A 72089-nucleotide genomic window follows, 5' to 3' on the forward strand; every position below is an offset into this window, starting at 1 on the left:
GAAGCTTGGGATAGACGATCAATTTCGGGGTGATAAAATTTTGCACAAAAGACGGCCACATGATGCAATCACTCCTGGTGTAACCCTATCTAACAGTCAGTGCTAGCGTTTGTTTTTTCTTCTATATTCGGAAAAGCCTAACCGTTTCCGATTGAACAACGTGAAATCCAGCGAGAATAATAAACAACTACTCGTGGTCAGATTTATGGTCCTATCGGATGTTGTTAATAGTTTTAAATTGATAAGTGTTCCTGGATGCTCTCGTCTCGGTTGTGTCTTTCGATTTTCGAATAACAATGGAATCGATAAATTGCGATATGGATTAATTGGAAAGTAGCTTTCACGTACATGTTGCTGCAGGAGAATTTTTCCGATGAGTAATTATGTGCTGGTAAGATTAAAAAATATTATAGTACATTTTTTTGACACAGATTATATATTATCTACTAAATATACTTGAAGGGTGGATATTCAAAGTCGTACAACCGCCAATTTTTCAAAATTCCTTTTTTTATATTTTGGAAACTCTAAGCTGATGCCGTCATTTTGGCGAGAAGAGCAAGTATAAATTTGCAATAGTTTTATTAGGAGAATTTTTAAAAAATTGAGATTTAAACTTTTTTGACCACATTTCTACCAAGGTAATTATTCCGTTTTTTTTGGTATATTAAAAAAGTAATTGTGTGTTGAAAATCGTCAAATCGTGCATTGGATCATATTTCAGCATTAATTTACAAACATTTTGATTCATGAAAGAATGTTGTAGGTTATATTTTGCCGGAGAACAACTAAAAATTTGAGTAAAGTCGTCCAATTTTTAGTTCTTTGTATATCATATTCAATCATGAAGGTAATTAGAAGGGGAGGGGGGCTGGTGGGCCAAAAGCCCCCTCCGATTTTTTTAAAGATAATTAAATAAAAAATAAGTTTTTAGGTGACTTTTAACTCATTTGTATCTCGTTTAGTTTAAACAAATTAATGATAAAATGTTGTAAAATGTTACCTACTATTTCGAACCATCAAAGACAACGGTCACGATCTGTCGAGATGAGTGAGTCGCAGAAATAAGTAGTGGTGTTCAGACCAAATACGGAGGCAATTGAATTCCAGCCTTCTCACATACGATCGAGCATTCGTTATGTGAAACATTTGCTTAAGGTGAATATGGAGGATAGATTTTCGGAAGTAGCCTTTATCTAATTCTACGATGTCCGGTATTCAGTGCAGAGAGCGTTCTAAAAATTAGCCTAAGCGAAACCAATTATTTTGCACAACTTATTATGTGGAATTGTATATAATAATGCTATAGTCAAGATCTTCATGTATGGACGATCAGAAAATGAATGTTCGAATACAATATCTAAAACTACTTACTTGCACTGTATTCATTAACAGATTCATGTCACATTTGGAAGAAATGGAATTCATTACAAAGGGCACATCTAGGAAATAGTTCCAGGTATTTCAAATTGCGTTTTTGTGGTGAGATTTCGAGTCTTCCGACTTATTTCCTCCAACCCGACTCTGTAGTACAAAACATAATGCAATAGTATCATTACACAGGTAGTTCTTTGCACATCCACAATCTGAACCACCAACAATTGCCAATTTTGTGATACCTGTTCAGGTAATATTGACAGTGGAAAAGTTGCGGCAGGTAGTTCAAAATCAACAGCCAGCATCATCATTGTGGTAGTTTACACTCGTGGCCCGTAATGAAATGGGCACCCGTCAATACGATGTTTGTCAGGAAAACATATTTCTCTGCTTCGTAAACAGGTGTCCACGCGCAACCATTAAGACTCGTTTTATTGTTTTTATTGTTAACATAATGGAAATATATAAAGGACAAATGGCTCCGTTTAAATAACGCATAGAGCCGAGACAAATAAACGAATTATATAACTAAGTAGAAGTTTTTTAGAAAACTGAATATTCAAAATCTACAAAAAGCACTACATCGCAATTGATTGTCGAGCTTAACAAAACTAGTATATAGTACTAGATATTGGCCAGAATAAAGTTAGTTACTTAAACGACAACTTTTTAATTTTTATACAATTTGAATTTCTGTATTAGGTCAATACACTCTACTTCATTAGTCAATCAAACACAATGATAATATTGCAACTAGCAGCACCATTTTAGTCGCTTTCTATGGTTTCCAATTAATGTCTATGTAAGTTTGAAAACGATGTGACGATACGTCGAACAGAAATGAATAGGCTATCATCTCGAGCGACACCATAATTAGTTAAAAAAGTGTAAATCAACCATTATTCAACTGCTCTAGCAACCAAAAAAGCGCACCAGCAAAATTTTATGGATATGCAATAAACCACGGCCATTACATGTTTCAAGTGTTACTTGGGATGGAGTGCGATTAACATGTTGTAACTGGCTGAAGCTATAAGTCAATATGTTGAGATTATTTTCCCAGAACAACATGAAACACGCCGTCGAATGTAATGACATTTTATACAGTATCCCGACGTATGTAGATGTTGACAGTATTGAAATAAAGATACATGACCTGGCACCATGTACTAGCGGCTACGTTATCAAAAAACCTATTTTAATCCACCTAGCGATGCAATTGTGCCTTTCTCAATCATGAATCACGAGAATGTGTGCGTTGTTTATATTCACTAAAATCTTTTAAATGCATATATTACATTTTATTATTATACATCACATGACAACTATATACAGGAAAATTAATCATTATTCGAGTTCTAAAATTTTGAAAAAGAAAAAACAGCCACGGTAATATTGAACTGAAAAACCTGTTTTAATCCACCTAGAAGTGCAATTGTGCCTTTCTCATTTCTCCAAACTATGATTTAATAGGTTCGTACAATATAACATTATGGAAATGTCTTTCATTCTTATTACACTTGGTAAGTATATATAAGAGCACCTTTTTGCATTCATCGCGGTATCGGTTTGATTCGGAGTTTTCTATGTGATCGCACTCCACAACCCGTAACTCCGGAGCCGGAAGTCGGATGGAGATGGAATTTAATATCAGTTTCCGGGGACGCAACACCTTTCATTTGAGACTAAGTTGATCAAATCGGTCTAGCCATTTTCGAGAAACCAATATAACCGTTATTCTGAATTTGGATGCTTTCGGATCCGTCGATGGTGGCCAGTGCGGCCAAAGAGGCTTTGAATGACTGTTGGTGACCTAGATCTACAAATTCAACAGTTGTGTTTATATTTTGGAAAAAAATCACCTCACCAATTCATCGCAGAATTCGTTAGAATCGGGATTTGCTGCGTGATCGTACGTATCACCCTGTAATTCAGAAACCAGAACTCGGATCCACACAAAATTCAACAGCAGCTGATGGACCTTTCATTTAAAATCAAGTTTGTAAAAATCGGTTCAACCATCTCCGAGAAACCGATGTGGACATTTTGTTAACAAATCCGCACATACACACACATACATACATACATACATACATACATACATACATACATACATACATACATACATACATACATACATACACACATACATACATACATACACACATACATACACACAGACATTTTGCGATCTCGGCGAACTGAGTCGAATGTTATATGAGACTCGGCCCTCCGGGCCTCGGTATGAAAGTCGGTTTTTGGAGCAATTGCATAACCTTTCTATATGAGAAAGGCAAAAGAATAATATTTAATTAGCTTAATCAGCATGAGTTCAATGTTATCTTCATGTGATTTTATTTTGAAATGTTGGTGGAGGTTTGAAAGTGGAGGGAATGGGGGGTTAGTAGAGTGGGAGTGGAGGGTGCGTCAGAAATCCTTCACCTTATTTTGGTAAACGGGGTGGATGAAGGAAATGCGGCCGTGAGGGTGGTCCAAGGGGAGGGGAGTGATGAAGGAGGGAGGTATAAGGGCAAGGCGGGGGGGACCCAATACTCAACTGCATATTTTGCCTTCCATTTGAGACTTGGTTTGAGAAAATCGGTTTATGGACGATCCATAAATGACGTAGCATTTTTTGAGTGATTTTTAACACCCCCCTCCCCCATCGTAGCATTTCGTCACAAACCTCTAAATACCCCCTGGTTATTACGTAGCTTGACGGTAATTCTCCCCCCCCCCCTTTTCACCGTGAAATTAAAAAAAAATAAAAAACTATTTTAGTTATTCCCCTTCAAAAAGCTACGTAGCGTGACATGACCCTCTACCCCCTGTCGTCACACATCATCACAAAATACAATACTCCCCCCTCTCCCATATAATGCTACGTCATTTATGGATGATCCCTTAGTCATCACCGAAGAATCGATGTGACTTTAATTGCGGAATATGCCCGGAATTCCGGACTTCCGGAATCGTCGATAGTGGACAATATATTCAAAGAATGTTTGATTGGCAATCAGTGATCTAGATCTGCGATTAGAAGTAATTTGGTGACCATTTCAATAGTTTTTAGCCTCTGAGTATTACGATTGTACCGATTTATATGGGAAATTCCAGTGTATCCTTACTAACACTCCTGTAACTCCGGAAGCAAGAATCAGAACCGAATGAAATTCAGCAGCAGTCAATGGTATTACTGTATCTTTCATTTGAAATCAAGTTTGTAAAAATCGGTAGGGAATTCGTTGGGGAATGGGTATGATATTAGTTTAGGAACTTGGCAGGTTCCTCGGGGGCGTCATGAACCGTCATAGGTGGCCAATGTGGTCAAAGTTGCTTTGATTGATCATTAGTGATTCAGACCCGCAAACTAGAGTAATGTTACATCAATTTTAATATGTTTTACATCATTTGAACATCATGGTGGTACCAGTTTATATGGGAATTTGTTGTGTGGCCGCACTCTTCAACCCGTAACTCCGGAACCGGAAGTGGGATCAACTAAAAATTCAATAGCAGCTTATGGGAGCGTTATACCTTTCAGATGAAACTAAGTTTGCGAAAATCGGTTCAGCCATCTCTGAGAAAATTGTGTGAGTTTAAATGACACACAAACATACACACACATACATACACACACAGACATTTTCCGATCTTGACGAACTGAATCGAATGGTGTATCACACTCGGCCCTCCGGGCCTCGGTAAAAAGTCGATTTTTACAGTGATTGCATGGCCTTTATATGAGAAAGGCAAAAATGTGCGAAATCGGCAAAGTCTCAAAAAGTCGATTTTTATAAAAAAAAAATTTCTCGGGATTACATAAAATCTCGACGTTTCATGCATTTTACAGATGTTTAGCACCAAAAATACGAATTCGATTTCTGAAAAAATTTAAAAAAAAATTTTGAGTTCCGGCTTATATGGGAATTTCATATGTGACCGGACGGTTTGGTCCATATTTCCGGACCCATATAAGCGATCCGTACGGGGTTTTATAGACATCTGTGGGAATAATATTCATTTGGGACTAAGTTTGTGAAAATCGGCCTAACCGTTTCCGGGAAACTGATGTGAGTTCGTAAATTTTGAAAGCTGGCCGCTTTTCCCGGGCACTTCCGGAGCCGTCTATGGTGGTCAATGTAGTCAACGAAAGTTTGGTTGGCCGTCGGTGACCTAGAACAGCAAATATAATATGTTTGAGAGACATTTTAGCGAAATTTAAACCTTTTTTCACGGTGTTCCTAAAACCGTTATTAACTAAAAAAAATGACCATAAATTTGGCATACGGCATTCGAAAGATACAGTATCCAAGCATCTTCTCAGTGAATTTCAAAATGATCCATCGAGGGATTCGAGAGATATGGCGATTTGAAGTTTTATGATACGTTTCATAAGGCTACCAGCAAACACCCACGGGTTTGGTCCAATCTGTATAAACAAAAAAAAAAATAATTGTCTACTTATTTAGTACATGGCATTCGAAAGATATAGTAATCAAGTATATCCCTTACAAGTTAGAAAATATTTCATTGCCGGAATCGAAAGTTATAACGGTTTGGTTGTGGTATGCGGTCATAGATGGGTTTTCTACCAGACTTCAAGCGTGAATCCATGTTTGTCCATTGACTATTTAGATCGTTTGTACGTGTCGCGATTTTTAAAGGAAACCCTTGCGATTTAATTACATAAATATAATGTACAAATGGTGTTATTTATATGGTGCACTGAAAAAATATGAAAATAGGGTTGTCTACCAAAAGTTAAATATAATGTGTAAATTAAAAAAAATAGATGAAAGTTGGAATGTTTACTTTAAAAGGCCATATCTCAATGGTATGTTGACTGATTCTAATTATTTTTTCATTATTGAACAGGTAGACGTTTTATCGTTAATTTTCATCAAGAAGAATATAAATAGAGTTGTCTACATAAATAAATAGACAATATAATTGGTCTCAACTATATGTATTATAATTATTTAGTGATTATTTTTGTATTAAAAATAGCGGCCTATCAATTTTTATATATTAGTTGATTGCAATAGCTGTTTACTACAAATTATGGATATATGAAATGTTAAAACTAACACAGTCGTGATTCGCTGGTCGCTCAATTTTCAACAGGAGCCGCTTTTTAGTTGGACCTCCGCTAGTTGGTCCATTGTCGACATGTGAATGTCAAATTTTCATGTTAAATTCAATTCGACAATAAAACTGACAATAGTTAGAGATATGAGCAGATGAACTTGTACTAATAACATCCCCTTCGATCCCCCTACTAATAACATCCCCCAGTTTTAACATCAGTCAACCCAACCAGCGAATCACGATTGTACAAAATTTCCAACAAAAACCGTATCATAACATAAATTGATCTCATACGTCTCCCAACCTTTGAACGGAACGGATCGTTATATTTCACAGTGGTGTTCGTTGTGTAAATTTCAGTGATTGAAGGTCATCCTTTGTTCGTTCGTTAGCTGCCATTCTGCTGGTGCCGGCAGTAAATCCAGTACATTGTTTTCGCTGGTGCGGAACAATCGACGTTGTTTGCAGATAAGTTTTGCTTTATTTTTTTTTCCTCGTTTGCTTTCTTTCCTTTTCTCTACTTTTACTCTACCTTGTAATCAAATAATAAGACACATTCCCATTTATATAACGCTCTGCCCTCGTGCTTAAATGGCCGAGGGCGAAATACCATCTGATGTAATCATGGAAGTCCCTGATCCCCCTAATACTCGCATTGCTCCCCGTATAAAGCAGTACCCAGAAGGTTCCTCTGGGCCATGGGTGGTATATTTTCGGACCGGAGAGAAACCGGTTAATATATTAAAACTTTCTCGAGATCTGACTGCTAATTACCCGGCCGTAACTCAGATAACACGTGTTCGGGCAAACAAGATACGTGTTCTAGTGAATGATCTCGGCCAGGCAAACGCGATTGCTTGCTGTGAGCGCTTTACGCGGGAATTTAAAGCATACGTTCCTTGTGTGGCCTGTGAAATCGATGGGGTAGTGTCCGAACCGGGCCTGAAATGCGAAGAACTGTTGGAGCACGGGGTTGGCTGCTTTAAGGACCCCTCTCTTGAACAGATTAAGATCTTAGAATGCAAACAATTGTATACCGCAAACACCGAGGGAGGTAAGACTACCTACTCTCTATCAGGCTCGCTTCGGGTGACATTCGCCGGGTCCTCTCTTCCCAACTACATCCTCCTTGACAGGGTTCGCCTACCAGTTCGCCTGTTTGTACCGCGGGTCATGAGCTGCAGCAATTGCAAGCAGTTGGGCCACACAGCCACATATTGTGGCAATAAGAAACGATGCGGCAAATGCGAAGGAGAGCATGAGGATGACTCTTGCGACAAAGAAACTGAAAAGTGTATTTGCTGCGGGGGCCCTTCACATGCTCTTAAATCATGTCCTGCGTACAAGCAGCGCGGGGATAAAATTAAGCGCTCCCTTAAGGAACGCTCAAGGCGTTCTTATGCAGAAATGCTAAAGAATGCTTCGCCATCTGTCCTGTCCGAAAATCCCTATGCTGGTTTGGCTAACGTTGAGCAAGAATCTGACGACCCACGAGAGGGAACATCTTTGGTTAACCCAGGGGAATCCAGGAAGAGGAGAAATCCAGCCTCCCCTACATTGCCTCGTAAGGGTGCCAAGGTGTCGTCCACTCAGAGTGCGCCATCTACAACCAATAAATCCAACGGAAGTGATGCACAAAAGCCGAAGCAATTTGCTCCAGGACTTGGAAATATTAATTCTAACAAGGAGTACCCACCACTTCCAGGGACATCCAAAACCCCAAGTGTCCCCTTTTTTCAAACAGATACTCAGTCCAGTAGCGGACTAATGAAATTTTCTGACATAGTGGACTTAATTTTCACAGCTTTCAATGTTACTGATCCTCTTAAAAGCCTTCTGATACGTTTTCTCCCTATAGTGCAAACATTTTTGAAGCAGTTGACTACTAAATGGCCCCTCCTTGCAGCGATCGTATCCTTCGATGGCTAAGTCATCGAACGAGGTCACCGATTCGATCACTGTTCTACAGTGGAACAGCAGAAGTATCCTCCCGAAAATCGATTCCTTTAAATTTTTACTAAATAGTTTAAAATGTGATGCTTTCGCATTATGTGAAACTTGGTTAACTTCCGATATAAATCTCAACTTCCACAACTTTAATATAATTCGTCTGGATCGAGAAAACCCCTATGGAGGAGTACTTTTGGGGATCAAAAAGTGCTATTCTTTCAACCGAATTAACCTCCCTTCGACACCAGGCATTGAAATTGTCGCTTGTCAAGTTTTAATCAAAGGTAAAGACCTTTGCATTGCTTCCATCTACATTCCTCCTAGAGCCTCGGTAGGGCACCGAACGCTTTGTAATATCACGGAATCCTTACCGGCACCGCGGCTAGTTCTGGGAGACTTTAACTCGCACGGTACGGTATGGGGTTGTCTTCACGATGAAAATAGATCAACATTCATCCAAAATCTTTGCGACAATTTCAACATGACCATCTTAAACACGGGAGAAATGACGCGGATTCCTACACCACCAGCACGCGCGAGCGCGTTGGATTTATCACTATGATCGACATCGCTACAGTTAGATTGCACCTGGAAGGTGATCCCACGGTATCGATCATTTGCCTATCGTAATTTCAATTGCTAACGGTTCAAGATCATCGGAAACAATCAATGTCTCGTATGACCTCACACGGAACATTGATTGGAAGAGTTACGCGACCGCGATATCCGTTAAAATCGAATCCACTCAAGAACTTCCTCCGGAGGAAGAGTACAGGTTTTTGGATGGCTTGATTCTCGACAGTGCGAATCAAGCTCAGACTAAACCAGTACCCAGCGCGAATACCCATGGACGGTCTCCCACCCTGTGGTGGGATAAAGAGTGCTCAGAGTTGTACGCGGAAAAGTCCACTGCATATAAGGCCTTCCGGGAAGACGGGTTACTCGCTAGCTATCAGCAGTACGCGTCGCTAGAAAGGCGAATGAAGAGTTTAATGAAAGCCAAAAAACGCAGTTATTGGCGCCGGTTCGTCGACGGGTTAATGAGAGAAACAGCGATGAGCACTCTTTGGGGTACGGCTCGACGTATGCGTAACCGACACAGTACCAACGAGAACTTGGAATATTCAAACCTTTGGATATTCGCTTTCGCCAAGAAGATCTGTCCGGACTCTGTCCCGGTACAGAAAACGTACCGCAAACGAAACACCGTTTTCGATGGTGGAGTTCTCACTTGCTCTCTTATCATGCAACAATAACGCCCCAGGGATAGACAGAATCAAATTCAACTTGCTGAAGAATCTGCCTGACACTGCAAAAAGGCGCTTGCTGAACTTATTTAACAAGTTTCTTGAGGGTAACATTGACTCATGACTGGAGGCAAGTGAAGGTCATCGCCATCCAAAAACCAAGAAAACCAGCCTCCGACCACAACTCGTATCGACCGATTGCAATGCCTTTGTTTGGGTCCCCTCTCATTGTTCTATCCCGGGCAATGAAAAGGCCAATCATTAGCAAAGACGGGCGCATTAAATGGTGACATATACGAAAGACCAATCTGCTTCAACGAATTTTTTAGTATTTGTCGTCAGAGGACGCTCAACAGTTGGCAGACCTCGTGGAGCAATGGGGAACTTGGACGATGGCTTCATTCGATTATCCCAAAGGTATCAACGAAGCCTTGGTTCGGGGGAATGGATGTGGGTCGGGATTTTATTCGTGCAATGTCCCGACTTATGTCCAATCACTACACCACGGATGCGCATTTGCGGCGTATTGGGCTTGCGGAGAGTAGTCTGTGCGCTTGTGACGAGGGCTATCACGACATCGAGCACGTTGTCTGGGTATGCGCCGGGTATTGTGACGCCAGGTCCCAGTTAAAGGATTCCCTTCGGGCCCGAGGTAGACCGCCCAATGTACTAGTCCGAGATATGCTGGCAACTCGTGATTTCTCCTATATGTCCCTTATTTATACCTTCATAAAAACGATAAATATCCCAATTTAGCCCCTCTCTTTTTATTTCTCGTTTTTAGAGTTTCCTCTTGCCTTGTGGAACCGATCAGCTCCAGAGTGCCACTATGTAACCGCCGTCGCCCTTACCACTACGCCTGCATAGAAGGAAACTGAAGCGAGAGCGACTCGAGGTTCGATGACTTTTGAAGGATTCCCCGCGGGTCCGAAGAATACCATCCGCCAATCCGGTACTCGACGACTTACTAGACTGAGGCGCAAATTTGTTTCGCTGATCCCCCTTCCCCCCCTTTGAGCGAAAGTTGCAAGTTTTGCTCTTCTTTCCCTGTCTCTCCCCTGTCCTTGATACAACTGCTGCTACACTGATGTGGTATTTCCACACCCTTCTGAATATCTTGACCAAGCATAAGTTTTCGTTAAAAAAAATCAAATTAGTATTCAGTATTCCTAGTTTTAAGATAGCTATAAATTTTACTCTTTATTGAAACTCTTGTCCTCCATCTTGTAAATAGAATTGAATCCCTAGTTTTAAGATTTCTGTGAAGTTTCTCATAAATATTTGTTCCCCCTTTTGTGTACTAAACTATATTGTTAGTTTTAAGATAACCGTAAAATATTTCGTAAAATTCTATTACTCCCCCTCTTGTATATCAAAGTGAATCCCTTGTTTTAAATTTTTTCATGAAAAAATCTTTTGGCCCTCTCTTGTATATTGAATCTTATTTCTAGTCTTAAGATAGCTGTAAACTTTTTTTTTTCCTTTGTAAAAAAAATATTTCAACATTGTAACCTCCTAGTTTTAAGATATCCAAAATGTAAAAACATAAGCATTTGGCACCGCCAAGCTAACGCATTTGTGCCTATCAAATAAACGAAATGAATAAAAAAAAAAAATAAATTGATCTGAATCAGCAAATACCTTCATATTTTTGAATATATGTATTGAATTTATGGTTTTATTTTTCCATGATTTGTAGTTTGCGTTCGTTACATTCAACTAATGTATAGAAATTGATAGGTCGTCGTTTTGAATATAAAGATATTTACTAAATAGTGATAATACATATAGTTGAGGATAATTAAGTTGTCTATTGTTTGAAGTAGCAAACTCTATTTTATATTCTTCTTGATGAAAATTAACGATGAAACGTCTACCTGTTCAATAATGAAAAAATAATTAGAATCAGTCAACATACCATTGAGATATGGCCTTTTGAAGTAAACATTCCAACTTTTATCTATTTTTTTAAAATTACACATTATATTTAACGTTTGGTAGACAACCCTATTTTCATATTTTTTCAGTGCACCATATTAATAACATCATTTGTACATAATATTTATGTAATAAAATGGTAAGGGTTTCCTTTAAAAATCACGACACGTATAAACCATCTAAATAGTCAATGGACAAACATGGATTCACGCTTGAAGTCTGGTAGAAAACCCATCTATGACCGCATACCACAACCAAACCGTTATAACTTTCGATTCCGTCAATGAAATATTTCCAAACTTGCAGGGGATATACTTTATTACTATATCTTTTGAATGCCATGCACTAAATAAGTATACAAATATTTTTTTGTTCATAGAGATTGGACCAAACCCGTGGGTGTTTGTTAGTAGCCTTATGAAACGTATCTTAAAACTTCAAATCGCCATATCTCTCGAATCCCTCGATGGATCATTTTGAAATTCACTGAGAAGATGCTTGGATACTGTATCTGTCGAATGCCGTATGTCAAATTTATGGTCATTTTTTTTAGTTAATAACGGTTTTAGGAACACCGTGTTTTTGCTTTCATCGGAGTATCGGTTTGAATCACAATTTGATATGTGATCGCACGCCACAACCTGTAACTCCGGAACCGGAAGTCGGATCGGGATGAAATTAAATAACCATTTACGGGGACGCAATACCTTTCATGTGAGACTAAGTTTAGTTGAATCGGTCTAGCCATCTCCGAGAAACTGATGTGACTGTTATTCTGAATTTAGATACTGCCTCCGGGGCTTCCGGAACCAATGATGGTGGCCAATGTGGCCAAATAGACTTTGAATAGATGTTAGGGACCTAATACTACAAATCGAAGCAGTTGTGGCCACTTTTTTGCAAAAATTTTCACCTTTATACATTCATTTGCAGAATTTATTAAAATCGACATTTTCTGCGTGTTCGTACTCATCACCCTGTAATTCCGGAACCGGAAGTCGGATCGATTAGAAATTCAATAGCAGCCTATAAGAACGTTGCACCTTTCATTTGAGACTAAGTTTGTCAAAATCGGTTCAGCCAGCTCTGAGAAAAATGAGTGACATTTTTGGTCACATACACACAGACGCACATACACACACATACATACATACGCACAGACATTTGCCGAACTCGACGAACTGAATCGAATGGTAAATGTCACTCGGCCCTCCGGGCCTCCGTTAAAAAGTCGGTTTTCAGAGCAATTGCAATACCTTTCTATTGAGAAAGGCAAAAATCGTGTCAAAATACGGAGAGATGAATAGTGTTACGGAAGATACTTGGAGGAACTTCTTCCCAGGACTCCGGAACGGCGTTCGTGTGGTGAGAATGCGTCCGACAAAACATATTTCCTTTTACTTGACTTTCATATCCACATCGCCTCGATGTTTTCAATATTATCAACGAATATTAATCACGTACCCAGGGCAAATTCCTACATGCCAGTATTGTGGTCAGCCGCTACACCACGGAAAACCTTGCGCAGAGACTGTTAAGGAAATTCCTTCTGATACGCCAAAGCCGGTATACAATCATCGTGTGCTAAACCAGAACCGGTTGTTAACCCAACGACTGCGGAGCAGGCAGTAAACAACATCAATCCAACTGCCATTTCAAACAGCGAAGAAACAACGACTACACCAAATACCTCTAAACCAACAATCAAATACCGATGACGAAGGATTTACAACAGCTACCCGTAAGTACAAGAAACAAACAAGAACATCGGACCGACAACATTATGAATGCAATTCCGATGACGACATGGACGTGAACGAAAATGCAAGAGAAGATGGACCGAATGACCCCCAAGGCGTGGCAGACGGCGTACCCTATGTTTCACCCCCAAAGAAGAGGATCTCAACACGCAGCACCAAGTTGCGTCAACAAGACCCGATGGACACATGAAAGATTTTTTTATTTTTATATATTGTAAAAATCATAAAAGACCCACGGCTCAGTTATGCTAACGCATAGAGCCGTGTCAAATACACAAGTAAAAAAATGATCCATGCAACAAATTTTACGAAATCCAGATGTCAGTAGTCAGTGTTAAGTAATTTTTTTGATTAGTGAACAATTTCTGGGCAGTTTCCTTAATAGGTTAAATTCCGGATAGTTTCCTTTAGTAGACCAAAACATTTAAATGTATATTTTATACTTTTTTTTTGCGAAACTGACGATTTTTTTGCGAATCTGTGACGATTTTTTCATAAAGTCTGCGTTTTCCATCTGAAAAAAATTACTAAAATAATTCATAACATTGATTTGAAAATTTAGACAAAAAAGGAATCGTTCAAGGACACGCCAAATGATTTACGAACAATTGAACAAATGGAAATCGGTCGAAAACTTGTTCAGGCATCCAATTCACCGCAACGACAGTTATAGAAAAACATGATTCGCCCCCGTTAAAGAGGAAGGTGTAGAACACTTACTTCTACTGTTTGGATCTCCTTAAAAATATTGGGATAATATTCTTAAAAACCAATAATTTAAGATAAAAGAATAAAAAAAAACGATTTTTGACCGACCTCAACATATATAACCCTTTAGATTGAAAATACCATAAAATTGCGTTAACGTAATGACACAGAACGAGTAATAGTGGTTCAACGCCAGATCAAAATATAGGATTTAAATCGTTTCTACATCTGCATCTACAAATTGCTTGCCAAATCAAAAAATTGAGAGCACATTTCGACATTCTCTTCGTTCGAACATTCTCTAAATATTTTCTGTTCATTCCAATTTAGCGCCTTCCACACCTTGTAAACGTGTAGCCTAGAACGCCTTGCACTTTATAGAACCACCATATTCGGTTAACCGCTAAATACTCTTGAATATCAATTGTTGCAACTAAAGTAAATCGCAACTTGTAAATAAATAATAATAATCAAATTCGAAATGTTAATGTTACAATTAATTAATTAATTATTTAATTAATTCGTTCATGTACTATACCGTTTCAGACACTGAACATATTTTTTTGATTTTTGGTTTATATCGTCTTAATTTTTGAATTGTTTTCACTGAAAACTTTCATTCAGTTTCTAGTAACTATCTCAAGTCATCAGATTTTATGCAAACATTTTTTAAACCCCTCCCGAAACAAAAACCTGGCTACGGGCAATCTTGATTTTACAACAGTTCTTTCCACTGACTTTTGACGTACTTCTGCCATATGTAAAACATCAAACAGCGTCAAATTTAAAGTTGCATGATCGTATTTCTTAAGTGTAATGTGCAAAACGTTCTATTTTTGGCGTAAAATAGCCCCCGATGACGGTAAAGTTTTTAATTCTGATCACTTCATATAGCCTCTAGAAACTAAATGATGTTTTGAAAAATTCCTATTGAAAACAACACCAAATCTAAGACTCAAAAACATGTTCCTTGTCGCAAGAAAGGTTATAGTACATCTACGAATTATTGATGTTGAATATAATTTTTTTCTTTTTAATTTACAAGTTACAATTTACTCTCGTTACAACAATGGATACTCTAGAGTTCACAGAATTTATGCGCTAAACGATGACAATCCTTGACGGTGCTGGAAAGCGCAATTTGTTCTAAGCTGCACGCTTAAGAGGTGTAGAATATCCATAAAATGTTGGAACAAAGAAATTGTTCAACTTCTATTTTCTTGATCTGGCGCCCTGCAACTATTAACAGTGCTAAGGCATCGTGCTAGCACAATTTTTTTGGATATATTTAATTTAAATGAAATTATTTTCAAGACTGGCCTTGGCCTGGCAGATCAGAGCCACAGTTATGAAGGATTTTTGGAGATCAATAGGATCAAAATATATATTTCAATTAAGTTTGATTTTCTGTGTTTCGAATTCATCTCATCAGTAACTAGCACCATCTGGGTGTCTAGTTAGATGATGTATCTGAACTAGTACCCAAATTAGCACTAGTTAGAAACAGAAAATTCCAAACAGTTCACACGTCTGTTTGTGCCTAACTAGTGCTAATTTGGGTACTAGTTCAGATACATCATCTAACTAGACACCCAGATGGTGCTAGTTACTGATGAGATGAATTCGAAACACAGAAAATCAAACTTAATTTAAGTTAGGTTTTGTGCCCTTAATGCGCAAATTGGTTTAATCCAATTTTCCCTTTGGGAATTAATATTGTATATATTTAATCTGTTAAAGAAGAATGCTCACAAATCGAATATCTTATAATTTACGTTAAGTTTGTTAAATTTATCATTGTGACAGTTGGGTTAGGGAGTGGATGCAGATATGATATGGCGTATACAATAGAAAAATGGGTAATCTTTCCTAGTATTCGTTGGTCACTTTTTTCACTTTTTTGCATTCGACTCGATTTATTCGGGAAGATCGGCTTGGATGAATTAAGGTACGATTGGTTCACCGACGCTAATATCTTCTTCTAGTATATTAACCGCCAAAAATTAAGTGTCAGTTTCACGGTTCACGCGCGTTCTCCAAGAACACACGCGAATATGCGAATGGCCCCATGGTAATAAAATTGAGTTTATGCACGCGAAGTTACATACATGCTAGCAGCACTAACGCCCCTGCGATTGAACACGTAAACGTACAAACGCTCGACCCCTTCGCGATGATAAATGCGATCGTAAAATCCCTACGCTCACATATATGTGAACCATACAATGAATATCACATTCGGATTCACAGCCCGCTACAATTGCCATTAAGCATTGTTTTAGCGGACAACTCTCGAAAAAAATTATATATCGAGCTGAGATTAATCGGTCATAAAATCAAAATGTTGTCGTCTTCTGAAATCTATTCGCTAATTAATGGCACAGTACAAGTCAACACAAGTCACGACAGTAAGGTTGTAAAGAGGGGTACTCTTTTTTTAACAAAATATATTTAATTTGCGATTTATGATATGTAGTTAGAATAAAATTCCATTCTGCAATCATGACTGAGTAAAAGAACTTCTGTCCAGTAACATAATAAATCAAGCTAAAACAATAGGCTATAGCAATGGAAATCGAAACGTATTTAGTTCTCAGCGCCTAGGGAACAACCCTCGTCCGAAAACCATCCCAAATCAGAGGAAAAACAGTATCAGTTTATTATCTCTTTAGCGAGAGGGTGTGCAGAGTATTCCTCACTCTTTCCACGCATTACAAATGATAAGCAAATTACTGCCATACCGTTTTCGCTGTGACTATGTTGGTCGCATCCCAGAAGCTGCGTAGATAATAAAATTATGATTAGTGAAATGAGTTCCCTTTTGATACGATAATCATTTTAACAGGATCATCATGGGACGAATTGGTGCGGGAATTCTCGGTTCATCAGAGAAGCAAGGAAGGCAGAGAGGGTGGAACAGCAAAAATTTGTCGCCGGCGTTTATGATGCGTGAAATATGCTACCGTTTGGATGTGACATTCTTTGCGGTGGATGACAATCTGGAAGGGTGGGTTAAGGGAATAACAGATTTGACTCGTTCATCATTAAATTTTGTGGGAATAGTTGAGTCAGTGTTGCGAAAGGAGAAAGCCAACATTTTTCGAAAAACAACTACTATGCGGTACTTGCTGTGAAACCGGCTTCCCATAAGTCAAGACCTTCGGAGATAAATTACCGAGATTGCTGGGGATTAACAACCGAGAATTTTTTGGCAAATTTAACACCAAGCTTCACTGCCACCTTCGCAGTCACCCGATTCAACCGACACCAATAAGCTTTTGAAGCTCCGATGCCTTCGAGACTTAAACCGAGTGGCTGCTCCTTCTCTCTATCTAGTATGCCTTTGGGGTGCAGTGCAAGGCACCGGAGAAGTAGCAGCAGATTTGGATCTAAATGTTTTCGTTTTGGCAATTTTCTCCTCTTCTTAGGAAAGATTTTGCCATTCAACACATTCGACGCGTTGAGAAGATTAAGAGCTCCAGTGTTTGCCAGCAATCAGCAGTGGCACTGAGGAACAGGATATGAGTTATTTCTTTCCGTCTCGGAAGATGTTTTTCCTTATATGTATGCAGAAGCTCTAACAGAAAAAAAACTAGTTCCAGTCGAGGAGATACTCGTATTCGTATTTGTTCCGTTTTACTGATGGAGCTATTTTCGGGGCGACAAATTATCCTTCAAAAAATTTATGACTTTTTGCCTCTGATAATTTGTGGCGCGCTTTCTTGAAATTTGGTCGTAATGATTGTTGTAATTTTACTCAAACTACGTTCGATGGAAAATGAACAAAATAAATTGGCATCGATAGTATCATAAACATGTAGAAATCTTCATCGGCGTCTTTATAAATCTCCCCACGTTCTGCAGGCAACGAAGCCGCAGGTTCTGAAAGCTGATGTGCCCCGAATGGTTATAAAATTGTCTAATAGCAAGCTGACATTTTAACCGATCAGAATTTCTGTCAAATATTCAGAAGGACTTCCGATGAGTCCACCTTGACAAGCATAAAATGTAAATCATGTATAATTTATGGGCACCCACACGGAGGCACGGAGGCTCTTTCAACCATCGACGACGGTTGGTCGTAAAAAAGGTACCCAAACTTCATCGTACATGAGCATCAACAGCCAAATAGCAGCTCCCTTCAGCGGTTAATCTCGTTCCAGATCTCCCAAACAGTGAAATGATCTACCTCCTTCCCATGCAGCACTCTGCGTATCGCTCTTTCCCTCCATCACCCTTCATCGAAGGACCGACCGCTGGTGGGCTGCAGATAGATGCCATAAAAACAAATGACCGCAGCAAATCGTACGCGTACCGTTTTCGGTGGTTGCTGCTGTCGATCGCAAGAATTTGGTTAGGTCCAAAATTAATTGGTTCGCATTAGACAATCGGGGTATGTATCTGCTATAACGCGTTCTCATAAAACCTGCAGCTTGAGTCGCTCTAATTCAATAACCGGCCCAGTTTCGGCCTGCTTGTAGCCTGTAGGGTTGCGGTAACACACATTCACCGGAGGCGGGGAACAGCAGTGCCATGTGGATCGGCGGCGAAGGCTTCCAGAAGGGAGGAAAACTAATGGCATTAATTTCTCCAACTGTCAAAATATGAACTGCACGTCTAATCCGCGCGAGAAGCAAATGCTGCCCGATCGGGGAATGATCACACAGGATCTACGGCGGGTGTAATTAACCCTAATCAGGCCAACTGACGACCACCCGAAGAGAGATTTTGACGAAAACAGAAAACTTACAACCTTTGACTTTGAGTATTAGAGGTTGGGTAATTTTGGTTCCAAATTAAAAACACCGCTAATCCGACCCGAGCTAGAGAAAATGTACTATATTCAAAAGTGAAAAAAAAAAATTAGCGCACTTTGTCGGCACAATTTATCACCGGTTCCAAATTAAGCAATGGTTTAATATTCACAGGGCCAAGACCACTTGGGTATCGAATGTGCACAGTAAATACGCATTGTTGTTCGTAGGGTAGAATAAGTATTTGGGAGTAGCACTAAATCCTTGGAGTTTCACTAATTCGACGAATCACCATCAAATAACCATTTATCGCAGCTCTTTTCCGATCGGTACGACGTTGATAGAGACAGTTCAAATCGGTCTATGAACCCGAGCGGCTAAATCGACCTATGCCACTATAACACGCAGAAAAAAAGATTTGTAGGTTCAATAATAATATGGATTAGATTCAATAAATAAAATTATTGGTCGGGAGACAATAAATTTATTTATTTATTGAATTCAAAAAAAAATTATTGTTTCAATAAAACAACTTATTGTTCACCTTTTTAATATATTTTTGCCTTTCTCCTATAGAAAGGCTATGCAATTGCTTCGAAAACCGACTTTTTAACCGAGGCCCGGAGGGCTGAGTCTCTTATACCATTTGACTCAGTTCGTCGAGTTAGGCAAATGTCTGTGCGTGTGTGGATATGTGTGTGTGCGTGTGACCATAAAATAAGCACAACGGTTACTCAAGAATGGCTGAACCAATTTTTTCAAACTTAGTCTCAAATGAAAGGTACAACGTTCCCATAAGCTGTTATTAAATTTCATTGAAGTCCGACTTCCGGTTCCGGAGTTACAGGTTGAAGAGAGGGGTCACGCATGAAATTCCCATATAAATAGGAATCAGCATGGTATCTAAAAGATGCAAAACTTCATAAAATATGTTCGCAAATGTGTGGATTTATAGTTTCAGCTCACTGATGCCCAACCAAACCCACGTTGAAAACATTGGACAACTTCGGCGGAACCGGAAGCTTCGGGAAAGTGGTTATGTTCCTGAGTTGAATTCTCATCTTCTCAGAAATGTCTAAGTCGATTTTCACAAAATCAGTCTCAATTGAAAGCTAGAATATTCCTATTGAATGATATTAAATTTCCTTTGAATCGGAGTTCTGGTTCCTGTGTTACGGGTTGAAGTATTCGGCCACATGCGAAATTTCCATATAAACCGGTAATCAATATATGTATAAATGATACAAAAATAATTAAAATGAGTTACAAATTGCTTGAAATTGTTGGCCAACACTCTTATACCGTTTGACTCACTTCGGTGAGTTTGGAAAACGTGTGTATTCGTATGTGTGTATGTGTATGACCAACAATTGCGCATCGGTTACTCGTAGATGATCGAACCGATTTTCTCAAAACAGGTCTCAAATGGAAGGTATAATATGCAGTTGGGTGTAGTATCTCCCCCCACTTACCCTATCACCTCCATCTTTCAACACCCCCCCCCCTTGGTCACCCTCGCACCCGCATTAGAGCATTGCAAAAAAATACTCATTTTTGAAATCTCAAAGGCCTCCTATTGTGACAAAAAGTAAAGTAAACTCAGATGCCAATTTTCATATCATTTGGACAATTTTAGTCCTCCGTCCATTTTGCTTGAAGTTTTTGACATTGGTTTCATGGGAAAATACAGTGTGTACCACATTTATACGTTCACCATAATTTCTCAGAATATTTTTTTTTCTATTCAAACAAACTGCATCAATTTTTTAGCGTTTGTTTTGAAGCTCAATCAACGATGTTTCTCGAAATTTAGCAGCCCTGGTGCGTTTTTTTCTTTTGTTATGGTAGTTTAATTGAAAAAAGTGATGTCCCATATTTATAAGTTCACCTTACTCATATAGAAAGGTTACCCAACAAACAACGAAGCTGAACAAGCCTTTAATCCGAGAGAATAAGCTGAACAAGAACTGTTTAAGCTATTATCCAGCTAAGTTGTTTGTTGGGTATGCAATCAATCTGAGCATCGTCAACCTATTCCCGGTCTATCCCCCACACACCATCCTTCCCTGAACCCACCTTCCCTCATCAATTCCCCCCTCCACCGAAGAAAATTTCCTAGTTCATTTTAAATAAACTTCCCTAGTAGGTCTGTAAAACCAGTGAAAAAATTGGATTGAACTGATTTTGAGTTTGAAAACTACTTTAAAATTGAAACTAATTTAAAATTTGTTAACAAGTTGAAACATGTTGGCGGGGTTCGGACCCCCCAAAACCTCCTCTTGGATCCGCTGTTGGGTTCAAGTGTTTCAGCTACGACACATAGCTTCTCAAGTTCGTGGCTGTCGATCCATTTTAAGTATGTACAAATCATACTGAATATGTAATGGACATTTCCACTATTATATTGAACATAATCAGCCATGGAATCGCACACGAAAAAAACCAGTCATAAATTCATGAACAAAAGGTCACGATTTCGTGAGCTAAACATTTTACGAAAACCATGACCAAGCTCCTGAAATTATGAATAATAAATCTCGAATTCATGAAACTATTTGTGTTTTCAAAAAACTAGTTCGTCCCGAATATATACATGGCGTTACATCAGAATGTTTGGTTAGGGTACTGTTGTTGTTCCCTTGACATGTTTAGTTTTTGTTGTGATTTTAGGTCATGATTTTGGAATATACAGACGACAGTCAATATATTTATTTATTTATATTTATTTATTTATATCATTTTATTGTGCTATTTTATTCATGAGTTTACCATCGCATTTTTCGGTCAGACTAGCGGGATCAAAATTTATAATTTCAGGATTTTAGTCCGATTTTTTGTAATTTCTATTCACGTTATCGTGATTTCTTAGTTATGAGTAGAATGATTCAAGTTCGTGATTTCAGGATCTAAGTCACGATTTTTGTAACTGCTGATCATGTCATCGTAATTTTTAGTCATAAATAGAGTAATTCATGTTCATAATTTCAGGATCTTAGTCACGATTTTCGTAATTTCTGTTCATGTTATCGTAAATTTGACACGAAGACTAATATGACTAATGTTCATGATATCAGCAGTTTTACCATGGTATTCGTAAATTTTCGACGCCTAATTGTGATCTATTGCTTTTTGGTTACTTTGGTTTTTTTATTCGAAATAACGTGACAACATGAACTGGATCATAAAAATATGACTGATTCGCGATATCTTGTCCTGTGAATTATATCACGCACACTATTTGGGATTCTCAGCGCAGTTTTCTTTTTTCTATCTAGACATCACCATTAACCTTATCAATCGAATAACGTTGTTTTAGGTCCTAATAGTTTTTTTTATATACAGCGCTCGTATCTATTACTATGGTCGCTGGCAGCGGGACATTTCATAAAACAGTGCATGGAATAAAAATGATTCCACGAATAATTTTCCAAATTTTGCGAAAGAGTTCATGGGACAATTTCATTATCATGTTGCATGAAATTGTAAATGATTAGCGATATCTTCTGAATATCATCAGCACACAAAATAGATTGTAAATCATGTACTAGGCATCATGAACCAGTTCACGAATATATGAATAATATTTGATGATTTTGGAAACTATTTCACGAGCACGGATATTGGATCGTACCTAATATAATAAAGATCATGAATTAGTTCACGAGTATTAAATGGATTCATGAATAAAATTTTGAATTTCGTGAAATAGTTCACGAGAACATATCAAGAATATTATCTATTTTCATAGATATAGCCTATGACATAAACTTGTGAACTAGCTCGCATACTGAAAATCGCATTAGAAATAGCTTGGCGTAAACCGTGTCACAAAACAAAAACAAATAGTTTCACTAAAATAATCGTTATTCGGGCGTTATTGAAGGGAAATTGAACATAATTATGAAACACATAATTTTTGTTCATGGTTCTGTTTCCATAACATAAAAACGTGATTATTCCAGGATTCATGGCACTTTATTCACGATTTTGGGTACAATTTTTTCCGTGTAGTTTGGACAAATGAGAAAGGCACAATTGCACCACTAGGTGAATTAAAACAGTTTTTTTTTAAACTAAATGAAAATTATTGAAACTAAAAACGTTTTTATTGAAAGCAAAAATTTATGGTCGTTCTAATAAAAAATATTTTCAAAACAATAATTTTATTGCTTAATATGATAAACAATAAATCATTGAATTCAATAACACATAGTTTAGGTTTAAATGGGCAAAATTTTCCTGCGTGAAGGAACGGCCAAAATGCACAAGGGTCATTCCGCGTGAAGTGATCAAGGCACGTGTAATCGACCTTCATGGATTTGAACCAATTTTGGAACAATTGTTCGTCTAGAGCCAATATATCAAAATCCAAATTTTTGTGCTACCCCTCGGTCCATGAGAATACCCCCCGATTCGAAAAAATAGTAAAACCCTTGATTTTTTTTATTAAACCGAACGTTCTTTTTTGAAAGAAAATGCAGTTCTGCCAACTATGCTATTTTCCCAGGAAAATCAAAAGTTCATTTTTCTCGCGATGGGTATATTTTAATTACATCGTATTCCTTAGGCATTTTACATAATAAAAACACTCATAAGCTCAACATATTTGAGCCCAGCGTTGTCAACATTTTTTTTCAAAAAAACTGGAACCTTTCTTGAAAAAAACTGGAAAAAAACTGGATGCTCGAAAAAAAAAACTTATTTTACCCTTGTAATGTTAAAGGCAACGATTCAATGAACGTAATTTTAAATAAACACGTAAGCTCCATACCTTTTACTGAAAATTTGAGTCGGTTTTTTGGTCGGGCTCGTGGTTCATCCTTCGCCGCCACACACCGTTCTCCTGCACACCGCCGAAGATCGTCCTTGGCACCCGTCGCTCGAAAACTCCTAGCGCTTGCAGGTCCTCCTCGAGCATGGTTCAAGTCTCGTGCCCGTAGACAACCACTGGTCTTATAAGCGTTTTGTACATGGTGCATTTGGTGCGGGGTGAATCTTTCTTGACCGATGTTTCTGCTGGAGCCCATAGTAGGGCCGACTTCCACTGATGATGCGTCTTCGGATTTCGCGGCTCACGTTATTGTTAGCCGTTAATAAGGATCCTAGGTAGACAAAATCCTCCACTACCTCGAAAGTATCCCCGTCGATCGTAACGCTGTTTCCTAGCCGGATCCTGTCGTTTCCGGTTCCGCCTACCAGCATACATTACATTGTTTTGGACGCATTTACCACCAGTCCAACCTTCGCTGCTTCGCGTTTCAGGCGGGTGTACAGGTCTGCCACCGTTCCAAATGTTCGGGCGATAATGTCCCTACAAATTGGCCGGATTTCGTGAAGATCGTGCCCCGGCTGTTGAGCCCGGCTCGTCGCATCACACCTTCCAGAGCGATGTTGAATAGTAGACACGAGAGTCCATCACCTTGTCTCAGTCCCCGTCGAGATTCGAATGGACTGGAAAGTTCACCCGAAATCCTTACGCTGTTTTGTACAACGTCCATCGTTGCTTTGATCAGTCGAGTCAGCTTCCCGAGAAAGTTGTTTTCGTCCATAATTTTCCATAGCTCTACGCGGTCGATACTGTCGTATGCCGCCTTGAAGTCGATGAACAGGTGATGCGTTGGGACCTGGTATTCACGGCATTTGTGGAGGATTTATCGTACGGTGAAGATCTGGTCCGTTGTCAACCGGCCATCGATGAAGTCGGCTTGATAACTTCCCACGAACTCATTTACTTTAGGTGATAAACGACGAAAGATGATCTGGGATAGCACTTTGTATGCGGCATTCAAAACGGTGATCGCGTGGAAGTTCTCACACTCCAAATGGTCGCCTTTTTTGTGAATGGGGTAGATCACCCCTTCTTTCCACTCCTCCGGTAGCTGTTCGGTTTCTCAGATCCTGACTACTAACCGGTGCAGACGAGTGGTCAACTTTTCCGGGCCCAACTTAATGAGTTCTGCTGCGATATCATCTTTGCCAGCTGCTTTGTTATTGTCGAGCTGTTGGATGGCATCCTTAACTTCCCTCGACGTGGGAGATGGTTCATTCCCGTTCTCAACTGCACTGACGTAGTCAAATCCTTCATTGCCTTGGTCATCTGTACCTACATTCTCCTCGCCGTTTAGGTGCTCGTCGAAGTTCTGTTTCCACCTTTCGATCACCTCACGGTTGTCCGTCAGCATCCCTACATATTTCGGCTTGCGGCACGAAGCCTTTGCGGGATGCGTTGCGCTTCTGGTAGAACTTCCGTGTATCTTGAGAACGGCACAGTACACTCAGGTTTTTTACGCGGGGCTACATGTCGCGTAAATGAAATCCGCGTAAATGAAAACCGCGTAAATTTCAAAATCCGCGTAAATGAAGACCACTTAAATTTTAGAATCCTCGTTAAAGGGAACCTCGTTGATGGATACCGCGTAAATTCCAAAATCCGCGTAAATGAAAACCGCGCAAATTTCAAAATCCGCGTAAAAGAACCGCGTTAAAAATACCGCGCAAAAAAAACCGCGTTAAAAAAACTAGAGTGTAGTTCCATTTCCACGCACTCCGCTTCTTCCAGGCGGCGCATCCTATCGCGTTGAAAAATTCACAGAAGTTACAATTTGTGAGAAAAAATAACTAAATAAATGAATATTTATTCAAAAAACTGGAAAAACTGGCTCAAATTAAAAAAAACTGGAAGATTATTCCGATTGTCTGTTTGACTGGATGTTGTAAAAAAACTGGAAGAATCCAGTTTAAACTGGAAGGTTGGAATCGCTGATTGAGCCTATTCTGAGATACACAATTTTAAAGCGAAAAAAACTCAATTTCTCATAAAAAATCGTTAGTGCGCAATGGCTAACATCCAAGTTTAGTATACTGAGTTCACACATAAGTTATCGTGAAGTGCCGTAAACCGGGGTGACATTGATCACTTTTCGAAGTAATCACTACACATTTTTAGACGCAACACATTTTTTTCGAGTTTAATATTTAAACCATGTACTGATGTATGGAGAACAAGATTGGATAGTTTTACCTAAAATTGTCCACTTACAGCTATTTTTCCAAATATTATTTCAAGTTGAAGTCCGTTTTCGTATTCCAGGGTGACTTTGATAACCTGCATGTTCACCCACAATAAGTTATTGATGTCAATGTTTTTCATTCAAATGTTTGTTTAAACTAATTCTGGAAAGATACTCATTGTTAAATAGATGTTAATTGGTATTATACAAAGTATTTCAATGTACTGTAAAATTCGAGTAACTAAAATTCGTATAAGTTGTGTCCAACTAGAATAAAAGATACTGAAAGCCTTTAAAACCGCTAAAATTGTTTTGTTTCATTGTTTTATCAATGTACAAAAAGTTTCATCCATTTTAACACCTTGGAATATTGAACCATAAAAAAATGTGCGAATTTTAGCTTAAAATAATTTGAAATAATTGCCAACTAGTTTCACAAAAATGTATTTAAAATAAACAAACTCTTAAAACTAAATTTAGCATACCCCAATCTAAAGTAAAATAGAAACTCTCTTGTAATTTATTACTCTTGCTCAAATATGAGATTTATTTTTTTTATAAAAAATAAACACTTTACGAAGCTTCGTAAAAATCAGGTAAAGTCCAATTTCGGTTTTTTGTAGTTTTTGTACCCAAAAACCGAACAATATACTCAAAAAGTACAACAAATCAGTATTTTATAAGTTTAGAGTAAAAATCATTTCAAATTAAAATGATTCGGTAGACTATTCTGGTGGTCTGGTCACCCCGGTTTATGGTACACGAGAAATGATGAAAAACTACGTTTTCGTTTTCCTCTAGCTGATCAGGGTCGGTTTTTATGACCATTTGAAGATTTTCTCAAAATTCATCGATCAAATTGAATTTTATGTGGCAAAATGCGAGTCTTTTCCTTCAAAACGGTGTATCTCGCGATTGGCTGAGATTCTATTTAGATTAGCAGTTTCTATGTGAAAATGTCTGAGGAACACGATGAAATTAGAATTTTCAAAATTAAAATATGCGTATTGCGAGAAAAATAAACTTTTGATTTTTACCTGGAAAAATAACATAGTTGGCAGCACGGCCGCTAAAAATTAGAATTTTTTCTAGATTTCTTGGACAATTTCCTTCTAAAGCATCTTGCGGTTTGATTTTAAAGTAAATAGAACCGAAGATATTATCAAAAGATAATCAAGGGTTTTCGCAATTTGTCAAAACGGGGGTCTTCCCATGGACCAAAAGGTATTGCTTTTATCGCTCATATGAGTAAATGCGTCCGGATAATTTGCTACTGCGACAATAAAAACTCACATTTTCACACGAAAAGTTATTGGCACTCACACAACTTCTCCGGATAAATACAACGTGTTATTTATCCGGATAAAGAAAACCACCGGAGAATGAGCGAATGAGTTTATCATGCTATCCTTTTTGCGGTCGCTGCCTTGCAGTCGCTATTCCAAAACACGAAAAAACAAGTCTGTCGTACTTCTGTGACGCTTTTCTATGAAATTAAATGTATGTATTGACGCTTTCATTGATTTTCACGAAATTAAAAAATTATCACCTTCTCCGGTGAGAAGGAAAAAATCAAATAAACTTTATCCGGAAAATGTATTCTCACGCTATTTGTGGAGACGGAGAATTTTGCGACTCATCTTATCTCGGAAAAGTTGGACATCGGATAAGCCTCTTCTCCCGTGAGTGAGAGAGAATTACAATGCCTGCCCTAGATGAATAATTGCTCCAAAATTGGTTCAAATCTGTGAGAGTCGATTTCAAGGATCCATCTTTTTTTGATCACTTCACGCGGAATGACCCATAAGCATCTCAGTTTTTGCCTTTTTCGAATAGAAAGGTTATGTTATGACAGTTTAATCAAGGCCCGGAGGGCCGGGTCTTAAATACCATTCGATTCTGTTCGACGAGATCGGAAAATGTTTGTTTTTTCTTCATTAATTTATAGTAAGGTTTAAAAGGCTTCAGGCTGGACTAAAGTGTATTGGCGCTGTAAGGGACTCACGACATACTTGTGTGCCTAACCACTAAAAACACTTCTTACTCTTTTTTCGCCCTCTCCACGGAACTACATCAAGGTATTACTTCATGCGGGAGGGGAGTGGCTCGTTGGGGTTTCGTCACACCTCTTTCTTCTGCTCTATTTCGGAGCCTCATTCGGTGCATGAAATGGCTTCTTGTCTCCATCTGTTACGTCGTTAATTAGCTCTCGCTCTAGTGAGTCGTTTGGCTGTTGATTTCCTGAGCCATTTAGCTCTTGTTTCCGTGAGTCATTCAGCTCCCAGCCGATCTAATCGATAGTTCCCGGTGGCGAACTCACCCTACTCCGACTGAGAGTCTCAACGGAGGAATTTCTCCCGATACCAATACTCGCTTCTTTGAGCGATTTACTTCCCAGCTTTATCGATATCCACCCGGATATTATCCTGCGGTTAACTACCCTACTCCGACTGAGAGTTCCTTGGCAGCGGAATTTCTCTCGGTAGCGATGTCTATTTCGTGAGCCAATTAGAGTTCCATTTTCGTCACGATTCTGTCGGGTAGTCCGCGAATCTACCCTACCGTGAATTCCCCGGCGGTAGATAGCTCCCGATACCGATGTTCGTTTTTGTGGGCCATTTAGCTCCCCGCTTCGTCCCGATCGGGGGAGCCAGTAGATGCTGGGGTACATCCAGCGATTCCGGGTGGAGCGTAACTTCCGCTTCACTGGAACCCCAACAACCCACTGCTACCTATTCGACGCGATCTATTCGATCTAATTCCCGACGGTAGATCTAGCCCACTCACGAGCTACTCGGTAGGGTGTCGAGGTCGGTCTGGCAATTCCAGTGAAGCCTGACGTCCGGTTCGCTGACGTCCCGACGTCCCGTACCCGGTGCTACACCGCGTATTACTCATTTAGTCCCCGGCGGTGAACCTAATCTACACCGACGAGGAGTTCCTCGACGGCGGAATTTCGCTGGAAACCCCATTTGTGGCTACTTACCTTGCTGTTCAGGCTAGAGTCTTGTTGTCTCTGTATGTCCATTGCTCCACTCTGTCTCCACTCCACTCGGTTCATTGCTGCTTGTCGCCAGCCTCGCAGTCTTCGAAGGGTCCGTAGGTCGTCCTTTATCTGGTCGGTTCACAGTGCTCGCTATGCGCCCCGTCTTCTTGTTCCTGTAGGATCGCCCTCAAGAATCATCTTCACCGGTTCGTCGTCTGACACTCTTACGACGTGTCCAGCCCACCGCAAACGTCTTATTTTTGCGGTATGCGCGATGGATGGTTCTTCCAGCAGATGATGTAACTCATAATTCATTCGCCTACGCCACGTTCCGTCTTTTATCTGCACGCCACAATAGATGGTACGCAACACCTTTCGTTCGAAGACTCGAAGGGCGCGTTGGTCCTCCACGAGCATAGTCCAGGTCTCGTGGTCGTAGAGGACCACCGGTCTAAATAGGCGTCGTGTAGATAATCAACATCGTGCGGCGGCCTTTTTTTCAACCGGAACGTCCTCCGGAGTTCACAGTAGGCACGATTTCCGGCCAAGATCCGTCTCTGAGTTTCTCTGCTGGTATCATTGTCAGCGGTTACCAGTGAGCCCAAATACACAAATTCGATTTCGTCACCGTCAATCCGAACTCGGGATGGGAGGTTCACATTGTCGTCTCTAGAACGTCTTCCTCTCATGAATTTTGACTTAAAAAAAATTTGTGGTTTCACGGCGAATTTTTAGCCAATGGCGCTATTTTGTTGGTCACTTAAACCAAACAGAGAACTTGGTTCTGTGACCAAGCAGATAACATATGAACGGCTTATGGCGACGACGAAGTCGAGGTAGATGAGTTGGTGGCGCGGCTGTGGTCAGCTGCAACATTTAGCATACCTCGAATATCCAGCTGAGTCGGTCCTAAATTGGTACCATGGTTATGTCCGCGTCAAAAATTGCTCAGATCACTGAAACGAAGCAAAACAGCAGGAATAGACACATCTGACGCACTAAAAAAATCCAAGAAGCAAGAACAAAGAGAACTGTGAAAGACGCCAAGTGTCGATCGTAGGAAGAATTCGTTGGGAAAATATCTTCAAACAGCACGACGACAGAAATATGACGGACAGTAAGTGCTCTGAGGGGAAAGCGATAGGACCACACGGTTGATATCCAACGATCTGATGGTTACACAGACAAAGCAGAAGAAGTAGCAGAATAACTAGCTAAGGATTATAGTGAGAGATCAGCGACGTCTGGCTACCGATCATCGTTTCAGAAGGTGAAGAAGAAAGCCAAACGCGCTGATGTTCTACCAGATATTGACGAGGTTTACAAATCGGATATCACTTTGAACGAGCTCCTCTGGGCTCTTGATAAAGGACGCAGGGTCTCTACAGGTCTAGATTCCGTAGGGTATCCGATGCTACGACAACTACCTCTACCCATTAAGACGGCTGCTGAAACTGCTTAATACAGTATGGCGCAATGGTTGTTTCCAAGCTAGTTGGCGAACTGGGATAGTAGAATACATCGGACTCCGGTTGTGCCGTATTTCGCCCCTTAAGCTAGTCAACTACACAGCGAAAGTGTACGAGCATATTGTGAACAGGAGACTAACCACTGAATTAGAAGCAAAATGAAGCCTCGACAAAAAACAACACGCCTTCGCCGCGACCAGCTGCATCGATACGTACCTGGCAGAGTTGGATAGGTCGTTGCCCAACATCGACGAATACTGCATGATAGCATCGCTCAATCTTTCGAAAACTTACGACACCACGTGAAGATTTGGTATATTGCGTAGCCTCCTGAAATGAAAGATCGGTGGGCGGATATACAATATACTAAACAGCTTCCTTGCGGACAGAAAATTCCGTGTTAACGTGAGAGGACATCTGTCTCGGGAAATGCCAGTGGAGAGCGGCTTCCCTGAAGGGTCAGTGCACTCAGTAACGCTCTTCCTTATAGCAATGCAGCCAATCTTTAAAGTCGTTCCGAAAACTATCGTTGTGCTCGTATACGCAGACGATATGCTACTCGCAGTACGAAGGAACAAAGTGCAATCCGTATACCGTACTCTGCAAGTCACGGTAAAAGTAGTGGACAAGTGGGCGAAGTGTCTTGGATTCCGAATTTCAGCAGAAAAATCTAGCATCTTTTACGGTAGGCCCAATGCCCGCCGGGAGTTATCTATACCGATGGATCTAAGTGCGTCAATACCGTTGATCACGTCCTCAGCCAGAGTGATGCAGATGGGAATCATCCCGGCAATTACGCATACCGCCTCCCACGATATCGTTCTGTACGTACTCGCGACACGAACAACCATAAGGCGATATGTACTTGTCAACTTTGCCCGGTTCCGGTTTGAGTTCAGCTCAGCAGTCGAGGTCGGTACGGCATATCTCAGTATTGAGGATGAGACACCTGCTGCCTTTTGCTCCTCCGTTATTCGGCATGATCCTTGCCAATGCGTTAGTTGTCTATGCAACCTTCTCACATACATAGTCAACATGGCTATTGTAATTTAACCGATCGTTGAGCATCCAGGTACTTCAGCGATCGCATCGATGGTTCCCCGACGCTGATTATGACACGTTGGATTTTTTGACGGTTACTGACCAGCACTACCTCCGTCTTGTGGAAAATCAGCTGCAACTTGATGTCATCCATCCAGGTTCCCACGATATCTATTGTCTCTAACGTCAACATCTCCAACTCTTCAAGGATCTCGACGGTTATCGTTAGAACAACTTCATCTGCAGAGCCAACGATCTCAACTCACCTGGGCCGTTACAGTGTTAACATTCCGTTATGCATTATATTCTAGAGCGTTGGGCCAAGCATGGAGTCCTGTGGTACTTCCGCCGTGACCCTACTCGTCCTCTACCCCATGTTTGTTTCGTAGACCAGTACTCGGTTCTGAAAGTAACTTTTCAGAACCTTGCACATATAGTCCGGAGCCCGCATACTGTGCTGCGCTACGGCGATCCCCACCCAGCTGGCGCTGTTGAACGCGTTCTTCACGTCGATCGTAACCACGGCGCAGTAGCGATTACCCCTTCTCTTTTGCTTTGATACTTTCTCCGCTCTCGCGATGACTGTGCGAATGGCGTCCACCGTCGATATCCCTTTCCGGAACCCGAACTGCCACTGCGATAGTCCGTTCTCACTTTCAGCGTAGGTCGGCAGCCTGCTGATGATGACTCTTTCCAGGAGCTTGCCGAGAGTATCCAGCAGACATATAGGCCGATACGATGCTGGATCTCCTGGTGGTTTCCCTGGTTTTGGCAGCAACAACAGCTTCTGGATCTTCCATCTATCCGGGAAGTAGCCTTCGTCCAGACATTTCTGTAGAACTAGCCCGAACATATCCGGAAACGCCAGGATCGCGATCTTCAGTGCCACTTTGAGGATACCGTCTGGGCCAGGAGCTTTCTTCGTTTTGTCACTGTAAGGAGTTCGTCGTTGGAAGCTCGATTGTCAGTGTAGGTGACCATGCGGATGGGTAGTGCTTCGGGAAAAAACCCTCTACGAAAATCATCATTTTGTCAGCGTACATTTCGACTGGCGTTGATGGACTCTTGACCCTGGCCAACACGACACGGTAAGCATTGCCCCAGGGGTTATCGTTTACTTCTCTGTACAGCACCTTGTAGCAGGTGGACTTGCTTAGCACTATCTCGCGTTTAAAAGCGACCCTGGGCGCCCGGAATGTTACCTTGGTTATTTCCATAATCATTTGTCTGCCTTCGCCTTTTTGTACTCTGGGCATAAGAAGACCGACCGTCACGTAGTCTTTACCGCCCTCATTTGTTCAGAGCAAGCACTTCGGTTGCTTCCTGCAGTCTCTAACAATGTGTCCCTTTTCCCCACATGTTATGTACAGATCAGATCTGTCCGGGCCTCCCGAACCATCTCATTTTGATCTTATCGGTCGACATAAGCTTGTTGGCTGCGGTTGGCGATAAGCGTATCACTGATGCCTGTGTGCCATTGTACGCCTTCCTCAATCTGATTGAAATCTGCTCCTTCTCCAAGTTGCATTGGTCTATTAGCGCGCTTCTCACTTCGTCTTCCGTTGTGATCTTGTCCAGATTCCTGCACTCGACCGCTGCTTCCTGAACTAAAGCTCTCACATTCGTTTCTTCTCCCGACACTTCTGCCACGAGTTCCCGATAAGCCGAGCTCTTAATCAATGGATCTTTCTTCAGCTCGAACAGCATTTCGCCTTTCTGAGTACGCCTGGTTCTTATAACGTTATCCCCCCAGCTCCTTCAGCTTGGAATCCTCTCTCATTCTTTTGAGGATCGTAGCGTACTTGACACCTTCGTTTGCTTTGATGACTAGAGCGTCTCCCCTATTCATCTGCTGGCGTTTCCGAAGGTCTTCTTTATTCTTTTTCTTGTTTTCCTCATTTTCTTTTGTGGTTTCTACGGTTCGTCCTTCACTCTGCGATTGTCGGCTGTTTCACTGTCCGTCACCGACCTTCTTGGGCTTCTTCGGTTCTTCCTCCTCTCATGGTGCTTCCCTTATTGTTTTCACAGAACGAGAATACCGGTCACCCTTCGGCGTCTCATAGACTTCCGCTATCTCTGTGATCTTCAGCGTCCTATCGGTGTTTTCAGCTCACTCTAGTAACGCCATCTGTTTGCATTCGACTGCTGCTATGGCGGATTTGATGCTAATCACTAGATCCTTGATCTGTCCGTGCACTTTGCCCTTTTCACGAATTCGTAGAGTTCTTCGATTTTTTGCTTTAACTTCGTCACTTTAGGTAACTGCTAGTCTTCTTGGCTAATGCTTGGTTTCGGCGTGCGTACCTGAAATCCTAGCTTTCCTTGGAGCCCAGTTGGTTTGTCGTCGCTCGTGTTCGGTATGTCCTCTCTAGGCTGCTCTCGCTGCAGCTGTTGCGGTTTCACTTGCTGTTGCAATTTTTCGTTATGCTGGCGATCTCGCTAGCCCGCCTTTGGTGAACGAGTTCACCACAGTTCTTGTTTCTGTTGTTTTTGTCTTCTAGCATGCCTTTTGAGTCCCAACTCCAAGCCGCTATCTACGCCCGTAGTAAGTAGTCATTTCACATGATCCCATGGTTACCTTTGCGAGCAGTGAGGTCGCGTGCAAGGGTTGATGTAGTCCTTCATGGGGTATCGAATTCAGAGTTGGATCGGCGCTAGTCAGGAGCCTTCAACTGAGCCTACTTCCACCGGCTAAGGTGCCGGGTTTCGAACGTACTTGTAGACCTACCAAAATTTTAGAGATTTTAGAGACGAGGGGCAGCTAGTACCATTAGCCCACTCGCCGTTTCGGGGCAAATGTCATCCATCCTTACTAGGGTAGTGGAATGGCGTGGCTGTCGGTCCGTGGATAAGGTCTGATGAAATCCTTATTCACATCTGTGTTCTGCCGCCAGTATGTCGTAATTAGGATCTTACTGGTATCGATCCTAATATGCCGGTTTTCACTCCAGTTGGGTGATGGTATTTTATGCTAAAGTCTTGGATAAAACCTTTGCGGAAGCGGCACCGACTCGCTTCGACGGAGCTGCTTTCGGATTTATATGGCTTTTTCTAGAGGCTTAGAAGAGCCCAACATTGCCTTGCCCCAACATATCTTAGCAAGACTCCACAACTTGCAGTAAGTCCGTGTCAGTGAATTTTTGAATATTTTTTTGCTATCAACTTTCGGTCCCGGAGTTACGGGTAGAAGAGTGCGGTCACACAGCAAATTCCCATATAAATCAGTACCACCACGATGTCCAAATGATGAAAAACATTTTAAAATGATCAATCAAAGTAGCTTTGACCACATTGGCCACCTATGACGGTTCTTAATGTCTCCGGGGAACTCGTAAAGTTCCTAAGCAACTATGACACCTATTCCCTAGCAAATCCTTGTCCGATTTTTACAAACTTGATTTCAAATGAAAGATACAGTAATCCTATTGACTGCTGATGAGTTTCGTTCGGTTCTGTTTCTTTGTTCCGGAGTTACAGGTTGGTTAGTAAGGTTACACTGGAATTTCTCATATAAACCGTTACATTCGAAATACTAAAAACTGTCATAATGGTCACTAAATTACTTCGATGCGCAGGTCAAGATCACTGATTGCCATTCAAACAATCTTCAAATATATTGTCCGCTATCGACAAATCCGGAAGTTCCGGATTCAAGGCATATTCCACAATGAAAGTCACATCGGTTCTTCGGTGAGGACTGACCCACTTTTCTCAAACCAAGTCTCAAATGGAAGGCAAAATATGCAGTTGAGTACTGTGTCGCCCCTCTCCCCTCCTCACTCGTTCGCTTACACCTCCATCCTTTATCACCTAGCCCCCCCTTGGACCACCCTCACACCTTCACTCCCTTCATTCACCCCGTATACCGAAATAAGATGAAGGAATTCTGACATTTCCTCGACTCTCACTCACTTTACTAGCCCCCACCCTCACCCCTTCCAAACCCATTCCTCCAGCGTTCCAAAATATTATCACATGAAGATAACATTGAACTCATGCTGATTAAACTAACAAAAAAATGTACTTTATTGTTTACAGTGTGTCTGCGTCGACTTTGGTGGGATACCTGCTGAGTATAATAAGAATATAATAGACATCTCCACAATTATATTGAATATAACCAGCTATTGAATCATAGTTTGAATAAATGAGAAAGGCACAATCGCACCACTAGGTGGATTAAAGCAGGTTTTCGTATGAAGCTCATCCTACAATAACTTTATAGATAAAACGCACTGCCTGTGTTGATGTTATTAAGAACTAATAGTTTAAACAATGTATAGTCGCTCGCTAATAACTACAAAAAAGAGTACAAATCCGACTTCTTTTAGCATGAAATTGTTAATAAATGTCACTCTTAATAACATTTGCGAGTTTTAAGCACATAACACAACCCTTAACTATAAAATGAAAAATGTTTCATGTGTTTCAGAAAATTGGTCGGTTTTAAGTCAGACCGGACTAAATAACATTGCGTTGATTTCGAGAAAAACGAGTTTAAACTTTAAACAAACTTAATTTGAATCGCAGGACCTTTTACTTTATAATTAGTAATTTATTTTTGCCATAATTCTTGCTTATTATAACATATTTCAAATCTGGTAAATGTCGAATGTAGCCAGATGAAATTCTTTATCCAGTGCTTTCATTAACTCATTTTTCAAGATTTTGCGACTTAGTGCGGTCTGACTTAACACCGATCAATTGGTCTGAGCTGTAGCGTGATTACCGCAAACAATTATTTAACGGAGGACCATCAGAAGATGGCTGCGACAGCCGCCATTTCAAAAATAAGCAATATGCTCAAAATTAAAAGTGGAGCTCAGACAAGTATCTTACTAAACATAAATGTTTCTCATAATACAAATGAGATTGATTTTAAACCAAAGCATTGAGCCTATTTTAGTCATGTGCGATATATCAGTTGTACGTCGAGCAATTAATGCATGAGTTTTCGCATACCAAGTATTCGGTCTGTTTCTTTTATTTGAGCAAGACTTTCTTCAAGTATAAAATGTTGATCGAGTTTGATCAGCTTTCAGTATCATTCTACAACATCGAAAAAGTTCAAACATTGACGCTCTTACCACCCGAGGTCATCACCACCAAAAACTAAGTACCTTGAAGCAATACTTTAACATGATAATTTATACCTAACGTCCATTATACCAATCGTTCATTATTCCTATTTTTCATTGTGCCTAACGTACATATTCCAAACGTCCAGATGCCTAACGTATTCATGCCTAATGGGGTAAACCTTCTAAAAACCGACAACACTCACGTGGAAAACGAGGCCAAGTGATTTGTAGTATGAGACTTTTCACGATATTACACGGAAGAAAGGAGTCAAAATAATCATTCGAAATCGCCCCATAAAACTAATCTTACATCAAGAAGCTCGAAAACAAAAAAAACCTTAGTCACATAATAAAATTCGATAAGTAAACAAACGGAATGCCCTTCTCGTCAACTCTAGAAAAAGAAACAAATCGTCGCTGTTGTGCTATCTTATGACAAACGCCATTTTGGGGTAAACTGAGTTAGTTATGCCACATCACTTTTCTAAAAATTCTCTACAAAGTGGCGTTTTCAGAATTTTGACATTCTGCTTGGTTACTGAAATATAGCGAAAAATATGCTGAGAAATTTTTAATTTTTTGCATCAAATGACTGTGTTTGGGGATTGGCTCAAGTTATCTTGATTCATAAAATGTCTTTATGTGTAAAATTATCAGAGAAACACAATGGCATAATAATTTCTAAAACAAAAATGCATGAACTATGAGAAAAATGCAGTTTAAGTTTTAACCACGAAATATAGCATGTTTGGCAACACTGTTTCCAAAAATAACTATTTTATCTGGATTCCCTGACCCATTTCCTTCAAAAAGCATCTCACCCATTGTTTCTAAACTAAATGAAGCCAAAGATATGAATAAAAGTTAATAATTTATGATTTTTTTCTATGGAAAATTTTGCATGCACCATACAAATTTTGCCATCAAATGATTGATGGCAAAATTTGTATGGTGCATGCAAAATTTTCCATAGAAAAAAATCATAAATTATTAACTTTTATTCATATCTTTTTTTTTTTTTTTTCATACGTTTATTTGACACGGCATTTGCAATAGCTTTTTACGCCAGTTTCTTTTTTTACATAGCACGTTACAAAAATCCTTAAGACTAATTTTAACTATACTAGTACTTTGTTTAAAACTAACACTGAAATCACTTTATTGTTTGCTTTTTTCCTTACATTGTTGTATTTCATACTGATCTAGTATTTTCGGGTGTATTTATTTACTTTTTTTTCTGTTATTGTCTAAATTTAAAAACTAAATATTCTAGGTTCCTTTAATTGGTGAATGATTAGCCTTGGATGAGAGTATGAGGAGATGAATTTAATTAAATTTTGACAGACGCTGTTTTTAGAAAATGATAGATAAGTTCCATGTATAGAGGATCGCGATACGCCAGGATGTCTCTAACAGGAACATGGATTGGTCTTCCTCGGACTTGTAAAGAATCTACTAATTGTGATCTGGCTTCACGATATTCAGTGCAGGACCAAACAACATGCTCAATGTCATGGTAACCTTCTCCACAAGCACAATGATTACCCTCAGCGAGCCCAATACGACGGAGATGCGCATCTAAAGTATAATGATTGGACATGAGCCTAGACATCACACGGATGAAGTCCCGACTTACATCCAATCCTTTGAACCATGCCTTCGTTGATACTTTAGGGGTAATTGAGTGTAGCCATCGTCCCATATCTCCATTGTCCCAAGATGTTTGCCAACTAGCAAGTGTCCTCTGTCGAGAAGCGCTATAAAATTCATTGTAAGCGATGGGTCTTTCATATATTTCACCATCTAGTGCACCAATCTTGGCTAAATTATCAGCTTTCTCATTGCCCGCAATAGAGCAATGGGCGGGGAGCCACACTAGGGTAAATTTATAACATTTTCTTGTCAGGTTACTCAGAGATTCTCGTATCTTCCCCAAAAAGAATGGATCGTGATTATCAATCCTCTTTGAGCGTAGAGCTGCAATTGTGCTGAGACTATCAGTGAGGATAAAGTAATGGTTCGGGGGTAAAGTATTAATTATTTGCAAACTATAGTGAACTGCTGCTAGTTCCGCTATATAAACAGAGGCGGGTTCTGCAAGTTTGAGAGAAATTGAAAAATTATTGTTGAAAATACCGAAACCAGTGGCCTCACTGATTCGTGACCCATCAGTGTAAAACATTTTAAGGCAGTCTATGTGTTGATATTTACTTGTGAATATTTTAGGGATCTCCCGCGAGCGTAGATGATCCGGAATTCCACGAATCTCTGCTTGCATGGACGTGTCGAAGAATAAAGTGGATTCAGGAATATCTAGTATATTGACGTATGTGGGAACATACCTAGCAGGCGTTATTTCTTGTGACATGTGATTGAAATACACTGTCATGAATCTGGTTTGGGGTTGAAGCTCGACAAGTCTTTCAAAATTTTCAATTACCAGTGGGTTCATAACCTCACATCGAATAAGTAAACGAGAAGAAAGATCCCAGAATCGGTCTTTTAAAGGAAGAACTCCCGCTAGTACTTCAAGACTCATCGTATGGGTCGACTGCATGCAACCTAAGGCAATTCGTAAACAGCGATACTGTATCCGTTCCAGTTTAATAATGTGAGTGTTCGCAGCTGAACGGAAACAGATGCACCCATATTCCATTACTGAAAGTATTGTTGTTTGATACAATCTTATCATGTCACTTGGATGAGAACCCCACCATGATCCAGTTATTGTTCGCAGAAAATTTATCCTTTGTTGGCATTTCGTTATTAGATACCTAATGTGGCCTCCCCATGTGCCTTTAGAATCGAACCAAATTCCAAGGTATTTAAAAGTCAGGACTTGGGCTATCGTTCTACCAACCAACTGAAGCTGAAGCTGAGCTGGATCACGCTTCCTTGAAAAAACAACCAACTCTGTTTTCTCCGTAGAGAAATCGATGCCTAACTTCAAAGCCCAACTTGATAAATTATCCAAACTATCTTGCAGTGGTTGTTGTAAATTTAAGGCTTTTGGTCCTGTAACAGAAACCACGCCATCATCTGCAAGTTGTCTTAGAGTGCATGGGCTGACAATACAATTATCAATATCATTCACGTAAAAATTGTAGAGAAGGGGGCTTAAACAAGAACCTTGTGGGAGGCCCATGTAACTTATTCTGAATGTTGCCAAATCGCCATATGAAAAATGCATGTGCTTTTCTGACAATAAGTTGTATAAATAATTATTTAATATTGGTGAAAGACCACATTGATGTAGTTTCTCTGAGAGAACATCAATGGAAACAGAGTCGAATGCTCCTTTTATGTCTAAGAACACAGACGCCATTTGTTCTTTTTTTGCATAAGCTAGTTGGATTTCTGACGAAAGTAGCGCCAGACAATCATTCGTTCCCTTTCCCCTCCGCAAACCAAACTGGGTATCTGATAGCAAGCCGTTCGCCTCAACCCAATTGTCGAGACGTCGTAGGATAATTTTTTCCAACAATTTCCTGATGCAGGATAACATTGCAATCGGTCGATACGAGTTATGATCGGAGGCTGGTTTTCCCGGTTTTGGAATAGCGATAACTCTCACTTGTCTCCAGTCGTGCGGGACAATGTTCTGCTCAAGAAGCTTATTGAATAAATTCAACAAGCGTCTTTTTGCTAGGTCAGGCAGATTCTTCACCAAGTTGAATTTAATTCTGTCTAGTCCCGGAGCATTATTGTTGCATGAGAGGAGTGCAATTGAGAATTCCATCATTGTCAAAGGCGAATCTATGAAATCGTTACTTGTGGGAGCATCGCGAGTGATTTTCTGCGCAGGAGCAGAATCGGGACAAATTTTCTTGGCAAAATTAAATATCCAACGATTCGAAAAATCTTCGCTTTCATTAGTCACGTTTCGATTCCTCATTCTTCTGGCTGTGTTCCAAAGAGTACTCATTGATGTTTCTCTTGACAAGCCATTAACGAAGTGTCTCCAATAACTAGATTTTTTGGCACGACGTATACTGTCAAATTTGTTTTGCAAAATGAAATAATTTTCAAAGTTCTCACGTATACCCCCTTTCTGTTTCATAATTTCTTTGTAGGCAACTTGTTTAGCTTCATATGCATCAGAGCACTCTTTGTCCCACCAAGGATTAGGGGGCCGTCTATTTATTGTCATTCCAGGATTGCATTTCGTTTGGGCTTGTTCTGCTGCTTCAATAATTAAACCCGCTAGGAATTCATATTCTTCGGTAGGGGGTAGCTCTTCTGTCGAAGCAAGAGAAGTGGAAATTAATGTTTCGTATGTTTTCCAATCAATATTTCGTGTTAAGTCATAAGGAACATTGATTGAATTCGTAAGGCCTAATTCACTGTTAATTGAAACAACGATTGGCAAATGATCGCTACCGTGAGGATCAGGTACAACCTTCCACGTGCAGTCTAACAGAAGTGATGTCGAGCACAGAGATAGATCTAATGCACTTGGACGTGCAGGAGGTCTGGGGATGCGTGTTGTTTCGCCAGTATTTAAAACTGTCACATTAAATTCGTCACAAACATTGTAAATCAAAGAGGATCGATTATCATTGTAGAGGGAACCCCACAATACTCCGTGCGAGTTGAAGTCTCCCAGTATCAGACGCGGAGCAGCCATGGATTCCACTACCTCAAAAATTTGACGTTGTCCAATTTGAACTTTGGGAGGTATATATATAGAAGCGATAGACATGTCTTTGCCTTTAATGTTCGTTTGGACAGCTACAGCCTCAATGCCCGCAAACAAGGGGATGTTAATTCTATAGAAAGAATAGCACTTTTTAATTCCTAGAAGCACTCCTCCATACGGGGTGTCTCGGTCTAGGCGAATAATGTTGAAATCATTTAAGTTGAAATTAATGTTTGAGGTAAGCCATGTTTCACATAGAGCAAAAGCATCGCATTTTAAATTATGCAGTAAAATTTTTAAGGAATCAATTTTAGGTATGATACTTCTGCAATTCCACTGTAAAACAGTGATGGAATCTTTCATTGGAGGAGGTGAATTACCCATTGAAAGATACAATCGCTGCAAGGATGGGCCATTGAGCAATCAGCTGCTCTAAAAATGTTCTAATTGTTGGGAGGAAAGCTGAAAGTATACTCTTTAGTGGTTCAGAAATATTGAATGCTTTAAAAATCCAATCAACAATTTCAGAAAATTTCAATAATCCTACCCCCGGCTGAGGCTCAGAGAAGGTCGAAATTTTATTATTTCCAGTAATGGTGTTCTGTTTGGATTGTACGTTCCCAAAACCGGGCGGAATTGATTTCGGTTTTGAATCGGAATTTTTCGGTTTTGGGCGCAGTTTATCTATTGGTGGAGAAATTTTAAGGCCCTTGCTTGGCAGCTTGGGAAAAGAAGACTGTTTTCTTTTTCTGGAATTTCCGGGTAAAACAAATGATGTACCTTCGCACGCTCCGTCAGAGTCAGACTGTTCCGAAAATAGAGATGTGTAAGTGTTTTCTAAGAAGATGGGTTTAGGGGTAGCATTTTTCAACATTTCTGCATAGGAGCGCTTAGACCTCTCCTTCAAGGATCGTTTAATTTTATCCTCACGCAATTTATAAATGGGGCATGCAGGGACCTCATGTGAGTTTTCTCCGCACATTAAACATTTTTCTGAATTTTCATTACATGTATCCTCTTGATGAGAACCCCCACATTTGCCACACCGTGCCTTATTGGAACAGTAAGTGGCTGTGTGGCCAAGCTGTTTGCAATTAAGGCAATTCATTACACGAGGGATAAAAAGGCGAACAGGGAGACGAATCTTATCGATAATGACATAGTTGGGCAGCGCAGACCCAGCGAAAGTCACTCGAAATGAGTCAGACAGTCGATAAACTTTTTTATCTCCTTCGTGTGATACTGAATGCAATTGCTTGCATTCAAGTATTTTTACGTCTTTAAGTATGGTGTCTTTGAAACGACCAACCCCATGCTTAACTAAGTCATCAACAGTCAAACTCGATTCTGTGATGACCCCATCAATTTCAATTTCCTTTGAAGGAATATACGCTCTATACTCACGCGTAAAAAGCTCGCAAGAAGCAATTGCATTGGCTTGTTTGAAACTACCAACGACAATGCGTATTTTATCTTTATTGACTTTGACGATCTCTTTTACATCCGAGAATCGCGAAGTCAAATCTTTAGAAATTTGAATAATATTTAGCGCCTTTACTTTACGCCTAATAAATACAATCCATGGTCCCGTTGACGACTCTGGGTAAATTTTAATTCTAGTCGGATTTACATTTTCAGCATAAGGCTTAGGGGGAGGGTCTGTTACTCGTTCTCCCATCTCTTCATCCATTTTACCTAGCAAGAAAAACTATCACAAAAAGGAATGAAAAATATACCTGTTATACCTGTAGAACACACCTCATGTGTTACGTTGTAAACTCGGTGCCCGTTGTTTGACAATGTGACACCTGCTGTTCTTCTTCGTCGCGTTGCTTCTTCAGTAGAGAAATAGTCCTCCCTGCAACACTTCAAAACTCTCTCCGATTAAGCTGCTCGTCGGTATCACCACCACAAGCGCGCTCTCTCCGTTTCCACCACCTCGGTAGACAAATGTGGCTACCTGTGGCTTGCTGCGAAAATCCCACTGTCGATGCGGCACTTTTCAGTGCCACTTGTTTTCCTTATTCGTCGTACCACTTCTGCGGTAGACAAATAGAGCAAATGGGTCTACCTGTGACGCTTCCCTCTCGTCGATTAGAATTGCCCGACGACACCAATACACTATATTTTTTTCTGTGTGTACAGGCACGATCACTGTCGATCTCTGCCACCGCGGTAGGCAAATTCGTCTACCCGCGGTTTGCTGTCAAAACACCACTTGTCGAGGATGCCGTTGACCACGCCTCCGACGTATCAACTGTCGACTCACACTTAACAAACTGGTCTCTCTCTCTCTCTCCCACAATAACGCATACAGCGTCTCGCACTCCGTCACTCTCTCGAGAACAAATCCTTCCACCTGGAGGCACAACCGTCTCGGTCGGTTGCAAAAACTGTTATGATTATTCATATCTTTGGCTTCATTTAGTTTAGAAACAATGGGTGAGATGCTTTTTGAAGGAAATGGGTCAGGGAATCCAGATAAAATAGTTATTTTTGGAAACAGTGTTGCCAAACATGCTATATTTCGTGGTTAAAACTTAAACTGCATTTTTCTCATAGTTCATGCATTTTTGTTTTAGAAATTATTATGCCATTGTGTTTCTCTGATAATTTTACACATAAAGACATTTTATAAATCAAGATAACTTGAGCCAATCCCCAAACACAGTCATTTGATGCAAAAAATTAAAAATTTCTCAGCATATTTTTCGCTATATTTCAGTAACCAAGCAGAATGTCAAAATGACCATGTCAAACCTATGACACGTGTGAGTGCGACTTTTGTTTACATTAATAGTAAATACTCGCAACACAGTCAACCGATTTTCGACATATTCGAGAGATTAATACAGAATAGATAGAATAAGTTTCAAGATATTCGATGTCAAACTTTAAACATCGTTTTTCTCGAAATGTGCTAAATTGCGCTTGTCATAAGATAGCACAAAAGCGACGAAATAGTGTTGTATCTGCCCTGTGTCTGGGACACCTTTGGTTGACATTGGCGCAATACTATGAACGCAACCCAGTGCACTACCAACCGGTTGTTGAGCCACACTTCGATTCGCGGGAGATCGGATCTCCAACTTCTCCGATGCGCTCTGTGTTTGGTATCTGCTGGACTGCTCACATGCGGGCAACGATGCAGCACCACGCCGTAAAATTTACGGCGAGAGCGCGCATAACGACTCAGCGGATCTCACAGCCTGCTGCTACTCGTTGGTGGCCACGCCCCCATTAAAATGGCAGGCGAGCGAATTCCCCACTCAGCCACACTGTTCTCTATCTGCATCGGAAACTCTCGCGCGGTAAGCGGCAGAACTTACTACTGTTGTGCCACCCTCTTCCACCACACCAATCGGGCCGGCTACGATCATGGTAAAGCGATTCTATCGAGCGATTAGTAAGCACCAAACGGGACTGTGCACTTTTCTTCATGGTGAAAATAAATGTGCCAATATTAAATTTTCCACCCGATGAAAATCCACACGTTGGAAAATTGATGGGATGAGTGCGAGAAAAAGAGTGAGCGCGCTTCAGCACCAGCTTGGCGAGTAGCTGCCTTGTTGGCTTTCGGCTGCTGTTCCTCGGTGGTGGGTGGGTGGTTGGTTGGTTGGCTGGTTAGCCGAGCATGAGTAAAACAGCTGCTAAATGAGTGTGTGCGGAAAATCATTTCGCTCGTCGTGATGGTGAAAATCTTTCGCCACCTCTTACTGCGCCATCAGCGCTCCGGGACGGCTTTTCCAACCCGCCAAACTCTCGACCGCGTCCGTGCCGTGTCCACCGCTCGCCCACCCGCCCCAAAGCTGTAGATGGATGATGACGACGTGATGCTGCAGCAATGGGGCGATGGGTGGTGATTGGCTGGTTCACAGCCCGCCCGTCGCAATATATAGCTTTCCACGGGGTCACTATCAGATGGTTCAGCATGGGTTCCCGGAAAGTGTGAAATCTTCTAAATGAGATATGTCTGTCCGTCACCGAAGGAGGCGACGGAATTCCTGGAGCCACTTTCAGTTGGCTTGATGTTACTGCCGTCGGTGAAACTGGCGGCCATCAACGTTTATTGTACTATAGAGTTTAGTGTTCAGTTTCATAAGAAGATGTATGAGTTCTTCCATTATTTACGTTAGTTCTTCGATTAGCATTGCATTGGTGTGGATTCGACTTTTAATTAGATAGGTTTTAACTTATTTTTTCATGGGACAATAAAGGAATCGATTTCTTTAATTCATTTTATTTTTAATATTAACTTTTAATATTTATATCATTCATTGAGAAGTGAATTTTTGGACATTTCCATTCGAGTAGATTTTTTTATTTTGTGTTGATTGAACCCTGTTTTGAGATAATATCTGTATAGTGTTTGAAACGTTTCCTAGAAGAGTTCAATGTTAATATGGGCTCCATTGAAATGAAAACAGAGTACGTTTTCTTTTCTGAATAGTATTTGATAAAATCCTACAACAGTTGTGGCCAAAAGTGGAAATAGACTAAAACGAGGTTCTGTCATTGAAATTTCATTTACATTATGCGAACGTCATCCCTTCAATATTTTGAAGGTATTTAGAAAACATTTGAGCCTAGCATATAAATCCCTCGAGGATCTGGATTTTTCGTCGCATTTTTTCGTGCATTGAATGGTATTAATGGTACAATAACACACTCTGAAACCTAGATTTATAGTGTTTCTCTACTTGATCTATGGCAGAACCTATCTATGCTAATTGATTTTACTTTTTTCAAGTATGTATTTTCCACCAGAACAAACTGGATAAACGCTGCTTGCCAGCAGTTTTTGACGATGGCAACAAATTTTGGAAACTGGACATAAATATAAAAGTTTTCCAGCTCTTTTTATTTTGGTGCAAAAAACTCCATATGCAACCTAACATACACATTGAGCTTAAGGGTTGCTTTGGTCATACCAAAAAGTTGTAGGGAAATAATTTCATCTGAATTATGATAGTTGTTTATTTTGTTTTAAATATGATTGATAGTGCAACTGACGGTAAAATTATGCTTCATAAAACATGGAATGGTTTAACTTTTGATAGTAAATCAGAATTCATCAGATTTACAACGGTAGGTAGCTCTGGTACCAGCAAATACCCAAAACTGCACTCGCGTTTGCTTTTATTACTAATAGCAAAAGTAGATTGTTCCGGAGTTATATTGTTTCGGTTACGAAATAATAAATAATAAATTTAAATTTGTATACCTTATGTGAAATTCAATAACATATGCTCACCGGCCTCCAGGCATTGGCACGGGGGGGGGGGGGGGGGCACGAGCCCCTCCCTATTCAGTTGGAAGGTGGTTTAGTAGAAGTGTTTGTATTTTGTACTATATAGTACTTCGATGAAACCGGATTTGGAATTGCAGGTTCTATTATTTAATCGTGACAACCACAAATAGTCCAAAATATCGAAAATTTACAATTGAAAGACGATGACAACTAAATTTTTCACGGAGAGTGAAAATTACTTCGTCGTTTTATTTTTGCGAATAGATATGAGTCATTCCACGTCAGATTTACAACCAAAATATCAATTCCTTCCAAGATTTTTTCTTGCATTCTTTAGCTAAAAATAATTGATACATATTTTTTGCTTTGGCTGAATATGATATTTTTTCAAGTTCAGGTATACCTCGATTTAACATACATTTTCCGCGTTAAAACATGTAGGTTAAATCGAAATATATAAGAAATATATGTTTTCGAACAGTCTCTACGCATCGCTCGATCGAGATACAAGTGTTTTGTTTCCATTCCGTGCGATAAAGGACAGTGCTAAGCTGCGTTCAAGGTCTCTACCTCTTCGAGATTTTGGACTTTTCTCTTGTCTTGTGCGTGTGTTAACCGTTAGGCCGCATTCCTCAGCCTTTTGCAAAGTAAGGATTGAACAATAACCAGCTATATAAGCTGGACTGGTGCGTCGTGGGAAACGGATATATAGATAAGTGAAATCTACCTTTTTTGATAGGGGACGGTGGGGAGTTGTGAACCATGGGGAGTTGTGAACACCGTCAATTCCCGCTAAGCTATAGATGATAAAAATGTGGTAACTACTGTTAAATGTTTCTACTGTCATGACGTCACTTTCTCATTAGCAAATGTTGCATTAACTCATGTTCTTTATGTTTAGGTAACTAGCGACTAAATATACCAACCAAAAAGTTTTTTTACTCGGTTTTATTTGTGGTATGTGGAGTCCCGTTATGTAACTGATTTCAAAGTAAATTAGTGCAAAACATTCCTTGGGTAATTGGCTTTCACCAACAAAAAAAATTGGAGAGCCTTTAGTATGTCGATGGAGATACGTTTTTTCGAAGATATGTAAAGTGGGGAGTTGTGAACCGTACATTTCAGTGGGTTATAGTATTTTTTTAAGTAGAACAGTATCATAATTCGAAAATCAGGGATGAATCATACATACTATGATATAAAAATGTTCAATTTTATGAGAAGAACAGGATTCTGCCACAATTTTAATTTCCCCGTGCCACAACCGCGAATTCAAGTGGCTCGGCGCAGTGGCGGCCCTAAGGGGGGGGGGGCGAAGGGGGCAGCCGCCCCGAGCGGCAAAACTTTGGGGCGGCGTATTATGTCTCGCAAATAAGGAACCAGAAAAATTGGATTCTTACTGCTGTAATTGAAAGTAATTTTGATGTTAACTTTTCGCCTTTCTCAATAGAAAGGTATTGCAATTGCTCTGAAAACCGACTTTTTAACGGAGGCCCGGAGGGCCGAGTGACATATACCATTCGATTCAGTTCGTCGAGTTCGGCAAATGTCTGTGTGTATGTATGTGTGTGTGTGTGTGTGTGTGTATGTGTGTGTATGTGCGTCTGTGTGTGTGTACGCTAACACAATCTCACTCACTTTTCTCAGAGATGGATGAACCGATTTTTACAAACTTAGTCCCAAATGAAAGGTGCAACGTTCCCATAGGCTGCTATTGAATTTCTAATGGATCCGACTTCCGGTTCCGGAATTACAGGGTGATGAGTACGATCACGCAGAAAATGTTGATTTTAAGAAATTCTGCAATGAATGTATAATGGTGAAAATTTTTCCAAAATGTGACCACAACTGCTTCGATTTGTAGTACTAGGTCATTAACAGCCATTCAAAGTCTCTTTGGTCACATTGGCCACCATCATCGGTTCCGGAAGCCCCGGCGGAAGTATCCAAATTCAGACTAACAGTCACATCGGCTTCTCGGAGGTGGCTAGACCGAATCAACCAAACTTAGTCTCAAATGAAAGATGTTGCGTCCCCGTAAATGGCTATGAAATTTTATCCCCAACCGACTTCTGGTTCCGGAGTTACGGGTTGTGGCGTGCGATCACATAGCAAATTGTGATTCAAACCGATACTCCGATGGAAGCAAAAAAGGTAAAAATTTCGCTAAAATGTCTCTCAAATAACTTAACTTTGCAGTTCTAGGTCACCGACGGCCAAACAAACTTTCGTTGACTACATTGACCACCATAGACGGTTCCGGAAGTGCCCGGGAAAAGCGGCCATCTTTCAAAATTTACGAACCCACATCAGTTTCCCGAAATGGTTGGGCCAATTTTCACAAACTTAGTCCCAAATGATAGCTATAACATCCCCATAGATGTATATAAAATTTCGTACGGATCGCTTATATGGGTCCGGAAATATAGACTAAATCGTCCGGTCACATATGAAATTCCCATATAAGTCGGAACTCTAATTTTTTTCAAAAAATTTCAGAAATCGAATTCGTATTTTTGATGCCAAACATCTTTAAAATGCATGAAACGTCGAGATTTTATGTTATCTCGAAAAAATTGTATTTATGAAAATCGACTTTTTGGGACTTTGCCGATTTCGCACCTTTTTTCAGTTCAATATTACCGTGGCTGTTTTTTTCTTTTACAAAATTTTAGAACTCGAATAATGATTTATTTTCCTGTATATGGTTGTCATGTGATGTATAATAATAAAATGTAATATATGCATTTAAAAGTTTTTAATGAATATAAACAACGCACACATTCTCGTGATTCATGATTGAGAAAGGCACAATTGCACCGCTAGGTGGATTAAAATAGGTTTTTCTTATGTATCTTATGGCAAATATATCCCACATGCTATACGGCTTTTTATTTAATTTCAATAACGTTTCCAAACTTTTGGGAAATTCCAACATTTACAATTGTAATTGGTTTTTGACAACGGCGAAAACTTTGCACTAACCTCTTTAACACTCTTGTTACCCAGGCTTGTTATTTGTTCACACAATGAGCCACAAAGAGCGAAATACACCGATTAAAAATAGAGCAGCACAAAAACACTGCGATGTGCAGAACGACCGCACAAAGAGAAACTTGAAAACAAAAAAGAGTAAGATCTGTGCACCAAGAGCTGCACAATTTCGTTCAAAGAGCCACCTTGAAGAGCCACTTTTTTGTGCCTCCCCTCACTGGAAAGCAGGTAAGAAGGCCAATCAAACTACAATTCAGATAAAGTTTGATCGGAAGAACGTTTCAAAAATGTTTTTTGGTTACCTTCTCTACTCACCTGCTCGTGGGACCAAGATACACACAAAAGAGCCTCTTTATTTCTACTCTTTGTGGCGTGCAGCCATGGAGTAGAATACACGTGTGGGAGCTACACGCTTCGGAGTAAAGAGGTTTATTGTGAAAGAGAAGAGCGGTGGTTCGCATGAAAAGTGCAAAGAGCGTTTGTTATTATTCTCTTTATTTGCTCTGAGGTGCATAACATCCCTTTTGTTACCTACCGTACCGTAATCAATATGTCGTCTCTAGCTCACTCCGTTAATTGCCGTTTGTCCCCAGCTTCGCAGAGCCCGAGGACTCCTCAGATTCCCTCCATCGTGGTCGACCTACCTTGGTCGTTGTGGCTACTTGTGCCAGTCGGTTTAGTTTCGGAAACCATTTTTACAATCGAAACCATCAATATAGAGTACCAACAGATCACTAAAGTTTAAATACATGTAAAAAATAACTTCACTGCAGATTTGATTTTCGAGGTTAGGTGCTTGATGCCGAGCATTTTTTCAGGAGATATTATGACGGACTGGCAGCATCTAAATGTCGGTTTACATAGTTGAGATCGACGGTGTTATTGCCGTTTCGATTAGGTGATGCGTGGGGTGAAGCGGTTGGTTGTTTCAAGTACCGCTTTCTCCAGTGAGTGAAGATTTTGAATGAGAATCGCACAGGATGGGACAAAATTGTATGACTCGTATCCTTTAGCACTATTGCTGTGTTGGATTTGTTCTTCACAAGGTTCGTACCGCACGTCATGTTTTGCACTAAATAAAGTCAAATAGGCCATTGTAGTAATAAAACCGCGAGTGGCAAGTATGCAGAGAATCAAAATCCAATCAAAGCCGTTTACAGAAATACTAATGAAAGCCACGTGTCACCACGACAAATCGTTATGCTCTCTTGGCTCGGGAAAAGTATGACTCTGATGATCCCCATCGTGAGACGAGATTTGTTGTAAAGGTAAAAACATTTGTCATGAGCGACCGAATATAACAGCTACAGGAAGCGCTGACACAAAGCCGAAGCGAACAGCTCCAGGTCTTGGAAAATTGAGAGTTTCCAGCGTTTCAAGAAACACAAAAAAGTGGGTTATCATCTCGCTGATAAACGATCTAACTTTCTTCATGGTCTTTGCTCCAATTTTAAAGAGGTGGCCTACTTTACTGCCCATGATCAAATATTTGTCCCTTTTTTGTTGCTAAGCAACTATAAAAACGAGCTTAATTTTACAACAATTTTCGTTATTTTCTATTGGAAGTCATTGAAGTTCGTTATTTAATCTTCTATCAACTTTAGATTTGATTTCAATGCTATTAATTGTGAATGAATCTAGTCCCATTCAGATAGGGCCGTTGCGTACTCTTTTGACACTGTTTGAGAAATTTCAGTTTAGTGCCCCTTTTTCAGTTCGACTCACGAATAGTAATTTAGCGTGTATAGCGCATTTATCCTACTTATTTTAATATTTATCCTTACTTATTTTATACAGCAGATTTCAGCTTGCCGCCCTTGGCGGGGGTCCATCCTAACCAACCAAACACTGCAGGTCTGCATAGCCCATTGGCCAATCAGCTCAATGAACATTTTGTAGCTGGGTTGCTTCGTACCGTATCGTACTTTGTTCGACCGAAAACCCGAGCCTAAAGTACCTGCCAGAATACATTTCTGAATTTCTCTGCTGGTGGGCGGCTCATCGGCGGTCACCTTGCTGACCATACAATCCTCCGGTAAAATCTTTTCCCTTTCTAAATCACCCAGTGGAGTGCTCTACCCAATTACCTCCTCTGTCACACGGCACTTAATCTTTATTATTCTTCAACCATATGATTTCCTTCTAATCCTCAATTAGATTCGGTGTTGGGAATCTGTCGTAAACTGTGTGCGTTCACGGGCTGATTAGTGCACTACTATCAGCGTCTACTGATTCGCCATTTAGATGTTTGTCATAATACTGTTTCTACCTATCGGTCATTTCAAACATATCTCCCGTGACACATAGCCTTCGCGAGAACGATTCGCCGTCTCGTAAAACTTCCTTGTCTTATTATTGTCGTATAGCTCTATCGCCTCGTTATCTGGATCTACCATATTTTTCGTTCGAATACCGAGTTTTTTCTGATCCGTGCTTGTTTGTATCGTTTCTTGTTCACCCTCGTATGGTGCTACACAGGCATGCACAAGAACGGTGCTGCTCCGTATCCTATTGCTGTGGACTGGCTCATAATGTGTCAGAGCTAAATTCATTGAGCTAGTGCTAGTGCTGGTTTCCGATGAGCTAGAGTTAGCAAGTAGCACGAGCACCGATGAGCGAGAGCTCTCGCTAGCACAGTGATAGCTAGCACGCTGCATGGAGCTATAGCTCAGCTATAGCAAGGCAGAATAAAAAGCAACGCGTTAGTGTGAGTAATGATGCCTGCATGGTTTTTTCAGCAACCTGTCGCACATTCACCAACGCATATTTCTTGCTTTGTACTATTCTTTCGTTCCATAGCTTACACTATAGCACCGTTCTAGCTCATCGGGTAAGCTTACCGTGCCAGCTCATTGAGTTAACTCGTGCTAACTCGCTGTGCTAGCTCTTCGAATCCTACAACTCGAGCCGTAAATTAGCCTAACTTCCCATTGCGAGCAGCTGTCATAGAAGCGCTCCAGATCCGCCTAAAATGCATCTTTGTCGTTCGCTGGTCTCGCTTTGTGTGGGCAGTGAATATGAAAGATACGGTAGTTGAAGAAACGGGCTTTTGCTTGTCACTATACACATTCTCTAACTCCGCTAGCGTATGACGGATCCCAATAGTAGCATGTCTGTAATAACATACGTACATGGAACTATTGAGATCCAGAGCTACAGGTCCAAAGCCCTGGTAAAGGAGGATGGTTGTGATGATCCGGGCCGAGATCACCACGTAAAGCAAGGTAGGGCATAACCCCAATTCCAAGGCGTGAAGCGACCCGTGCCGAGGGATGAGTGATCGAGGGGGTGAAAAAGATGCTCGATCGTTAACGGAGCCTGTGGGGTACCTGGGCAACCCCCACAGTAAGCGTCCCTTACCACGCTAATGCGGAGCTCTGGCGTGGCGGACATATATTTCTCGCGCTACTCGTGGGAATTTTCATGGAGCAAAATAAAAATAAAAATAAACAGACGGAGGTGCCAAACCCCTTCGCAAGAGGTGGTTTGGCGAGGTCTCCCCCCCGTGGGGAGAGTAGTGGAACGATGAGTGCTGTACTCGAAAGCACCAGTGACCCCCCAGCAGCGGTAGGCAATACCCCTACCAATGCATCGGAGGGGCCAATAGCTGCGATGCGCAAAGTAGCGAAGCAACTCGATGCTATAATCGACTTCGCTAGCGCAAAGCAGAACATAGCCAAGGAGTTGAAGTTGAGCCTTCTGGAGCTCCGGAAAGCTGTTCGTGTCGCAAGACAGGAACAGCAGGCATATGTTGAGAGAGTGGAATGTCGGGAGAGGCCCGACAGAGAAACCCAGACAGTGGCCTCCAATAGGGAGGAAAGAGAGAAGGTTAATAGAGGTTCACAGACAGTGGCCTTTACCTTCTATGGAGCAGCCACGTCGATCGGAGCGGCGACCGAGTTCCCCTCGAAGGGAAAGGGAAAGGGCAATCGCAAGACGGCATCGAATGCGAAGCGCCCTAGGAAGTCGCCAGGAGAGGGTGCCAAAACCGACACCACTCGGCGTGCAACCGTCAAGGTCAAACGCCGCCTGGGTGAGGTAAGCGAGGGCGAGAGTGACCTCGCTGTTGAGAGCGATGGTACCAGCAACCCGGCACGACCGGGGCAGGGGGGCTCAAACCCCTGGACGCTGGTTACCAAGAAAAAGCCGGCACCGAAACCGGAGGTACCGCGGCCTGCGAGGAAGGCCAAGGACAGAGGCGAAGCCTTGTGGTTAAAAACCGACAAGGACAAATACGCCGATGTCCTTAAATCGATGAAAGCGGCCGAAAGCCTCTCGGCCCTTGGGCAGGATGTGCGTAGCGTAAGACGCACCAACACGGGAGAGATGCTCCTGGTGTTGAAGCGAGGCGCACAATCAAGTGCAATATACAAGGCCTTGGCCCAAGAGGTCCTTGGTGAGGGCGCCCAAATCAGGTCGCTAGGTGCGGAAACAACTCTCCAGTGCAAACACTTGGACGAGTTCGCGACCGCAGAAGACGTCGCCGCAGCCGTCAAGGAGCAATGCGGCGTCACAATCGAGCGGGCCTCTGTGCGATTGAGGGACGGACCCTCTGGCACCCAAGTAGCCTACCTCAGGCTACTGAATGCGGATGCCAAAAAGGTAACCGAGAAAGGGAAGCTGAAGATCGGCTGGTCGGTATGCCCTATTAGTATACCCCAGCCGCCTTCAGTGGACAGGTGCTATCGGTGCCTAGAATCCGGCCATAAAGCTTACGAATGCAAAGGCCTAGACAGGAGTAAGCTATGTCGTCGATGCGGCGAGGAGGGGCATAAAGAGCGGGGGTGCACTAAGGCATATAAGTGCCTTATCTGCACCTCTAAGAAGCAAGCCCATAAACATGCTATGGGCGGACCTTCGTGTCCCTTCGGCGAGTTAAATAAGAAGAAGCCGTGAGAGTCACACAGCTAAATCTTAACCATTGTGCAGCAGCCCAACAGCTGCTGTGGCAGTCGGTCTCGGAGTCGAGGACAGATGTCGCCCTATTATCAGACCCGTACAGCATCCCTGCCGGCAACGGCAATTGGGTGTCGGACGGGTCTGGAATGGTGGCAATCTGTACAACGGGAAGGTTCCCGGTTCAAGAGGTAATACACCCCTCCGCCGAGGGTGTGGCGATTGCCAAGATCAATGGTGTGTTCTATTGCAGCTGCTACGCCCCACCAAGGTGGCCAATAGAACAGTTCTACCAGATGATCGACAGGCTCTCGTCGGACCTCGTGGGCCGGAAACCGGTAGTAATAGCGGGAGACTTCAACGCTTGGGCAGTGGAGTGGGGCAGCCGCTGTACAAATAGCAGGGGTCAAGCGCTAATGGAAGCGTTTGCGAAACTCGATACTGTGCTAGCTAATGATGGCTCCGCTAGTACATTCCGTAGAAACGGAGTGGAGGCGTGGATTGATTTGACCTTTGCCAGCCCGAGTCTGGCTCCAGGCATGGAATGGAGGGTAGACGAAGGCTACACCCATAGTGATCATTTAGCAATCCGCTTTAAGATCAACTATGGTGTGCAGCATCCGAGGGCGGGAGATCCCTGTCAGGTACGCGGGTGGAAGTCCAATCACTTCGACAGCGAAGCTTTCACCGCGGCCCTGGGACTGGAGGCCAACACCGACAGTCTAAGCGGGGATGCGCTGGTAGCTGTTCTATCACGCGCGTGCGACGCCACTATGCCGAGAAAAACACTGCCAAGAAACGGTAGATGCCCGGTATACTGGTGGAGTGCCGAGATTGCAGCTCTACGGTCAGCCTGTCTCAGAGCTAGACGTAGGATGCAAAGAGCTCGCACCGAGGATGCAAGAGAGAACCGCCGTGAAGTGTTTCGAGCTGCGAAATTAGCCCTTAACAAGGCTATTAAAAGCAGCAAGAGAGCGTGTTTCGACAACCTGTGTGAGAGTGCCAACGCGAATCCGTGGGGTGACGCCTACCGGATTGTGATGGCCAAGACCAAAGGGGGCTCCTCACCCCCAGAACGGTCTCCGGACCGGTTGGCAACGATTATCGAAGTACTCTTCCCGTCTCGAGCCACAAGCCCCTGGCCACCTGCACTACGAGACAGTGCGGGCACGGTCGAAATGGTGGCTCCAGTGACGAACGAAGAACTACTCGCAGTGGCTAAATCCCTAGCAATGAACAAAGCTCCAGGGCCGGATGGAGTTCCGAACAACGCTCTCAAGGCAGCGATCATAGCGAACCCGAACATGTTCAGGCTAGCTATGCAGAGATGCCTTGACGAGTGCCGTTTCCCCGATAGATGGAAAAGGCAGAAACTGGTGCTGTTGCCGAAGCCCGGGAAGCCGCCAGGCGACCCATCGGCGTACAGACCAATCTGTCTGATAGACACGACTGGCAAACTGCTTGAGAGGATCATCCTCAACAGGCTCACCCCGTACGCGGAAGGTACGGACGGTCTGTCAAGCAACCAGTTTGGCTTTCGGAAGGGTAAGTCCACAGTGGACGCTCTCAACTCAGTGATAAATACTGCCGAGATAGCGATCCAACGAAAAAGGCGAGGTATTCGATACTGTGCGTTAGTGACACTTGACGTGAAGAACGCATTCAACAGCGCAAGCTGGGATGCCATCGCGCTCTCGTTACACCGGCTTAGCCTACCGGTGGGTCTGTACCGGATCCTGGAAAGTTACTTCCAAAACCGCGTACTGCTATACGAGACCGATGCCGGTCAGAAAAGGGTTCCGATTACCGCCGGAGTCCCGCAGGGCTCGATCCTAGGCCCGGTGCTATGGAACCTCATGTATGACGGGGTTCTGAGACTGAAGTTCCCTCCTGGGGTCAAGATCGTCGGCTTTGCCGACGACGTAACCTTGGAGGTCTACGGGGAGTCAATTCCTGAGGTAGAACTAACCGCAGAACACGCGATTAGCACGGTGGAGGAATGGATGAGCGCGAGAGGCCTGGAGCTCGCTCATCATAAGACGGAGGTAGTTATCGTCAACAACCGCAAGTCGGCACAACATGCAGTTATCCATGTGGGAGAAGTCGCGATCACTTCACAGCGAAGTCTGAAGTCTCTCGGAGTCATTATAGACGACAAGCTGACCTTCGGCAGCCATGTCGACTATACGTGCAAGAGAGCGTCGACTGCTGTTGCGGCACTATCGAGAATGATGTCCAACAGCTCAAAGGTGTGCGCCAGTAGACGTAGGTTACTGGCAGGCGTTGCCGTATCTATCCTCAGGTACGGCGGCCCGTCATGGTCAAGAGCACTGAGGGTAACCAGTTACCTACAGAAACTGGAGAGCACCTACCGCGTGATGTGCCTCAGAGTGATATCTGCCTACCGCACGGTATCACACGATGCATCCTGCGTGATAGCGAGCATGATGCCAGTCGGGCTGGTCATTCGGGAAGATGAGGAGTGCTTTGAGCTACGTGGAAATAGGGGAGCCCGCGAGCGCACCAGGGTGACCTCGGTCGCCAGATGGCAGCGTGAGTGGGACAACTCCTCGAAAGGTAGGTGGACCCACCGGCTGATACCTAGCATATCGAGCTGGGTGGGAAGACCCCATGGGGAAGTTCACTTCCACCTGACACAATTCCTGTCAGGCCATGGCTGTTTCCGTCAGTACCTCCACAGGTTCGGGCACGCGGAGGTCCCAGTCTGCCCGGACTGCCCAGGTGTAGATGAAACTGCCGAACACATACTGTTCGTATGTCATCGGTTCGACGTCGAAAGAAGAGCAATGCTTGACGTCTGTGGCTGGGACACAACCCCGGATACCCTTATCCAGCGGATGTGTCAAACGGTGGAGAAGTGGAACGCAGTCTCGGCTGCTACCATCCAGATTGCCAGTAGGCTACAGGTAATCTGGCGAACCGAGCAACAGACGGCGGGCACGGCTAACTAGTGATTGGTTAGCTGGAGCGAAAAAGGCCAAGCGCAAAATAAGAGAGTGAATGGTCTGTTCATGCCGAGGTAGGTTGGCGCAGCGAATGGCAACCGCGTAAGGGGTAAACCCAGCCACCCCGAAGCAAGACAGAAGAGTGAGTGTATAGGCGTATAAGTGGACTGCCTCATGCCAAGACGGGAGGGTCGTAGCGTAGTATGTTGGAACTAAGCTATCGATGCCTCATGGCGTGGCAGAGGAGTGAAAGGGTGAGCATCCAAGTCAGTCTCACACTGCATGTTAAGGGTGAGCATAAAAGTCAGCCTCACAGGTTGGTAGCAAGCAAGGAATGAAAAAGGTGAGCACAAAAGTCAGCCTCGCATGGTATGTCAGAAGTGGGGCCTAAGAAAAATGTCCCACATGGGATGCCAGAGGGAGTGACAAAGGTACAATAGAGTGGCACGATTGAGAGTGAATCAGGTGATAGGGTGAGCACCCAAGTCAGCCTCACATGTATGGGTAGGGCGAGCACAAAAGTAAGCCTAGCAAGGAATGAGTAAGGTGAGCACACAAGTCAGCCTCGCATGGAACGTAAAAGGTGAGCACAAAAGTCAGCCTCATGTGGGAGTGTTTGAGAGCGAATCAAAGTGTGATTGAGAGAGCACCCAAGTAAGCCTCATACAGGATGTATGATCGCGCGAGTGAGAGTGAATGAGTACACTTAGTACAGCCATCCCCCCAGAAGTAATACCGAGAGGTAGTTCCTGGGAGGAATGATGGCGGAGCCCAATGGAGTTTAGTCGGTATTAATGGCTGGTCACCATTCGAGTCCGACACGCCCCCAGTGCACCCCGTGTGGTAGATTGGACCCTACCGTTAGCACGTGTACTGGGCTAGGACATAAAGGTCTTCTCCATTGTAAAAAAAAAAAAAAAATACACATTCTCTGGCTGTTACTTGAGCAAGCGTGGGCGAATTTGGTCTAGCACTATAAAACCCAGCTTGTTTGTTGTGCCGCCGCTCTGGTAGAATGTGGCTGCTCGATGCTAGCTTTTTCACATCTTCTGTCCTGCCGAGCAAAGTTTCTGAAATGCTACGACCCCGGAGTTACGAGTTTACAGTTCATCGTGCAAAATTCAGTCGATCCCTTGGAAGCCAAGCGACTTACAGTTCCAAATTTCCAATTGCACTCTTTTTTTTCGTAGCATGACTTAATTGATCTGGTCCGTACGCAAAGCTGTGTTTTCGGACGGCTTGTTACACCTGCACAAAACTCCTATCTGGTCGGAGGCTTCTCATTTCGCTACTGAAGGTGACGATAACCTACAGATTATCCGTTGTGTGTTCAACAAAATAAAAACAGGTCGACAGGTTACCCGGGTACTCGCAAATTAAAAAGTTTGTAGCTATGTCAATTTTCAATCGATTTAGAACACTTGGATGTTTTGAATTCAGGAAATCATCCACTTTTAGAAACAGTGAAATTGAACACGACGAATATATCTGGTTATTCCCGCTAATCCGGAAGGATATTCCAGTACAGAGGAACAATTTGTAACCTTGGAATTAATTCGGAGGGTTTTTATCGTTGTGGGATCATATGACGATTTGACCTCGGAACGGTCACTCACGGCCTTGCGGGTACCTACTCCAGAAAGAGCGTTGCGGGGTCAATTATATTATTATACATTTTATATCCCAGTATTGGAACTAACCTCCAGAAATCCGAATAACCGTGAACCAGATGCATTTTTACAGATTCTAAAAGTGGTTGAGTTCTGGAATTCAAAACATCCAAATGTGTCAATATTGGAGAAAAAAGCCATAGCTACGAGTATTTCGGTTTTGGGGGTACTCGGGTATTTTGCCGGGCTGTTACAGGTTAAATAAATCCAAAAGCCCTTCCTCAAACCCCCGATCACTGTATCATTAGTTTTTTTTTCCACAAAAGCAATGCTCGGTATTATTCTAAGATGTCACTAAGTTGCAATTTCCAGTTTTGGAAAGAGTACTGGAATTTCATGAATTAAAATCTGCAAAGGAGTTTGCTGTCGGACACATAACGGTTAAGTGCGACCTTGTGGACAGAGTTATAACCTCACTTTGCTCACCGTGATTAATACGCAACGTTGCCGCAAAGCTACTTGGTTAAGTTTGAATACGTTTTATTCTGTTGATTCCAACTGGATAAAAAAACGAATACATTTCATTATTGAAAGTTCAATAAAAAAAATCGTTTTTAGGTGCAATATATGCACCACCGCGGAAAACTGTATTGATGAAATAGTTTGGTTAGTCAGAAATATGGAAGAGGGCGGCAAATTTAACTTTTAGCCCCGAGCGGCAAAAAGCCAAGCACCGCCACTGGCTCGGCGCAAATTATGTTGTCGCCGCCTCATTGCGATTCAGATCACTTTTCCATCTCATCTTAAGTTTAGAAATATCTTAAAATTTATCTTCTATAGCCCAAATAAAAATAAATCACAAAAATATTTCATCTCTTCTACTTTTTGCGATGGTTCACAATTCCCCACCAAACTAAAAAATGCCGATTCCCCGCATTTCACGCATTCTGTCATATCTCAAACAAGACAATGATGTATCAAGGTGTCCTTAACAAATACCAGGTCTAACATTGAAAATCGACCAATATTTATGGTAGTTATGCTCCGAAAACAAAACTATGTTCACAACTCCCCACCGTCCCCTACATTTACGGCTTTTCCTGTCTGCGCGGGTGCTGACCCCGTGCGTTGACGGTGGCGATGGCTCCCTCCCCGGATGGTCAAATGGAGATCGAGTCGACTGCTAAGGCTCTCCCCCGACCCAAACAATATCCAGAGCTCTCGACCGGTGCCTTTGTGGTCTTCTTTCGGCCCAAAACAAAATCGCTGAATCTATTACAGATTTCGAAAGACCTGACGGAATGATTCTCGGCTGTGACCGAAATTAAAAAGATGGGTGGGTAATGTCTGCGACATAACCGGAGAGATGTAGAATACATAAGGAACACGATCTTCAAATATGTTGATACTCATTGGAATTTTCGGACAAAAGGTGATTTGGGCGAGGAATATTTCAAATTATTCTTTACAAAAATGATGGTAGTTCTGAAAAGGATCGTGTTTGTTGGCGATGTTGGCCTTGGTGAGGGAGATGGCTAACGATGAAATGAATTGTTAGCATGAGGAAGTCGCATAGTACTGGCCAATGGCAGAACAGATCATAATTGATTCCTGAAAATCAATTTTTCTTTATTCATGTAAATTATAAATACTTACAAATCTAATAGAAGATTCCTGGTCATATTTCTGAATCATTAGTGCGAACATTGTGTAATTTGGTTAAGTACAATGAAAGTTACAAACTTTCCAAACTCGACCTTCTGTTCCTTCCGAAATATTGAAATGGGGTGTCTATATTAAACCGTTAGTCGTGGTCACATTAAAAAAAAAAAAAGATGGGTGGGTAATGTCTGTGACATAACCGGAGCGTCGTGATTTCAATTCGAGACGTTAATTTAAATCTAATAATATTCAACAGAATCACGTTTGAATGGGAAATTTTCAAATAATTCTCTATGGTAATAATGGTGGTTCTGAAAAGAACCTTTGGTATCGGCGTTGGTGTTGATGGTGATGCGCTGGATCGTTGGATATATTTGGCATGATAGTTACGTGTCTGGCGAACTGTTTTGTAGCCTCGAACAAAACGGCAAGACTGGCTTCTTCGAGTACCATTACGGCTGAACTTTATAAGCTTAGCTTGACTTTGAAATCCTACACAATCTCACGAATCAGATACTGGTAGGGCCATTTTGTTTGCTACTAGCACGGAGCTGCACAAAAAAATCATTTAATGCAGTTAGTTCACGGAAGCTGCCAAAAAAGCTCGAATAGAAGCATGCGACTTCAACGTTTCTCTTAAACACATGCAATTGAAGCAACACTGATCACTACTTCTTTCCACACAACGTATTATGTTGCTTGTTGAAAATTACACATCTTAAAATGAAAGTTTCAGTTTAACTTTCACTAGAACACAGTTTATTGGTCCTGAAAAGAACCGTTGCTTTTATTGTAATTTACGCCTACTCCCAGCGGACACTGTGAGCCAGTTTGATTTCTTTTGCGAGAAAGTTTCGTACTTGGCGCACTATTTTGTATCCTCAAACAAACCGACCAAGTAGGCATCACTGGCTTCATTACGGCTGAGTTTTGTAAGCGTAGCTCGACTTTGAAGTAATACACAACCTTACGAACCAGACACTGGAATGTTAGCCAGCGGATTAGTTGCTCCGTTGCCCTTTAGTTGGGGCGAAATACTGGCATGGCGACAGTTCCTGATCGGTAGTTGGTTGCGATGGGCCACCAGTAGCTGGGGCACTTTTTCGGACCGTCATCATTGCCAACTGCTTTCCTCCGGTGGACTGGCTGCTTGCTAGTGGTTGAACGAATACGAATGATGAGAAAAACCGACCGACCAATATTCATATATGAAAACACGAGAAAGCACTACTATCGCTCTCTCGCTCGTTTTCGTGCCATTCCTGTGCCTTTCCTTTCCGTTCGGCTACCAATACTAGCATAACCAAAACGAATATTCTGTCTTTCCATCGCCTTCAATCTAGTGCAGGGTGACCAGATAGAATTCCTTAATATCGGTAGGGTCACTAAAAGTTCACCGGTAGTTATCGGTAGGCCGGGTTGTTGTCCCAAAAACGTAGTATTTAACTGGAATTCTAAAATACTTACAACACAGATATCTGACCAAATCTAACCCAAAAAATGAATGTTGAGTAGGATGTGTCCAAAATCAATAAAAATCGGTAGTTTTCGGTAGGAATAACAAAATATCCGTAGTTTTGCCTTGGTCGTCTGTGAATCGTTAGGGAAGAACACAATTAATTGGTCCTGTAAAGAACCGTTTATTGTTTTATTGCGGGAGCATAATTCAGAAGCACTCCCCGCGGATACGGTGAGTCAGTTTAATATATTTGGTCTGAAAGTTATGCGCTTGGCGCACTATTTTGCATCCTCGAACAAACCGACCAAGTAGGCATCGATGGCTTCTCGGGGCATCATTACGACTAAGCTTTGTAAGCGTAGCTCGATTTTGCAGCCCTGTACAATCTCACGAACCAGACGCTGGAACGATAGCCTACAGATTAGTTGCCCTTTAGTTGGGGCGAAATTCTTGCAGGGCGACAGTTCCGATGAGTCACCAGTAGCTGGGGCACTTTTTCGGCCTTCGTCATTGCCAACTGCTTTCCTCCGGTGGACTGGCTACTTGCTAGTACTTGAACGAATACGATTTATATAATCGCGCTAATATGCACTACTATCGCTTAGTCGCTCGTTCTCGTGCCGTGCATGAGCCTTGCCTTTTCGTCCGGCTTCTAATGGCCTAACCAAAGGAATATGCCGTCTTTCCCCCACCAACTGCTCTCGTCAAGCAACCCAATGCGAATAATCATAGGAACAAACATGTGGTGGACCTATATATAAACTTTTCATTATTTTATTGTTCGGTTGGTCTACCAAAGTGACGGCTCTGTGCGGGATGGGCTGAAAATTTTCACTTTTTCGAGTCGTTTTCGAAAGATTTTTCAAAACACAATTTTTTGTTATTAGTGCATGTTATACATACTTCAAATTTTAATACAGCATAGAGGAACATATTTTCAACAAATTGGCATAAAAATCAAATCATTCTGTTAAGTATGTTAAAAGTTATTAACGTTCAAAATCTGACGCGGCGCCGCAGCCGATATTTTGAAACGGGACCCCTATATTGCTTAAATGTATTCTACATTAAAAGGTCCGCTCAGACAGGGTCAGGGTCGTGTTGACTAATTCAAAGCAGGTAAACGATATTGCTTGCTGCGAGCAGTTTACGAAGGACTATCACGTGTATATTCCAGCTGTAAAAGTACAGTCTGAAGGCGTTGTCACCGATGAGAGTTTGACATGCGAGGATCTGCTGCAGTACGGGGATGGCCGTTTTAGAGACCGCTTGCTTCAGTCAGTGAAAATACTTGAGTGTAAGCGTTTGCACTCAGTAGTAGTTGCGGGGGATGGTTCAAAAACGTACCCCCAATCAAACTCTTATCGGGTGACCTTCGCTGGTACCGCTTTGCCAAATTACGTCCTCTTGCACAAGGTTCGTTTGCCTGTGCGTCTGTTTGTACCGAGGGTCATGAATTGCACAAAGTGTAAACAATTGGGTCACACAGCCACCCATTGTAGCAATAAGGCCCGCTGTGGAAAATGCGGTGAGAATCATATGGACGATTCGTGCAGTAAGAATGCAAAGAAGTGTCCTTATAGTGCAAGGAATCTGCATGATATCTCGGCATGTCCCGCGTACAAACTACGCGGGGATAAACTAAAACGTTCCCTTGTGGGGCGATCCGAACGTTCTTTTGCAGAAATGCTAAAGAAAGCTACGCCACCATCCTCAACAAACATCTATGCTCACTTGCCTCCTGACGAGGGCGAGGCTGATGACCCACAAGATGGAACATCTGCTCGGGCGCCTAGAAGTTATAGGAAGAGGGGGAACATTTCCTCTCCTAAAGTTCCTTGTAAAGGCCAGAAGGTATCCCTTGACGGGACTCCGAAAGTCACACCTATTGGAAGGGTTGCAACCAAACCGAAGCAAGTAGCTCCTGGTCTCGGAGGATTAAGCTCAGAGAAGGAGTTCCCAGCACTTCCAGGAACATCAAAAATCCCAAGTATTCCTTTGATTCAGTTCCAGAATAATCACAGCACTGGAATTATCAAACTCTCGGACATACTGGACTGGATAATAAAAACTTTCAATATAACTGATCCTACTAAAAGTCTTATGTTAGCTTCTCTCCCTGTAGTAAGAACATTTTTGAAGCAGTTGACTGCTAAATGGCCCCTCCTTTCAGCGATTGTATCCTTCGATGGCTAACTCAGCGAACGAGGTCACGGATTTGATCACTGTTCTACAGTGGAATTGCAGAAGTATTATCCCGAAAATTGAATCCTTCAAAATTTTAATTAATAATTTAAGTTGCGATGCATTTGCATTATGTGAAACTTGGTTAACTTCCGACATAGATCTCAACTTCAACACTCCCCTATGGAGAAGTGCTTTTGGGGATCAAAAAGCGCTATTCCTTCTGCAGAATTAACCTTCCCTCGATAACAGGTATTGAACACAACTCATTCAAAACTTTGGAAAAATATTAATACCATTTTTGGTCGTTCAAAGTCGGATGTTCCCATCAGCCTAATTTCCAATGATATCAGAGTCACTGAGACTAAAGAAGTATGTAATGTTTTCAACGAATATTTCTCTAGTATTGGCAAAAAATTGTCTGACAATATTCCCACGAGTCCCAACTGAAATCCTATTACAAATATACAACACGTCCAAGAAACAATCTTCTTGCGTCCTGCAACCATAAACGAAGTGATCCTTTTGATTAAAGGCCTCGAAAAAAATAACAGTTGTGGTCCTGATAAGATCCCCGCTAGTGTTCTTAAGAGTAACTGTACCACTTTTGCAAATATCCTAACCAAAGCTTTTAATTTAATAATTCAAACCGGCAGGTACCCAGACTGTTTAAAAATAGCCCGAGTAATTCCAATTTTCAAAGCTGGTGATCCAAACCAACCTTCCAACTATAGACCAATTTCAACATTGTGCGTTTTCAATAAAATTCTTGAGAAATTGCTCATCACTCGACTACTCGAGTTTTTGAACAAACACAACATAATTTACAACTACCAGTATGGGTTCAGACAGGGCTGCAGCACTTTAATTGCAATGACCGAACTAATTGACTCCATCATTAGTCAAATTGATAGCAAAAGAATTGTTGGTGCCCTTTTTCTGGACCTAAAAAAAACATTCGATACTCTGGATCACTCAATCCTGCTTAAGAAGTTAGAATGCTATGGTATCAGGGGATTAGCAAATCATATTATTCGTAGCTATCTGTCGCATAGGAACCAATTCGTATCTATTGGAGACTCGTGTAGCTCTTATAGACCAATAGAAATAGGAGTGCCCCAAGGCAGTAATATTGGGCCACTGTTATTTTTATTGTATATCAATGACCTAGGTAGACTCGGGTTAAAAGGGACTCCTCGTCTATTCGCGGATGACACCGCGTTGTTCTACCCGAGCAACAACTGCCTGGATATTGTACGCGACATTGAATCGGATTTAAAAACACTAACGACGTATTTCAACGAAAACCTTCTTTCCTTGAACCTATCAAAAACTAAATATATGCTGTTTCGTTCATCTAGAAGAGCTATAGGCGTGCATCCAGACCCAAGAATGGGACAGTCTGTAATTCAGGAAACTAACTGCTTCAAATATTTAGGACTTCACTTAGACCCCACACTCTCCTGGATTGAGCATATAACATCTATAGAGAGAAAAGTTGCATCGTTATGTGGTGCTATGCGTAAAGTATGCTCTTTTGTTCCCCAGCATGTACTTCTAAAATTTTATTATGCGCACATCCACTCATTGCTGAACTACCTTGTATCTGTGTGGGGCCGTGCCAGTATTTCGAATCTGAAAAAGCTACAAACGCTTCAAAACAGATGTCTTAAAATTATTTATAAAAAACCATTTATGTACCCTACTATTTTGTTATACAATAATAATGCCCATAACATTTTACCTTTGCTTGGGTTGACTAACTACCAAACAATAATGTACATCCACAATGCTTTGCATAATACTATTGCTCATAATAATCTAGAATTTACGACAGGAATTCGAGCTCACAGCACCAGACAAGCCAATCATTTATTATACTCCAGAGTATCCACGAACCTTGGTCAAAGACGCATTTCTTTCATCGGACCTAAGTTATTCAACCAGCTTCCTACGGATTTAAAGCAAATAACATGTCGCACTCGTTTCCAAGCAAAATTGAAACTAATTTTAAAAAATAAAATAGGAGAATTTTTAATATAAACTTCGTTCACCACCAATCGAGCTTATTCCTTTAGCTATAATTGGTTAACATTTTTTAAATAAAAACAATTGATAAATGCATTTTTTATAGCAATAAGTAATAAATAAATTTAAATTATTATGAGCTTACTGCAAAGCTACGATGGGACCCTTAAAAGGATTCTTTTCCGCTGGGTACTCGCCGTAGCTTCTTGTCAAATTTTGTGTTTTGTCGGTCTCGTATTGTTTTTTTTTTGTTCTCAGCGTTTCCGCGATTCGTAACTTTGTTTTGTTGTGCTGACCTTTTTTTTGTACGCTGAGAACTGATGTGTCCACTACCAGGGGGCTCCGTTTGTGAGCTTTTTGGTGTGGGGGTAAGAGGCGGGCCATTAAAAATAAAAAATAAAAATAAAATAAGTTGTCGCTTGTCAAGTAACAACCAAAGGCAAAGATCTTTGCATAGCTTCCATATATATCGCCCCGAACACCGCGATTGGGCATCGCCGGCTACAAGACATCATAGAATCCCTGCCTGCACCGCGACTAGTTTTTGGAGACTTTATTTCTCATAATATTTACGACAACTTCAATATGACAATTTTAAACACGGGTGAAATGACACGGATTCCTCCCCCATCAGTGTTACAGTTAGAATGCACGTGGAAGGTAATCCCTGATCCCCACGGTAGCGACCATCTGCAGATCACAGTCTCAATCAATAACGGCTCAAGGCTATTGGAAACAATCAATATTTCGTATGACCTCAAACGAAATATCGATTGGAAGAGCTATGCTGCCGCGAAATCTGACAACATCGAATCTACTCAAGAACTTCCTCCGGAGGAAGAGTACAGCTTTTTGGCTGGCTTGATTCTCAACAGCGCGAACCAAGCTCAGACTCAGCCAGTACCCGGCACGAACATACAAAAACGTACTCCCAATCCCTGGTGGGATAAAGAGTGCTCAGACGTGTACGCGGAGAAGGCCGCCGCGTATGAGACCTTCCTGAACGACGGGTTACCCGCTAGTTTTTGACAGTACGCCACGTTAGACAAGCGAATGAAGAGTTTGATGAAGGCCAAGAAACGCGGTTATTGGCGCCGGTTCGTCGACGGATTAACGAGATCGGTGAGCACTCTTTGGGAAACAGCCCGACGTATGCGAAACCGAAACAGTACTAATGAGAGTGCAGAATATTCCAACCGTTGGATATTCGATTTCGCCAAGAAGATTTGTCCGGATTCCACCCCGGCACAGAAGCTTTGCCGCGCCGCGCCACCTCACGATAACGCGAACGAAACACCTTTTTCAATGGTGGAGTTCTCACTTGCTCTCTTGTCGTGTAACAATAAAGCTTCAGAGCCAGTCAGAATCAAATTCAACTTGTTGAATAATCTGCCAGACTGTGCCAAGAGATGCTTGTTGAACTTATTTATTAAGTTTCTTGAGGTTAACATTGTCCCACATGATTGGAGACAAGTGAAGGTCATCGTCATCCAAAAACCAGGAAAACCAGTCTCCGATCACAATTCGTATCGACCGATCGCAATGCTGTCCTGTATGCGGAAGTTGTTCGAGAAAATGATCCTATCCCGCCTCGACAATTGGGTCGAAGCAAATGGCTTACAGTCAGATACACAATTTGGCTTTCGCAAAGACAAAGGGACGAACGATTGTCTTGCGCTGCTCTCAACCGAAATTCAAATGGCCTATGCTAGCAAAGAGCAGATGGCATCAGTGTTCCTAGATGTTAAGGGGGCTTTCGATTCAGTTTCCATCAACATTCTTTTAGAGAAGCTGCACCAGCATGGTCTTTCAGCGGCTTTAGACAACTTTTTACTAAACTTGTTGTCGGAAAAGCACATGCATTTTTCGCATGGTGACTTATCGACATCACGATTTAGCTACATGGGCCTTCCCCAGGGCTCATGTCTAAGCCCCCTGTTATACAATTTCTATAACAACGACATTGATGAATGTCTTGACAATTCCTGCGCGTTGAGGCAACTTGCAGACGAAGGCGTGGTTTCTGTAACGGAACCCAAAGCTGTCGATCTACAAGGACCATTACAGAATACCTTGGACAATTTGTCTCCTTAGCTAAGATAGGTGCCCTAGAAGGTGACGTTTATGAAAGACCAATTTGCTTCAACGAATTTTTCAGTATTACTCATCAGAGAACCCTCGAAAGTTGGCGAAACTCGTGGAGCAATGAAGAGCTAGGAAGGTGGCTACATTCGATAGTTCCCAAGGTATCGACGAAAGCTTGGTTCAAGGGGATGGATGTGGGTCGTGACTTCATTCTTGTGATGTCCCGACTCATGGCGAACCATTTCACGCTGGATGCGCATCTCCGGCGTATTGGGCTCGTGGATAGTGGTATCTGCGCTTGTGGCGACGGCTATCACGACATCGAGCACATTGTCTGGGCGTGCACCGAATACAGTTCCGCCAGGTCTCGGCTAATGGATACCCTGCGGGCCCGGTTCGAGATGTGCAGGAAAGCCGCGATCTCCTCTATATGTCCCTCGTTTACACCTTCTTAAAACCATCAATATACAAATTTAACTGCCCCTTCTTATTTCCTATCATTCTCAGAAACGCTATCTTCCACCTGTACCATACACCCACGAAGGTTTGATGCGACTCCAAGGCGACACAAAATATTTCTATCGAATGAGCCAACAAACACGAGACCTACAGTACGAACATCACACGCGCAACTCGAAGTGTCGTCAATCCACATCTGAGCCGTACTACGAAATCGAAACCTCTGCCGTCTTGAGGAGGACCACCCAGCGTCCCAGTACACGATTCTTCCTGATGAATGCCACCCGAGTCTGGAATCTATGCCGTTGATCTCCCGATGCCTGAAACTGAAAGTTTATAATTTTCTCCCCTGTCATCTTTGTCCACCCTCCCTCCCTCCCCTGACTCTTATACCCAGAAGTATAACCCCTAACTCCCCTCCCCCAAATATCTTCGCGTTCTCGTTGAAAATGCGCAACTCGACTACCACATTAATTTCCCCGAATCTTCACAAAATTCAATCGCGCCCTTTAGTTATTCCCTTGATTCCCTTGGTTACTCCAATAATCTCCCTGCTTAAAATGTCAAACCATATTGACATTAAAACTAAATGAACCCTCTCTTCTTACGGAAATTTAATTAACACCTTGAGAATAGTATAAGATAGCTATAAAATATCCTTAGTTTCATTAAAAAAAATCAATATGTTATCCCCTAGTTTTAAGTAATTTAAAATGTAAAACAAAACAAAATTGGCACTTTTAAGCTAACGCAAACGTGCCTTATCAAATAAACGAATTGAATAAAAAAAATGGAGAAAAACCTTTGAAATATTAGCTTTCAATTGTTTTCTTATCTTTTCAATTGCCATTACAAAATGTTTCATTTTGAAACACTTGAAGTGAAATACGATATACTGATTTCATCGCATGCACTGAAATAAATTGTAAATATTATGAAATTGATCGTGCAATACATGAGTTCATTCGTCGTTTTCTACAACAAAGTATTTTCGTGCGTTGTAAATAGTAGGTTTCGTTCATTCCATGAACTGAAGAATATCCGCTTGGTAAACGAAAGCTTTCGAAATTTTACATATTTAGTGTAAAATTGCACGAATGTCATGGTTGACGACATTATTTTTCGCGAACTTATCGAAATGTTTCGTTCATTTTAACAAACGTTTGTGGAAAAGTTGGAATTTAATGTTTCGTGTTCCACTCGTTAGTAACTATCACCAACTTTCTATTAGTTAGACGGTGTATCAAAACTAACACCAAATTGGCGTTAGTTAGACACTAAATCCAAACAGTTCACACAACATGCGTGAACGCCTAAGGCTACTGGCTGGTAATAGCAAGTTGGTGTTAGTTACTGACGAGTGGAACACGAAACATTAAATTGCAACATGCCCTTATGCGCAAATTGATAAATCCAATTTTTTCCCTTTGGGAAACGACAGAACGTTTGTGTATATTACGAACGACTTCGTTGGTTGCACGAATTCATTTCGTTCATATTAGAAAAATTTTCGTATTTAATTGCAAATTATTTTGACATTGCTCCGGTAGAACATGGAACGAGCTCGGTTTTGTTTGTGAATTATCCCGGAAGAGAGAAAAACTGAAACTTACTCATACAACACCAACAAACAGTTCGCCCAACTGAATTCGACCGAATCCATACTGCTCCGGATTCTGGATCAACTGGAAGTGAAAGAGGTTCAGGAAATCTTCCTGAAACCGGCGGACACGGATACTGTTACTAGATCGTCAGACCGAGACCGTCCTGATGATCGACAATTATCTGACGTATACCAAGAAGGACTCCATTTTCTACCTCTATTGAAGCTCTTTTGACATGGGACGGTTTGACGAATAGTGCTCGTAAATATTATAAAGACTTTCGTATGTAGCAGCGAACAATTCCCTTCGTTTGCCTAATGAAGTCGTTTCGTAATAAGCCAACGAAAGTCGTTTCGTGGTGTTTGCGAAAAACGCGTAAGAAAAAATAAAAGTGTTTCAATAGAACTACGAATGATTCATAATATGTACGAAAAATTCGTATATTTTATGAAAATTGTCTGTACGAAACTAATTCGTAGCGATTTTTGAATAAATTCTACTATGCAGTGTATTTCGTAAGCGTGGTAATCGTAAGCGTCTTGAATATAACTGTGTTTTCACTTAAACAAAAATCATTCTATAAAATAGGAGCCTCAAGGCTTTCAAAATACTTACGTGTTATTTTTGCACTTTTGTTTATTACTTTAATCACGGTTTTGGCATTGTAATTATTCTTGTTTTGAGGATGGTGAATTAAATTAAACATTTTGTATCTCTTTTCCGAAGGCTAAAGAATGAGATATAGATGTCAAAGCTTATGTTTTAGCATTGTGCTTCCACGAATATGTCAGAAAGCCTTACAATTTTCTAAGAAATCTAGGTGGTCTGTATTACCCCCACGGTCTTAGTAGTCCTTAGTAGTCTTAGCAGTTACTCTGATATGCACAACATAATTGCATTTCTCGTTTACCTAAAATTTTCAACTTTCAACGTCGAAAATGATTTCAATGAGCAAATACTGTGATATGTATAACTAGTAGGTTGCAAAGAGGTTTTCGAAGCAGCGACGATATACAATCGTGTTTTCAATATGATACAACTAAGTTACCGTACTCTGTCAGGAGGTCTGGTTCGGCAGAAGAGTTTAACGCCATAGCTTTAAGAATTTTAAAACATATAACATATATATATATATATATATATATATATATATATATATATATATATATATATATATATATATATATATATATATATATATATATATATATATATATATATATATATATATATATATATATATATATATATATATATATATATATATATATATATATATATATATATATATATATATATATATATATATATATATATATATATATATATATATATATATATATATATATATATATATATATATATATATATATATATATATATATAAAAAACATATAACATAATATATATTGACATCGTCAAGCTACTCTGCCTTTTAAATAAACAGGCTACACCATACATAAAAAGTTTATTTGAATCGGATTTTTGGTTCAGGAGGTATGGGTCAAAATATAAACAATCAATTTCTTAAGCAATGGGAAGTGGTATATGATATTTCGGAAACCACGAAACGTCGGGACCCTCGTACGGGTAGCAGCAACACAAATCACCGAAAGCGATGCAGATTTTAATGAACCGCAAATGACAGGCGTTACGAATCGGTCGGTGGCTGTAGCATTATTTGCAGTCTGGCTCAATGCGTTGGCGGATGCAGGGATGCAGGGATGCATCGGACTCAGCTTTAGTATTATGAGTGATCGCTTGAAGTGTAGGCGCGGCTCGTGTAATATCTTTAATTGAAATCATCTTCGGCTCATTGCAACGCAACGGCGTGTGCATA

Source organism: Topomyia yanbarensis, chromosome 2, assembly GCF_030247195.1.
Source record: "Topomyia yanbarensis strain Yona2022 chromosome 2, ASM3024719v1, whole genome shotgun sequence".
Classification (NCBI taxonomy): Eukaryota; Metazoa; Arthropoda; class Insecta; order Diptera; family Culicidae; genus Topomyia; species Topomyia yanbarensis.